The sequence below is a fragment of the Hemitrygon akajei genome, chromosome 28 (assembly GCF_048418815.1).
Source record: "Hemitrygon akajei chromosome 28, sHemAka1.3, whole genome shotgun sequence".
NCBI lineage: Eukaryota > Metazoa > Chordata > Chondrichthyes > Myliobatiformes > Dasyatidae > Hemitrygon > Hemitrygon akajei.
This window is the reverse complement of record NC_133151.1, coordinates 24,401,671-24,473,759: the sequence shown is the minus strand read 5'-3', so window position 1 is coordinate 24,473,759 and position 72,089 is coordinate 24,401,671. Positions and strand designations below refer to the sequence as shown.

General features: G+C 45.6%; 8 non-coding genes across 8 annotated transcripts; 5 read left to right on the top strand and 3 right to left on the bottom strand.

The window, feature by feature from the left end:
- The first annotated feature begins 23,442 nt into the window (after window positions 1-23,442).
- On the top strand, window positions 23,443-23,514 carry trnam-cau (transfer RNA methionine (anticodon CAU)). Its single transcript has one exon. It is a non-coding gene; the product is annotated as a tRNA-Met (tRNA).
- Window positions 23,515-26,300: 2,786 nt separating this feature from the next.
- On the top strand, window positions 26,301-26,372 carry trnaa-cgc (transfer RNA alanine (anticodon CGC)). Its single transcript has one exon. It is a non-coding gene; the product is annotated as a tRNA-Ala (tRNA).
- Window positions 26,373-33,677: 7,305 nt separating this feature from the next.
- Window positions 33,678-33,759, top strand: trnas-aga (transfer RNA serine (anticodon AGA)). Its single transcript has one exon. It is a non-coding gene; the product is annotated as a tRNA-Ser (tRNA).
- Window positions 33,760-44,493: 10,734 nt separating this feature from the next.
- On the bottom strand, window positions 44,494-44,565 carry trnaq-cug (transfer RNA glutamine (anticodon CUG)). The gene has a single exon. It is a non-coding gene; the product is annotated as a tRNA-Gln (tRNA).
- A 1,301-nt stretch (window positions 44,566-45,866) lies between these two features.
- trnad-guc (transfer RNA aspartic acid (anticodon GUC)) lies at window positions 45,867-45,938 on the bottom strand. Its single transcript has one exon. It is a non-coding gene; the product is annotated as a tRNA-Asp (tRNA).
- Window positions 45,939-57,348: 11,410 nt separating this feature from the next.
- On the top strand, window positions 57,349-57,420 carry trnag-ucc (transfer RNA glycine (anticodon UCC)). Its single transcript has one exon. It is a non-coding gene; the product is annotated as a tRNA-Gly (tRNA).
- Window positions 57,421-65,234: 7,814 nt separating this feature from the next.
- Window positions 65,235-65,306, top strand: trnag-ucc (transfer RNA glycine (anticodon UCC)). Its single transcript has one exon. It is a non-coding gene; the product is annotated as a tRNA-Gly (tRNA).
- A 1,899-nt stretch (window positions 65,307-67,205) lies between these two features.
- On the bottom strand, window positions 67,206-67,279 carry trnan-guu (transfer RNA asparagine (anticodon GUU)). The gene has a single exon. It is a non-coding gene; the product is annotated as a tRNA-Asn (tRNA).
- Window positions 67,280-72,089: the final 4,810 nt, after the last annotated feature.

Genomic DNA, 72,089 nt, shown 5'->3' with positions numbered 1-72,089 from the left:
TAAATCTTTCAACAAGAGTCCCCATGGTAGGCTGATCCAGAGCATGGAAGCACATGACTCAAAAGAAATTTGGTAAAATGTGTTCAAAATGCAGCTTGGTCAGAGAATAAAGAAGGTAATGGTTGAGGAGTCTGATTCTGACCAAAGACCTATGAACAGTGGGGCCCCACAAGGAATTCTGCTCTTTGTGAAATGATTTGGATGAAAATTAAGTAGGGCTGATTTGTAGGTCTGCAGAGACACAGAAATTGGTGCAGTTATGGATCGTGAGGGAAGTTACCAAAGGATTCAGGAGAACATAGACCAGCTGGAAATGTGGGCTGAGAAATGGGAGATAAGTCGGTGTACTCTGGGAAGTCAAATGTCAGAGGATTTCTTTGGAATTCCTCTCCCTATTGGAGTATCTGGAATTACAGTTATGGCAGTGGCATGCTCCACCTCAGGATGTGGGAGATCAGGGAGTCACTCAGTGTCCCCGATAACTTCACATGAGGGAAGAGCACCGAGGTGCAGCTCCTGACTGACCGTGTGAAGGAAATGAAGATGGAGATGGACAGACCCAGAGTTTCCAGGATGCTGAGACCGGAGATTCAGTGAGTTGGTCACACCTGAGGTCAGGCTGCAGATTACTGAATGACCACGACAGGAACAGGGAAACTGTACCCTGGAGACTCTTACATTATTGGTAGGGATATTACTGGAGTGGTAGGGATATATAGGATCAGCTCAGACTTTATAAGGCATTGATCCGATCACACTTGGAGTATTGTGAACAGTTTTGGGCCCCTTATCTAAAAAGCTACAAGCTCGCATAGGAGAGCGTCCAGAGGAGGTTCACAAAAATGATCCTGGCAATAAAAGGGTTAATGAACAAGGATTGTTTGAGGGCTTTGGGCCTGTACTCTCTGGACTTTAGAAGAATGAGGGAATCTCATTGAAACCGATCAAATATCGAAAGGTCCAGAATGGAGTGGGGAGGGTATTTCCGATAGTGGGGCAGTCTAGGACCACAGGGCACAGCCTCAGAATACTAGGACATACGGTTAGAACAAAGATATTGAGTAATTTCCTGAGTAAAGAGTGGTGAATCTGTGCTGCCTATGTCAGGATGTTGCTCATTGACGAGAGCTCAGCGTTTAACACCTTCATTCCCACAGTCCTGATCAATAAGCTACGGAACCTGGTCCCTCTGCAAATGGATCCTCGACTTCCTAACCAGAAGACAACAATCTGTGCGGATTGGTGATAATCCACATAGATTTTGTGGATTAATGCAGATGGGCTAACCCCTATTGACATCAAAAGATCTGGGGTTGAGAGGGTAAACAGCTTTAAGTTCCTCGGCAGCAACATACCCGAGGATCTCATGTGGTCTGTACGTACCTGCTGAGTGGTGAAAAAGGCATAACAGCACCTCTTTCACCTCAGACGACTGAGGAAGTTTGCTATGGGCCCCCAAATCCTAAGAACTTTCTACAAGGGCACAACTGGGAGCATCCCGACTGGCTGTATCACTGCCTGGTATCGGAACTGTACATCCCTTAATCGCAGGACTCTGCGGTGTGGTGCGAACAGCCCAGTGCATCTGTAGTTGTGAACTTCCCATGATTCAGGACATTTACAAAGACAGGTGTGAGAAGAGGGCCCAAGGGATCATTGTGGACCCAAACCACCCCAAACACAATCTATTCCAGCAGCAACCATCCAGGAAACGGTACTGCTGCATAAAAGACAGGACCGACAGGCTTCTGGACAGCTCCTTCCACCAGGCCATCAGATTGATTAACTCACACTCATTTGAGGGTACCTCCCTGTTACATTGGCTGTTCTTTTTTTTTATCAATTATTATATATTACTATGATTGCACATTGCATATTTAGACAGAGACAAAGTAGATTTTTACTCATGTATGTGAAAAATGCAAGAAATAAAGTCAATTCAAATTCAAATGTCTCCTCTTCGCTGACGATCAACACTGGCCCTGTTGCACCTCAAGAATGTGTGCTTAGCCAACTGCTCCACTCCCTCTATACCCATGACCATGTGACTAAATATAGCTCAAATGCAATCTATAAATATGCCTCATACAACCATTGTTGGCAGAATCTCAGATGGAGATGATTGGACATACAGGAGTGGGATATACCAGCTAGTTGAGTGGTGTCGCAGCAACAACCTTGTGCTTAATGTCAGTGAGACAAAACAGCTGATTGAAGGAAGGGTAAGATGAGGGAACACGAACCAATCCTCACAGAGGGATCAGAAGTGGACAGTGAACAATTTCATGTTCCTGGGTGTCACAATCTCTGAGGATCTATTGATGCAGCTACAGTATAAAGAAGGCAAGACAACAGATATATTTCATCAGGAGTTTGAAGATACTTGGGTTTGTCACTTTAAAACACCCAAAAGCTGCTGTAGAAGTATTCTATATATTATTTCTGTTTTTGCATTATATTTAATTTACTTATATACTTATCCATATACACACACATACTGTAATTTATTTATTCTTTCCATATTATCATGTCCTGCATTGAACTGCTGCTGCTAAATTAACAAATTTCCTGACTCCTGCCAGTGATAATAAACCTGATTCTAGTCCTGACTCTGAATTCATCCCCACAGACGGATGTGGCCAATTCATTGGGTATATTTAATGTGGAGGTTCTTGATTGTCAGGAGGAAAAGAGGGTTTGAGAGGGTTAAGAGATCTGTCATGATCTCTTACTCCTGGCAGAATGGGGCTACAGACGGGATGGGCCAAATTGCCTAATTCTGCTCCTGTGTCTTATGGTCCGATGGTCTCGGAGCAGCTGCAGGACATTTCAAAGGGAAGGTTGAGCAGCCGGACATCGTGGTGAATGGTGCATGTTGGTAATAGCAACGTAGGGATAGGAGGGTTGTGTCCTGTGCAGTGAATTTACAGAAATAGGACAGAAACTAAAAAGTAGTAAGCTCTATGTGACTCCCAGTGACACTTGTTAGTTCGGGGAAATATAGAATGATATCACAGATGAATGTGTGGCTGAGGAGCTGGTGCAGGGAACAGACAGCCAGTTTCATGGATCAATCGGACATCTTCTAGGGATGGGTCGGCAGAAACTGTTCACTCCCCAGGGTCTTTTAAGGAAGCAAAAGTTTTCTCTGTCCTAAAACTGCATGGAATAGTTTTGATGTGACAGGTGGAGGTTGAAAGGGAATCTGATGGGTGATTTGATGGAGGTGAATAAAATTATGTGAGGCATACAAAGGTTAGAGAGACAGAGACTGTTTCCAGTGGTGTGGCTGTCTAAGGCTAAAAGGAATAGTTGTAAGGTGAGAGGGGGGTGGTTTAAAGGGGATCTGAAGGGTAAATATTTGACACAGAGAATAGCTGGTATCCCAAATGAGCTGCCAGAGGAGGTGGTGGAGGCAAAAACACACAAAGTCTCTGTTGATGAACACTTCCCAGGAATCTGTCATTACTGTGTTCATCCTGCCCCGGTTTAATTCCCCGATGCTGGGTCCATTGTTGTTTTCCATCTGTATGAACGATCTGGATGAGAATGTGGTAAACTGGATCAGCAAGTTTGCAGATGACACCAAGATTAGGGGTATGATGGACAGCAAAGGCGGCTAGCAAATCTCGATGTGGGATGTGGACCAGCTGGAAAAATGAAGGAGGTTACAGTCTGGAACACACTGCCTGAGGGGGTGCTGCAGGCTGGTATTTAAGGAGCATCTGGATGAGCATTTGAATCACCAGGGCAGAGTAAGAGACAGACCAAGTGCTGAGTTAGTGGAGACAGATTCTCGATGGTCAGTATGGACATGCAGAAACCACTGACTGTGAAAGTTCAGTGGGAACCTGGAACACAGAATTTCAGGATGGACTTACCTAAAACACTCAGAACACAGGACAATGGATTTTTGTTGGACAAAGGTATTAATGCATTAGGGTTAGTAGTGAATCACCCCCCTCAAAAGGCTACCAAAATGCTCCCATTCCCCGTGCACCAGTAACAGGACCTTAAATGGGAATTTGGTGAAGAACACTGGTTAATATCAGGACAGATGGTGGACAGCTTGGTCAGAATGGAAGGATGCAAATACCTTCTCAGAGGATAAAGGGTTCAGTGGAACAAGCTCACAGCTGAGAATAAAGGTAACAAACCCCATTGCAGGGTTGTCCAGGACAGTAACAAACCCTCTGGCCCATCACATTTATGCTCCCCATCATGCACAGCTATATATCTTTTGGTTAGTCCTGACGAAGGGTCTCGGCCCGAAACGGTGACAGCGCTTCTCCCTATAGATGCTGCCTGGCCTGCTGTGTTCCAACAGCATTTTGTGTGTGTTGTTGTTTGAATTTCCAGCAGCTGCAGATTTCCTCATGTTTGCAGCTATACTAATCCGACTTTCCTGCATTAGTTTCATATCCCTCCAGGCCTTGCTCACCTGTGCATGTGTCTCTAATATTGTTACACAGTTCCCTGTATGTGGCATCACAGGTAGACAGGGTTGTGTGTTCTACTTGCCTTGTCAGCCAAAGAACTGCTCTCATTAGAATTGTACAAAACTGATTAAAGACAGATTTAAAGGGGATCTGAAGGGTACACACTTCACACAGAGAATAGCTGCTATCCTAAATCAGCTGCCGGAGGAGGTGTGGGGGCAGAAACCCACAAAGTCTCTGTTCATTAAAACTTCTCAGGAACCTGTCATTCACTGTGTACATCCTGCCCTGGGTGAACCGCCCAGAATAGAGTCAGTGATTTATACAGAACTGAAACCGTCCCTTCGGTAAAACTCATCCACGCCGACCAAGTTGTCGACCTGAACTCGTCCCATCCGCCTGCATTAGGCCCGTGTCCCTCTCAACATTTCCTATCCATGTAACTGAGCAAATATGGTTGAAATATTGTACCTGAGGCAGAGAGCCGGTGCGGTGAGGCGCTGACAGACACTCACTGTTCCGTGGGCAGGAAGAGGAGAGGCCGATTCCCACAGTGGAGCCGAAACCCAAAGTAGAGACCGACTCCACTTTACTACAACCCCGTGCCCACCACCCCGGACTAACCGGCCGCCCCGGACCGTTCCCCTGGAAACGACGTCGGTGACGGTGGGTTATCTGTGACGTCAGCCCGTCACAGATCGGCAATGAGCAACACGGTATCACGCGACGCTGAGTCAACAGCCCGGGAGGCAGGGCTGAGACAGCTGTCAATCAATGGAGCGGCTGAAAAATTGGGCACATTGTAACAGAGTGGGTACAGATTCAGATTATTGTCATTTAGAAACAACAAATGCAATGCAGTTAAAAATGAGACAACGTTCCTCCAGAATGATATCTCAAAAGCATATGACAAAACAGACAACACCAGAAAATCCACATAATGTTTGGCAATCCCCAATCCAGAGTCCGGAGAGGCAGCTGCGTATTAATATCGCGCTACCGTTTTAGTGCGTTTCCCGGAAAGGAGCTCCAAATCCATCAAACAAACAAGACCAAAAACTAAAGCTACAGGACCTGCACAAAACCACATAGTTACAACAGTGCAAACAATAGCATAATTAATAAAAAAAAATACAGACCATGGGCACAGTAAAAATAGTCCAAGGATGTTAAAGGACTATAAGTTCAAATTAAGTCACCACACAGTTTCCGCAAGTCCCCAGGGTCCCGACAGACTCGCCATCCCACGCCGGCGGCAGAAGGAAATACCCCCGCTATGGATTTCCACGGCGCCGCCCGACTCAGCCTCGCAGACGCAGCACACACCGTAAGCGACCTCACCGCAGCGGAGTCCGAGTCCGTCGAACCTCCGAGCCGACGACCATCCACTCCGGCACAGCTTCTCCGAGCACCATCCTCTTCCGAGCGTATTAAGACGGCTCCGCCAACGGCCATCGGCAACGCGACCCCGAAGGACTGGGAGCCTGTTCTTTCAAGCAGAGTCCCGGACCTCGCAACAGCAGCAACGAAGAAAGTCTTCCTGGAGATTTCCCGATGTTCCTCCGTGCTCCCACGTCCGTTTTCAATCGATTATGATTGCGCACGACACCCCACTTCACAAATAACAGATAATCAGCTCCGGAGTGACCGTTGCAAGCCGCGTCGCGCCGCCATCTTGGAGAAATGACGAGGGGAATTTCCGGGAACGGTGACCCTACCCACGGGAATTGAGTGTGTTATAGAGAATAATATTCACATTTTAATTTGACTCTTCGGTCTTGTAAATATTTAATATTTGTATTTTCTACATTTTTGTGTGTATAATCTTTTATAATTTGTGGTAAAAAATCTTTGTAACCAGATCACCGAACCCTTTATGAAAAAAGACCGTTACGGAAAAAATATTGTCAAAGCCAAAATTTTAATCCAAACTAAGTTAACAGTAACATAGAAAACCTAGAGAACAATACAGGCCCTTCGGCCCACAAAGTTGTGCCGAACATGTCCTTACCTTAGAAATTACTAGGATTACACATATCCCTCTATTTTCGGAAGCTCCATGTACCTATCAAAAAGTCTCTTAAAAGACCCTATCGTATCCGCTTCCACCACCGTTGCCAGCAGCCCATTCCACGCACTTACCACTCTGAGTAAAAAACTTATCACTGATATCTGCTCTGTACCTACTCCCCAGCACCTTAAACTTGTGTCCTTTTGTGGCAGCCATTTCAACCCTGGGAAAAAGCCTCTGACTATCCACACAATCAATGCCTCACAACACCTTATACACCTCTATCAGGTCACCTCTCATTCTCCGTCGCTCCAAGGAGAAAAGGCCGAGTTCACTCAACCTATTCTCATAAGGCATGCTTCTCAATCCAGGCAACATCCTTGTAAATCTCATCCGCACCTTTTCTATGGCGTGTGCATTCTTCCTATAGTGAGGCGGCCAGAACTGAGCACAGTACTCCAAGTGGGGACTGACCAGGGTCCTATATAGCTGGAACATTACCTCTCGGCTTCTAAATTCAATTCCATGGTTGATGAAGGCCAATACACCGTATGCCTTCTTAACCACAGAGTCAACCTGCGCAGCAGCTTTGAGTATCCAATGGACTCGGACCCCAAGATCCTTCTGGTCCTCCACACTGCCAAGAGTCTTACCATTAATACTATATTCTGCCATCATATTTGACCTACCAAAATGAACCACTTCACACTTATCTGGGTTGAACTCCATCTGCCACTCCTCAGCCCAGTTTTGCATCCTATCAATGTCCCGGTGTAACCTCTGACAGCCCTCCACACTGTCCACAATACCTCAAACCTTTGTGTCATCAGCAAAGTTACTAAACCATCCCTCAACTTCCTCATCAAGGTCATTTATAAAAATCACAAACAGTATGTGTTCAAGAACAGATCCCTGAGGCACAACACTGGTCATCGACCTCCATGCAGAATATAACCGGTCTACAACCACTCTTCTGTGGGCAAGCCAGTTCAGGATCCACAAAGCCTCCTTACTTTCTCAATAAGCCTTGCATGTGGACCTTATCAAAGGCCCTGCTGAAATCCATACACACACATCTACTGCTCATCCTTCATCGATGTGTTTAGTCACATCTCAAAAAATACAATCAGGCTCCTAAGGCACGACTTGCCCTTGACAAAGCCATGCTGACTATTCCTAATCATATTACACCTTTCCAAATGTTCATAAAGTCTGCCTCTCTGTATCTTCTCCATCAACTTACCAACCACTGAGGTAAGACTCACTGGTCTATAATTTCCTGGGCTATCTCTACTCACTTTCTCGAATAAAGGAACAACATCCGCAAACCTCCAACCCTCCGGAATCTGTCCCGTCCCCATTGATGATGCAATGATCATCGCCAGAGGCTCAGCAATCTCCTATCTCACCTCCCACAGTAGCCTGGGGTACATCTCATTCGGTCCCGATGACTTATCCAAGTTGATGCTTTCCAAAAGCTCCAGCACATCCTCTTTCTTAATATCTACATGCTCAAGCTTTTTAGTCTGCTGCAAGTCATCACTACAATCACCAAGATCCTTTTCCATAGTGAAAGCTGAAGTAAAATATACATTAGGTACCTCTGGTATTTCCTCTGGTTCCATATACACATCCCCACTGTCACACTTGATAGGTCCTATTCTTTCACATCTTATCCTCTTGCTCTTCACATACTTGTAGAATAACTTGGGGTTTTCCTTAATCCTGCCCACCAAGGCCTTCTCATGGCCCCTTCTGGTTCTCGTAATTTCCTTCTTAAGTGCCTTTCTGTTAGCCTTATAATCTTCTAGATCTCTAACATTACTTAGTTTTCTGAACCTTTTGTAAGCTTTTTACTTCTTGACTAGAATTATTACAGCCTTTTTTTACACCACAGTTCCTGTACCCTACCATAACTTGCCTGGTCTCATTGGAACGCACCTATGAAAACTCCACACAAATATCCCCTGAACATTTGCCACATTTCTTCTGTCGTTTTCCCTGAGAACATCTTTTTCCAATATAAGCTTCCAATTTCCTGCCTGATAGCCACATATTTCCTTTACTCCAATTAAACGCTTTTCTAACTTATCTGATCCTATCCCTCTCCAACACTATTGTAAAGGAGATATAATTATGATCACTATCTCCAAAATGCTCTCCCACTGAGAGGCCTGATACCTGACCAGGTTCATTTTGCAGTTGTTATCATAGTAGGCATATTTCACCATATCGTTCAAAGTTCAATATAAAGTTTATTCTCACAGTGCATACACGTCACCCCTTTCAACCCTGAAATTGATTTTCTGCAGGCATTCTTTGAAAATCTATAGAACAGTAACTGTGAACTGTAAATATGAGGAACGATAAACTGTAAACAAACAGTGCAAATGCAGAAAAATAAATAGCAATAAATAATGAGCATGAAATAACAATATAACAGAGCCCCTAAATGAGACTTTGCATGAGTGCCACTGTCCCCTTTTCTTCAGGCCCCTGATATTTGAGGGTTAGTAACTGTTCTTGAACCTGGTGGTGTGAGTCCTGAGGTACCTGTACCTTCTACCTGATGACAGTAGTGAGAAAAGAGCATTGCCTGGGTTGTGAGAATCTTTGATGATGGATGTTGCTTTTCTACGGCTATGTTTCATGTAGATGTGCTCAGTGGTTATGAATGTTTTACCCGTGATGTACCTGGGCTGAATCCACTACCTTTTGTAGGAGTTCCCACTCAAAGGCATTGATGATCCTATACCAGGCCGTAATGCAGCCAGTCAGCACACTTTCCACCACACATTTATAGAAGTTTGGCAAAGTTTTCGATGACATGCTGAATCTCTGAGAGCCCTGAGGAAGTAAAGGTGCAGTTGTGCTTTCTTCACAATAATATTTATATGATGGGTCCAGGACAGATCCTCTGACAGAGACACACTGGAATTTAAAGTTATTGACTCTCTTCACTTCTGATTGTCCAATGATTACTGGCTCATGAACATCTGCTATCCCTGTCCTGAAGTCAACAATCTGTCCCTTGGTCTTACTGACACTGAGTGAGAGGTTGTTGTTATTATGCCACTCAAACAAGCTTGATCTCTGGAGCCTTGCTCTTTAGGCTCTGTCTGTCTGCAGGTAGGACGAGTACAGTAAAATAATCTGACTTAACAAAATGCGGTCTCGGGAGCGAACAATAGGCATTCCTTATCATAGTGCAGTAGAGGTCTAGTGTGTTGGAACCTCTGACATAATAGGGGACTACTTTTAGATTCATTTTCTTTCAGTTATTTACAGGTAAACAATTAGAATGGAATTTATGAAAACAATAAACAGCAAAGACTGACAGACAACCAATGTGCAAAAGACAAATCATGCAAATAATAAAAAAAATAATTTTACTGTGAAATTCAATTGTAGAATACTTGAAAGTGAGTCTGCAGATTATGGAATCAGTTCAGTGAAGATACCTGTGTCATTTCAAGACCATGACTGCTGTAAGGTAATAACTCTTCCTGGTGCTGGTGGTGTGGGACCTAAGGCTCCTGTACATCCTTCCCGATGGCAGCTGTGAGAAGAGAGCATGAGGTGGATGAAGGATGCTGTTGATGATGGATGCAGTTTACTTGTAGAAGTGCATCTTGTAAATGTACTGAATGATGGGGAGGGCTTTGCCTGTGACGAACTAGGATGCATCCACTAGTTAGAAACATAGAAACGCTACAGCACAATACAGGCCTTGCGACACACGATGCCGTGCCAAACTTGTACTTATTTTAGAAATTATCTGGCGTTACTAATAACTCTCTAATTTTCTAAGCCCCGTGTACCTGTCCAGGAGTCTCCATTGTATCCGCCTCCATCACCTTTGCTGGCAGCCCATTCCACACACTCACCACGCTTTGTGTAAAGCTTGCCCCTGACATCTCCACAAAGTTCTTGTAGACCTTTCCTTTCCATTCCTGATCATTGTGTTTCCATATCAGGCCATGATGAAACCAGTCAGGTTACTCTCCACTGTGCATCTATATATGTCAAAGTTTTAGATGCCACGCTGACTATACACAGGTAGAGTTGTTGTCTTCTTTATAATGGCACTTACTGCTAGTTCCAGGACAGACCCTCTGAAATGATAATGCTGAGAAATTTAATGTTACTGACTCTCTCCCCCTCCAGTCCCTGATGATGACTGGCTCATGGATCTCTGGTTTCCTCCCCCTGTCGTCAGTGATCAGCTCCTCAGTTTTGCTGATATGGAGGGAGAGGTTGTCGTTGTGGCACCATTCAACCAGATCGTCCATCTCCCTCCTGAGGGCAAATGTGTCACCACCTTTGATTCATCCAACAGTGGAGACATCTGCAAACTTAAATATGGCATTGGAGTTGTACTTAGCCACACAATCACAGTTATAAAGTGAGTAGAGTAGTGGACAAAGCTCACAGCCTTGTGGTACACCAGTGCTGATGGTGATTGTGGAGGAGATGTTGCTTACTTTGAATGCAAAGTCTTCACTGTGGAAGGGAAATAGAAATTACATCTGATAGAGAAGAGCACATTAAAATCAGCAAAATATAAGAATGAAAATGAGTTACTTTTTTCAAAGAAATGTAAAAACAGGGGTCCACTTGTCCACGCTGACATTTCTCAGTCCACAATGAGTATTGTGAGCAATGCTAGGCCCTTTATACTTTATCTGTTTGCATTGGAGAGGGGCCAGAGCAGGTTCACAAAAATGACCCCGGGATGAAAGGGTTAACATATGTGGAGCATTTGATGCCTCTCGGTCTTTATTTGCTGCAGTTTAGAAGAGTGAGGAGAGAGTCACATTATAACCACTTGAGTGAACTTGGAGAGGATATTTCCTGTAGTGGGTTAGTCCAGCACCAGATGGCACACACTCAGAATAAAAGGATGTCTCTTCAGAACAGAGATGAGAAGACATTTTTTTAGACAGAGGGTCATGAATCTGTGGTATTCATTCTCAAAAGCTGAGGGGGCCACATAATGAGCACTGGATACAGTCAATTGCCATGTTAATCCATGGCCTCCTCCACTGTTGTGTTGAGGTCGCACTCGGGTTGAAGGAGCAACACCTTATATTCCGTCTGAGTAGCCTACAATCTGATGATATGAACCTCATTTCCCTAGCTTCCGGTGATGTCCCATGCCACCTTCACCATTCCTCATTCCCTTTCCCATCTCAGATTATCTTCCTACCTGCCCATCACCTCCCTCTGGTGTTCGTCCCTGTTTTCTTTCTTCCAGGACTTTCTGTCCTCTTCTACTAGATTCCCTCCTCTCTAGCCCTGTATCTCATTCACCAATCAACTTCCCAGCTCTTTACTTCACCGCCCCCTCTCACAGTTTCACCCATCACCTTGTGTTTCTACCCACCCTCCTCACCTTCTAACTCTGACTCCTCTCATCTTTTTTTCTCCAGTCCTGATGAAGGGTCTCGGCTCGAAACATCGACTGTACACTTTTCCATAGGTGCTGCCTGGCCCGCTGAGTCCCTCCAGCATTTTGTGTGTGTTGTCCAGATACAGGTGATGATCTCAACAGGCCTGCAGATTAAGTTTTGCTTCTCCTGGATGGACCATTTGGGTTTCTGAATGGCGGTGCAGGGGCAGGTGTAGCACATGTTCCGATTACAGGGATGAGCCAGCAGTGAGATCAGTGGGGAGGGATGGATGGACAAGGGAATCACGGAGAGAGTGATCCCGGCTGAAAGTGAAGAGTGGGACGGGGTAAGGATGTGTTTAGTGCTGGAATCCCTTTGAAGGTGGTGGACATTATGTAAAATGTTGTGCTGGTTAGAGACACTCGGACAAGGGGAACTGTAACCGTGTTTTGGCAGTGAGAAGATGGGGCAAGGGCAAATGTCTGAGAAATGGGGTGATATATGAGGGTGAGGGAAGCAGCAATGAGAGAGGAAGGGAAACCCTGTTCTTTGAAGAAGGAAGACATTGCTAATATTCCGGCAAGGAAAGCCTCATCCTGGGAACAAATGTGATGGAGACGTATAAAAGGGACGGCATTTTTACAGTAGACAGGGTGGGAAGAGGGATAGTCAAGGTAGCCGTGAGAGTCAGTAGGTTAATAGAAAGATATCACTGGACAGTCTGTCTCCAGAGATGGAGACAGAGGTATTGAGAAATCAGAGAGAGGTGTCAGAAATGTACAATTGAATTTAATGGCATGGTGCAAGTTGAAGGAAAATTCATTGAAATTTTTGAGCTGAGCTTCGCTACACGAAACAGTGCTAATGCAGTCTTCAGTGTAGCACAGAAAGAGTTGGGGATGGACACTCTGGAAAGGATGCAGAAGACCTTCACCAGGATGTTCCATGGATTAGAGTATAGGAGGTCTAAGGAAACTTCAGGTAAACTTGTGTTTTCCCTGGAACCTCGGAAGCTGAGAGGAAACCGGATGGAGGTGTTTAAAATCATGAGAGGGATAGATAGGTTAGGTAGTCAGAATCAATTCCCCATTGAAATCCAAATAGCAGAAGACATATTTTGATCATTTGATAGTAATGGAGACAGTGTTTAGTAGAGTTTATGAGGCTTTTAGATGAACAGGTGAATATGAAGTGACTGGAGGGATATGGATGATAAACAGAAGTGCATTTAGTATGAATTGGCATCAATATCAGTACAACATCATGGGCCGAATGGCCTTTCCAGCGCTGCACTATTTTGTTTGTTCCATATTCCAAGAAAGGGAACATGAAATGTCATGAGTGAGATTAAGAACATTCAATGGTATTTTTATATACTTTTGTAGCAGGATGGTTGCCATAGAGTATGTAGGACCTCGCAAAAATAAACGAGGGAATTTCTGCCAAAAGCCAAAGTAAGTGGATGAGATACTAAATAAGTACTTTGTATCTTTGTATTGGCGGATGGAATTGAATGCAGACAAGTGTGAGGTGTTGTATGTACATTTCGCAACACTGTATTCCACCTGCCACTTTTTGTCCATTCTTCTAATTTGTCTAATTCCTACTACAATCGCATTGTTTCCTCAGCATTATCAAACCCCTCCACCTACCTTCATATCATCCGCAAACAAAGCCATCAACTCCATTATCTAAATCATTGACAAACATTGTGAAAAGCAGCAGTCTCAATACTGACTGAACACCACTAGTCACCAGCAGCCAACCAGAAAAGGCCCGTTTTATTTCCACATTGCCTCCTGCCTGTCAGCCATTCCTCTATCCATGCTCGTATCTTTCCTGTAACTCCATAGGACTTTATCTTGATGAGCAGCCTCATGCGTGACACCTTATAAACACCTTCTGAAATTCCAGGTAAATGACATCCACTGCCTCTGCTTTGTCCATCCTGCTTGTTACTTCCTTGGAGAACTCTAGCAGATTTGTCAGGCAAGATTTCCCCAGGCAGACTTTGACTTGTTTTATCATTGGTCTCCAAGTACCTCGAATCCTCATCCTTAATAATAGACTCCAACACTTCCCCAACTACTGAGGTTAGGCAAACTGGGATATAATTTCCTTTCTTTTGTCTTCCACCTTTACTAAAGAGTGGAGTGACATTCCCAATTCTCCAGTCCTCCGCACCATGCCAGAATCAAGCGATACTTGAAAGATTATTGCCAATGCATCCGTCACCGCTTGAGAACCTTTCTCAGGACTCTGGGATGTCCTCCATCTGTCCCAGGTGATTTATCCGCCTTAAGGGCTTTGAGTTTGCCTGGCACTTTTTCCTTTGTAATAGCAATGGCAGTCACCCCTGTTCCGTGACGGTCACAGACTTCCAGCACAGTGCTGGCATCTTCCGCAGTGAAGAAACAAGCAAAGTACCCATGACGTTCTTCTGCTATATCTTTGTCTCCCATTACTACCTCATCAGCATAATTTCCCTGTGGTCCAAATCAACTCTCACCTCTCTTTTACCCTTTATATAACAAAATAAAAACTGGGTAAAAATCTCCTTATATAACCGTCATATCCCCATTGGTCCATCATTCTGCCGGAGACTCAGGTACTGGCTGTCCCCAGTAGTGTATGACGTCGATTGATCCCGACCTGCTGAGTTCCCCCAGCGTGTTGTGTGTGTTGCTTTGACCCCAGCATTGGCAGTGCATTTTGTGTTTACCATTATCGAGCTGCTTTCTGTCTCTGGTCACTCTGATTCCTCACTCTGATGTAGTTCCTAGTATGTCCAGTTGATTTCGCCACACTCCGGCAGACCGGAGATGCACAACACACAGTGAATAGCAACACGTACCACACGCTGGAGGAACTCAGCAGGTCGGGCAGAATCCGTGGAAACGAGCAGTCAACATTTCGGGCCGAGACCCTTCGTCAGGAAACGTTGACTGCTGGTTTCCACGGATGCTGCCCGACCTGCTGAGTTCCTCCAGCCTGTTGTACGTATTGCTTTGACCACACCATCTGCGGTGTATTTTGTGTTTAACCAGTGAATAATCAGCCGGAATCGGACTGAAGTGGGAGTGATCCCTTCTAAATTCGAAGAGTTACACATTGTTTTCTGCCCATCGCATTACAGAACCAGAAATAAAATATAAATATGATTATAAATTAGGTTTCCAGCAACAGGGAATTGGGATTTAATGAGAGAAGTTCGTTCGGCTAATCTTCGAGCGCAGTAGGTGACTGAATGGCTGGAGAAACCTGAGACACTTTCTATGGGAAGGACAGGAGTGAAAGGCTCCAGTATTGCAGTCAACAAAAATCAAAAGCTTTATATTTACACTTCTGTATTCTTATATATATACAAGAGGAATAATGAATTAAAAAAAAATAAGTGCAGACAAGGAATTCGGTGTTGAATGATATTGGAAAGGTGGAACAGCCCGGCTGCTGTGAGCTCGAGACGGTGGATCGCAGAAGAGAGAGACATTGTGTTCAACTTCTTTCCTCAAATATAACCCGAGAGTCTGTATCTCAGCACCATTCGTTGTTACACTCAGTGACAGAGTCCATCACTCCGAACACATTTAAACCGGTGCTTTTGTTGTCAGCTATCAACTCCCGCATGGTCCCACCACTTTAGCAAAGTTACTGACCAATATCAGACCTGATGTAGAGTCTCAGTCCGAAACGTTGACTGTTTATTCTTTTCCATCGATGATGTCTAGCCTGCTGAGTTCCTTCAGCATTTTGTGTGTGTTGCTTGGATTTCCAGCATCTGCAGATTTCTCTTGTTTGTGACCAATATTAAACGTCACCCTAGAACTCGTCATTTGCATTCTCATTTTGTTTTGGTATGCAAATGGCACCTGTTACCCTGCTATGCAAAGGGGAGCCAGGGCCTTTAACGACCTTTCTTGCCGAGGTTGACTGCACAGTATCTGTAAACATTCCTTGCCAAGGCGAGACATTAACTTGACATGCCGTAACTTCCACACTCCCCACTTCCCTTTCGTCCTGTAAAGGACAGCATGGATTGTGGCTGCAGTTGAACCGCACAGACAATTCGGGTGTCCTCAGTGATCCTGTCATCGACTATCTGAAGAGGAGGATTGCTGAACTATAATGGAGGCAGCGGTTCTTTAAACCATCACTTCAGTGAGTGTTCTCAAGAAAGACATTAGAACAAATTTCAAAACTGGCAAGAATATAACCCTTGCCGACTGTACACTGGAGTTGCACAAACTTCCTACTAGGGAATGAAGCTAATCAAATGGATACCAGAGGTGATGATAGAGTGGCGTGTCTCTCCTGTCCAAACTTCTTAACCTTAATAGCTTCCAACGGGATCTTCACGACTAAAGTGGGTGATGTTCTCAGATATAGCAAGGGTGTTTATGGATCATTCCAGACAATGATGGCACAACATTGTCACAACCTCCCCTCTCATCCAACAGAAAGTTTAATGCTGTTCTGTTTCGAAAAGCCACATTGCAGCATTCTGCCACTTTGTTAGAAATGTCTTTGGTGACAAGACTTGTTTCATATAGGATTATGGCTGTGTTGTTAGCCAATTGCTGCAACACTGGGTTCATATTGATGCTCGCACGAGTCCGTCTGGTAGGTCTAGAATTTTTCATGAATTATTTTCATCATTTGTAGGATTCCCATTAGCTGCTCTGACTGACAGCTTATTCTGCCCCTTTCTTTGCATTGGTGATACTCTTGACAACTGGGCATTGTTTTTTTTTTCTTTGGCCAGTCATTCAGGGTGGTGGTGGGTTGTGAAGAAATGCCAGCCGAATTTCCAGACGCCTCACACCCAGGATGGTGTTATTTGTCCAAAATTGATTTATCTGAGGATTAATGATATATCCATGGTGTTGGGCCTGGGCTTAGTTTGGCTTTATGTACAGATGATGGGGTCTGTGGAAAAGGGGTTGCAATAATGTCTGTGTGGTATGGTTTGTACAAGCAGTGTTAACAGCAATGGAAGAATGATCTTTGGACTGGGTTTTAGGTTTTCTGTGTCTAAATCGAAATGAGTGTGTTTTACTCAGAAACATAGTGTGGATTGTATTCCGCTTACAGTGTATGAGAGTTTGCTGTCTAGTTCCCGTGTTTGAATATATCGGGCTTTGGCTGATGTGGAAAGCAAATGTAAAGTTTTATTTAAAGTTTTTGGCGGATAAATGTAAACAGGTCATTAACTGGGCATGACGGTGGCTCTTCCAGAAGTATTCTGTTGACAATTTATTGTCATTTAATTCAGGTTGTTTCATTTGCAGAAAGGCAGCTCTATCAGTTTTATATAGGTCGGAGGCTCTACAGACCAGTGCACTTTGAATCTGTAGTGGAGCATTCCCGACCGCAGGTAGAGATGCATCGGAGGTTAAACAAGGCAAGATGTCTCTTAACGTGCCGAGAGGAAAAAATGAGCCTTGCAAACTGGACTTGCTTAATAGGGTGAGGACGTCACGTCGGACTAATTCTGCTTTAATGGTTTGTTGGGAATATACCAGCAGAGCTGATAAATGTTTTCTGCAGACACTGACAGAATATGGGTGGGAATATGGTCTTGGGGATTTTTGGACAAGTGGTCTGGGCAGGAGATCCATCATGGACATTTCCAGCTGTGGGAATAGATTTGAGAATACTAGAGGATAAACAAATTCTTGTGGTGGTGAGAGGGCGTCTGGTCATTTACAGCAGCCAGTATCATTTCCTTTTTGCCTATCTTTACAGATGGTTCTAAAAACCCAGTTAGTGACCGGGTGGGCTCAGGGATATTTATCCCCTGGTTTAATGTTGAGGTGGGAAAAGATTGTCTGTCTGTACTGCAGAATTTATGGCCATTATCATTAGTCTGCAATGGGTTGAACAAGTTAATTCAAACAGAGTTGTGATCTGCCCAGACACTGCCTTGGTACTGTAGAGTTGGGAATCGAAGTCTTTAAGAAGACCATGTCTGATCAGTTGATGGAAGTGTATTATGATCTATATGCTCTGAAGTGTGCGGGAAGAACACAGAACACAGAACATAGAAATTTACAGCACATTATAGGCCCTTCGGCCCGCAATGTTGTGTCGACCATGTAACCTACTCCAGAAACTGCCTAGAATTTCCCGTCCATAGCCATTTATTTTTCTAATCTCCATATACCTATCTAAGAGGCCCCTAAAAAACCCTGTTATATCCGCCTCTACCGCCGCCGCCGGTAGTGCATTCCACTCACTCGCCACTCTCTGTGTGAAAAACTTACCCCTGACATCCCTCCAGTACTTATTTCCAAGCACCTGAAAACTATGCCCCTCGTGTTAGCCATTTCACCCCGGGGATAAAAGCCACTGGTTATCCACACGATCAATGCCCCTCATCATCTTATGCACCTCCATCAGATCACCTCTCATCTTTCGTCGCTCAAAGGAGAAAAGGCCAAGTACACTCACCAGAGTTGTTCAGTTTTCTTACGTACTTGCACATGTGGGTGTGTCGGGTAATGAAAGGGCAGATGTTACCGCTAAACAGACACTTGCTTAGTCTGAGGTAGATATTATAGTTCATATGGGAAAGCATGAAGTGAAATGTTGTACTAGGTTGCCTGGGGTTGGGAAATAGCAGACAGTCTGGGATAACAGTTCCACAGGGAGGTGGTATTATAGTTTGTTTCCATCTGTCCAAGAGTGGCACCTTTTGGGAAAGAATAGGAGGGAAGATGTGTGGTTTATGAGACTAATGGTCGGACATACGGGTTTGCACTCCTCGTTGGCACTTGTTGGGTAGTAGGTGAATGTGTCGTTTGATATTCGTTATGTCCCAGAGACGTGGAACATGTGATCATGATGTGCGACAGATATTCTTTGGAACGTAGGAAGCTGTTTAGGCATTTAATGGTTGGAGCTGGGGTGCAGAATTTGCAGGGTATACTGGCACCTGAGGCAGGGACAGTTATTTCATGTAGAAACCTGGCGAACGTTTTAGTTAAAATAGATTTGGGACGTAGCATCTGATCCCCATCAAGCGTCCCTTCATACTCCATTACAGTAGGTGGTGCTAATGCAGCTGATGGGAGAAAGTAGGAGGAGAGAGAAACAAGTCCGGGACGGCGGCCCCTGCTACCCTGCCGACTTTACCATTGCAGTCAGTCCTGGCGCCCCGTCATTGAGAGCCCACTGGGGGCTCCGTCAGCACACGTAGATCAGTGTGACAGTAATCAGGCCCGGCTTCGCCTTCTCCGGGACAGCTGGGAAACGGAAAACGCCTTTGTCCCCGCTGCTGAAGCCCACATGGGGATCTTTGGGTTTGTGTTTGCGATACGATGAAAACCTATCCCGCTATTATAGAGTTTTTCTCCCGCCCAAATGCCCCATGGAATTTAGGGTGAAAGGTCACCGAGCAAAACGTGGACTCTGTTTCTCCTTTCACAGATGCTGAGCATTTCCAGCAGTTTCTGTTTTTACTTCAGGATCACTTCTGTTTCTCTGACTCTGGATCACTGCTACTCATGTTTCATGGGAAGATAGTTATTGTGGCCGAACGTTTAAGGCGATGTGCGACAAATTGATTGTGTTGACTCTGCATAGGGTCGAATCCTGACAATTACCTGTCGCTTCTTTTTTTTTTGTTTTATATTATTCGTGAATCTCTGATCCGTCTCACGGGCACAGATTTCAAAAAAACACCAATATCTGGTCACCGTATCTCCGTCGGCCCGATACGTCGACAGTGCTTCTCCCTGTAGATGCTGCCTGGCCTGCTGTGTTCCATCAGCATTTTGTGTGTGTTGCTTGAATTTCCAGCATCTGCAGATTTCCTCGTAATTACCTCTGGCTTCTTTTTGTTTGTTTTATATTCTTTGTGAATCTCTGATCCATCTCACGGACACAGATTGTAAAAGAACCGCTGCAAACACCAATATCTGGTCATCGTATCTAAACCCAGGAAAGCCGATTTATTCCAATTTCTTTCAGGATGTCTCTGTGGCGCAATCGATCAGAACCTTGCGCTGTTAGACGGAACATCAGTGGTCGAGACCACTCATAGTCTCTGGAAATCCTGCAGCTTTTGTTGTCTGTTGTGTGTGCTCCTATTTTACTTATTAAGCGATAACCACATATATAAAATAGAATACTACCCCCAATTGCCTTTCCTTGCATGCAGTTTGCCATGAAATGAATGGACAGAACATGAATATGCAACTAATACAAACTCTCATTTGCCACCAGAAAATCTGACGTTTGTTCTGCAACCAGTACATGTTGCGGCGGTCCGTCGGATTCAGCTCCTGGGGGCCCTCTGGTGGCAGCTGTCTATAACACAAGACCCAGACCCTCAATGGCCTCCGTGGCAGCTGGCTGATTTATTGACCTCACTGTCTCTCTCTTTATGTCTTTATATGTCTGGGTCTCCATCTGTGTCTGTCCATGTTGCATCAGTTTCATCTCCCCCCCCCCTTATTCCTACCCACATACTTCACTTTCTGTTGTTAATTCCTTGTTTTACCTCGTTCTGTCTCCACTTTATTTCTTTCTCCTTCACTTTCTGGACCACCCAGTTATTCTCTCTGTGTAATTTTTGCTTTATCCCATCTTCACCTCGTTCCCGATATTTCGCCTGTGAATGTGGTTTTATCCTATATAACTGTTGACGTGGACAATTCATCCTTATTGTGTGGCTTCTTATAAAAACGACAATTTGAGCCACACTCGGGAGTCACGACGTTCAATCCCGAGGTCCCATTTACGTTCCCATCCTGTCCTCAACACGTGGCTCAAGAGTCCGGATGTTTCGTTCACGTCATCGTGCAAGTTAAATAAATCCACAACTTGACATTCTCACGACTCGGTTGACGGCATTCCCGACTGCAGAGAACAATGTTAATTTGGGTAGTTAATTATCATTCTGTTTCAGTCTGCAAGAATGTGACAAGTGATTTCCGATTTAAATATTCTCTCTTTAATTTGGTGTGGATGCGAATTTCCAACAAATTCCCGTTTCTATACAGGACTAATATGCAGTCTTTGGTGGAATATTTACTTCATCCGCCTTTACGTCGACCTTTTAAAATAATACTTTGATTTAAGAAGCCTGTTTGCTCTTTGCCTTAAATTTTACAGGTCAGTGGTGTGGGACCGTCAGACAGTCACTTTTATTTCTCCCTGACGCAGCTCCCCACAATGAGAATAAATCGAGGAGAGGTCAGACATATCTTCATATACAGAAGGGATGTGTTATGCCGTTGGCCCCCTCCTTTGTGAAAATCGCAAGAACTCTAGTTAAGGGGGGTCAACTGACCCAAGAGAGAGAGACGTGCGAAAGACCACGTTCTTCCAAGAAGCAGAATAAAAGTGACTTTGACTATTGTCTCATGGAGACCACCTGAAAAGCCCTCGGGCAAAGTGGGCTGGTTGAGAGAGAGATCGCATTACCTGCAACTTGATTGACACCTGCGATCCCGTGAAGAAGTATAAAGGCGGGTCTGAGGGGAGGACCCTCAGACGCACCAAGGAGACACCAAGGAAGCATGATACCGATTCCCGTGGGAGCGGGAAGCCATTTTTTTTAGGAGGCCACGTGCGTCAGATTCCGGATCGGGAATCTGTGGCTGAAGCCAAAGGAAAATCGCTTTTAGCTAACAACTGATTCCAGGGAATTGTTTCGCAAAGACAACGGGCAAGTGTTCTTTCTTTCACCAGTTCTCTCTCTCTCCAACACGTGAAATGCCAGCGGTTCCCAAACGGAAAAGACTGCAGATTTCTAAGTGACTTTAATATTCAATTGGACTCAATATTACCCCTAGACAACTATAGAGCTTATTTCTGATTAATTATTATTACACCGGTGGTTTAGATTGAGTATTGACGATGTATATGATCTGAATGTTTGTATTAACCTTACGTTTGTGCCCCTTTTTGAATAAAACGTTTGAAAATAGTAGCATCAGACTCAGCTGATCCATCTATCTTTGCTGGTAAGTTACCTGGTTACGGGGTTTTCGTAACAGATGAAAGGGCGTGCGTAGTGATCGAGAAGAGAAACTGAGGTTAGGTGAACGACCAGGATCGAAATGAATGGCGGAATTGTCTCGAAAAGCCGAATAGCCTACTCCGACTTCTATTCTCTATCTTTCAACGTCCAACCTTTGTGATCAGAGTCTCAGACAGAAGATATCATCATTCATTTGCCACTGGGGACGTAGCTCAGTGGAGGAGCGCATGTGTAAAGTCCAGGGTTCAAACCCAACATTTCAACACTGTTGTTTGTGAAGTTTGAAAACTGGGCGGAAAAACCCAGATGGAGAAATTTCCCGCAGGATGGTTGGCCTTTCATTGCCGTTGTTGAGACGCCGGGATAAGCCAGTGAGACGTGGGACAGTTAAAAATGGTTCCTTGCTGTATATCTGTCCTCGGTAGGGGAATTCGAAAAACACCTCCACTTTTAGGGAAGGGACGAAAGCTCAGCCGTGATGTTCTGAACATTAGAGCAACAACTATAACTCTCATTGAAACCTACTGAATGCTGAAGGACCAAGATAAGGTGGACGTGGAGAGGATGTTTCCTCTGGTGGGGGTATCCAGAAGTAGAGGGTACAGCCTCAAAATTGAGGGACGGCCTTTTAGACTGTGGTAAGGGGGATCGTGTTTTTAGCCAGAGTAACAAATTTCTGGAATGCTCAGCCGCAGACTGCGGTGGAGGCAAGTGTATGGGGTTGAGTGGGATCCGGGATCAGCCGTGATGGAACGGCGGAGCAGACTCGCTGAGCTGAATAACCGATTTCTGTTTCTATGTCGTATGGTTTTAATGTCTAACTAAATCCCGATGAAGGGATTGTTTGAGGGACGTGCTTGCGATGCGGAAACCAAGTCAGCATCTAAATCCGCGAGTTCCGTTTACAGGGAGACGAGCTGAACTTCTGGTTCAACTTGGAATCCAACATTTATTCAAAGATCAGGACAGGATGGGAACGTAAATGGGACCTCCTGATTGAACGCAGTGACTCCCGAGTGTGGCTCAAAATGTTGCTTTTTAATAAGAAGCCTCAGAAGAGGGATGAATTGTCCATGTTAACAATTAAATAAGGTAAAGCACATTCAATTGCGAAATATGTGGAATGAGGTGCAAGATGAGATAAAGCATTAAACGACACAGAGAGAATAACTGGGTGGTCCAGAAAGTAAGGAAGAAAGAAACGAAAGTGGAGACAGAAAGAGTTAAAACAAGGAATTATCAACAGGAAGTGAAGTAAGTGGGTATGAATAATCGGGATAGATGGAATTGATGCAACATAGACAGACACAGATGGAGACCCCGACATATACAGACACAGACACAGACACAGACAGAGACACAGACACAGACACAGACACAGATAAGACCTAAACATATACAGGCACCGACACAGACATAGAGAAAGAGAGACACAGACAGAAAGCATAGACCCAGACACATACAGATACGCAAAAACACACATCCACACCAAGACACACACGCGCAAACAGACAGACAGACAGACAGACACACACACACACACACACACACACACACACAAACGCACGAGATTTCACATCATTTATGGAAGAGCAAGGTTGTTTTTTTCATAGCAGAGTGGCGCAACGGAAGCGTGCTGGGCCCATAACCCAGAGGTCGATGGATCGAAACCATCCTCTGCTATGTCAGCTGCTGCCAAAAACAATTTTCCGTCAGTGCGCTTTAAAACACGAGACCATCCCTTCATTGGTAGCTACAAGGAAATCCATTGGCTTTCGGCTGTAATGTACTTAAATCTGTTATCCTTTTTCACTTTTTGCGGAGGTTTCTGTTTGGCTGGAAAGATTAACCCATTGTGCATTGACGTATCCTAATGTCATCTATTCTGTGCAGAATGAAGCCGTGTCCTGTATAAAAACAGAAGAATGCTGGAAACACGCAGTGGGTAGGGAACGTTTGCAGAAAGGAGAAGAGATTTAATGTTTCTGGTGGATGCCCGTTCGTCACAACCGGGAAATATAGAAAATAATCAACACACGCAAAATGTTGAAGGAACTTAGCAGGTCAGGCAGCATCTATGGAACAGAGCGCGCTCGACGTTTCCGGCCGAGACCCTTCATCAGGACTGGAGAAAAAGATGAGAAGACCATGCATAGCAGTGAGTGAGTGAGTGAGTGAGTGAGTCACCTCCCCGAAATCGTTCCCTGCATCGATTACTCGGACAATAAATCCTTCTGGGGAATGCTCTCCATCCTAATGCACAATCACGCACAAATAGGGGCGTGTCCTCTGTCCAGTGCTCGATAAAGAAGTAGCTGAATCGGAAAGGATTCCCGAGTCCTCTCGGTCACAGAGGAAGAAATGTATGTCTGAAATGCGCCGGTTTCGCAGTCCCCGAACAACTATCGGTTTGACCCCGCGAGACCTCCTGTGTTCGGACATCTGAATGACAGATCGCACTTTCGTGCTGGTTTCTCGTCATGGTCAGTATACCGTCCGTCACGGAAAAGACGGGGGTTTTATTTCCCCGGCGAGGAATTAATTTTGCTGTTTCCATATTAAATGTGATTTCAAACCGAATTTTCAAAGTAAAACGATGTTAAAGAGGTACATCCGAGTTTATGGTAAAAACGATCAGTTCACTGGGGATGTGGAACAGTCCGGTCTGCAGTGATCCCGGGAAGGGAGAATCTCCCGATAGCTGTTCTGCTGCTTCAGATATCCTCTCAGCGACTCTGTATATCAGTACCATTCAGTGTAATCCTCAGTGACAGAGTCCAATGTTCGCTAAAATATTTTCATCACCCACCTCTGCTATACTTTTAGTTTAAGGACTACGATTCACCGAGTTAGAAAGGAGGAAGAGAGGGAAACCGACGCCTTGGCCCAGCTCGGGCCACCCTGCAGAGACAGAGTGAAATTCCCTCCTCCAACTGCGCGCCCACAGCTCAGGGTGAAAGATCATCGACCTGAAACGTGAACTCTGTTTCTCCCTCCGCAGACGCTGCCTGAGCTGTGGAATATTTCCGGCAGTTCAGATTTTACTTCACTAATTGTTCTGTTCTCTCAGACCCGGGATCGATACACTCCCCATACGTTCCGGGTCACAGTGACTAGGTTCCACGTAAAATGCCCTTCTGTCTGGCCTGCCCAATTGTGAGGAGTGCGTAATCCTGGCTGAATCGTTTGCAGATGCGCTATGAATTTATTGGGAATTCCCCGCGCAGCTTCTAATTCCGACAAATATTTGTTCCTAACGTTTTCTTTTTATGGTGTCCGCGACTCTCGGATGCAGGTCATTCACACAGATCGTGAAAAGCCGTCCCCAGCATCGAATAGTAGTCAGCATCTTCCAGCGAAGAAATGGGCAATTTCATCCCTCTTTCACTCCCTGTCTTTGTGGCGAAATCGGTGAACGAGTTCGGTTCTTGACCTAAAGGTTGGTGGTTCGAGCCCACCCAGGGTGTTTGGTGATCCAGCAGCTTTTTCTGTGCATTTCACTGACTGCTGGTATAGACTGTTCTGTCCGGAGTAGGGGGAATGGGGTGGGGGGGGGGGGTGGTTGCTCCTTTTCTGCTGCCGTACAGAGTTCAGTGGGGAATAAAATTATTTTGTTTTTGTCACGTACCCAGATACAATACGGGGGGGGGGGGGGATTGATCAGTTTGTGGCCTAAGTTAGAAGGAGATGAGTTATACAAGCTCTTGTAACATGCACGTGCAGGTTAACTCGGGTTTCAATGATTATGCAGAAAGTTTGGTTAATAACTCATCTCCTTCTACTTCAAGGAACGAACTTATTAATGTGGACCACTTCTGGAGGTCAAAGACGCTGACTTTTACAAAGAAGGGATCCGTATGCTCCACTACCGCTGGACTAAGTGTGTAAATGTAGGAGGGCACTGTGTTGAAAAACAAATATGCAAAATTTTCCAAAATAGATTCCTTCTACCTTAGGCCACGAACTTAACAATCACACCTTGTGTGTGACAAAAGCTTCTGTTTCATACTTTTCACAGACATCAAATCATTACACAGTGCATTGAGAGAGAACGAGGTAAATCAATAAGAAAATGCAGAATAAAGTGTAGCAGCGACAGAGAAAGCACAGTGCGGGTCAATAATAATAAGCTGGAGTGTCATGAGGAGGTCGATTGTGAGTTCAAGCGTCCATCTTTTTTTTCACTCGGAACCCATTCAATGGACATAACAGCGAGACTGAAACGATCCTTCAGGCTGTGGTACGCGCTTTCTTTTCTGTGATCATTCTTCTGGAGTCTCATTGGCTTCATTCCACAAAATTTATCATGGTATCTGGGAAGAGAACTGAACAAGGATCAGGTATGATCGTATGATCTGTATGGAGCAGATTCGGTTCGAGTGACTGTGGACGTCAGCCATTGTCGGTGTTGCACTGCTCAATTGTGATATGCAGGAAGGATTGGACCTCAACACTTTTGCACTTTAAGTGGGGATGTAGCTCAGTGGAAGAGCGCATGCTTCGCATGTATGAGGTCCCGGGTTCAATCCCCGGCATCTCCACGCTAATAAGCCTTTAATTTTGAACAAGGAAACAGTCGGACAGAACGACGGTACACTTAATGGGGGTAGAATGATACGTGGAGTCTCAAGTTGATTCATTAGGAAGATGCAGGCTGACCACTCATTGCCGCAAATAAAAAGCTCTTCGAGAGAGTGGAACACCAAACCCGTCCTCTGAACGCCACGGAGAACACCAAGAAATCACACCGGTGTGTCCACTGAGGAGACTGAAGCCAGTGAGACTTCCCCAACCCCTTTTCTAACATGTTGTATTTTACAGCAGCATCATTGAGAGAGTTCTAACCAATTGCTAACCGTCTGGTACAAGAATCGCAAGGCATCCGACTGCAAGACCCTACAGAAAATAAAGATAACAGCACACACCAAATGCTGGTGGAACACAGCAGACCAGGCAGCATATATAGGGAGAAGCACTGTCGAAGTTTCGGGCCGAGACCTTTCGTCAGGACTCTCACATTGAGACGCAATGATTTGCTGACCATTCAGAACTGACGGAATTCTGAACTTCAATCGATCATATGGACGGATTGGGATGTGAACGAGACTCGGGTTTGGTAAAATAAATCCCGGAGTGTGGGTGTATTCTCCGCTGCACCTCAGACTGCCGTCGCTGCTCGTTACGTCGAAGTCTGACTAAAGTAACAGACACAAAGTGGAGGAGAATTTCAGCGGGCCAGGCGGCATCCCCGCCCGAAACATCGACTGTTTACTCCTCCCCATAGATGCTATCTGACCTGGTGATTTGCTCCGGCATTCTATGTTCTGGATTTGCAGCATCTGCAGAATCCCCTGTGTTTATAACTTAAATAACAGCCGCAGACAAAGAGAAGGAAGGCAATGAGACACAGAGGGAGATAACCAGTGTGTCTGACTGCGGGGCCGTAGGAATAGGGTCAGAATGATAATGAAAATCACATCCGTTGCTGAAATGTCGGGAACGAGATATCCGGCTGGGTCGGAGCACAGCGACCGGATAATAACCGGATGGGGTAGGAAGCGATGAACAGGGAGAGGAGGAAGAGAAACACGTGGGAAATTAGAGAAAATATTCCGACAAACAAAACAATAGATAATCGGGGGAAAGCGGCAGAATTAACAAATAAAAAGACAGGAGAAGAACAGAGATATTTACCTATCAGCAGAATGGCGCGGCGGGAATGTGAACGTTATCCAGAGGCCGGCAGATCCAAACCATCGTCTGCTATTCTTCAGCAGAATATTTTACCGCAAATCGCCGTCACGTCACCTGTGTACACAACACACATTTCACTTAAAAATAAAAACTTGTGCTTCTAACTGAAATTTCCATTCACTCACTGCATCACTTTCTGAGATTTGTTGAGGATTTCGCGGGTAGAACGACAATTCCTGTCGTGCTCAGCGATTGTCCAACACATCTTGTTCTCCGCTGCATAAAGCGGTGTCTGGTATTGAACTGATTGAACAGAGAATACTGGAAACACTCATCACCTCCAGAAACATTTGTGAGTGATGAGACGGGATTATCCTTTCTGATCGTGACACTCAATTAGAAATGGTGAGAGAAGAAGATAGCTTTCAGTGTCAAAGAAGGTGAGAAGTTGGGTGGGAAGTGAAAAGGGAGACATCTCTGATGGGGCGAGACCAATACACGATGTCGGTAAGACATTCGGAAAGAGAAATATTGGGCTAACATGGCAGCCGAACGACGGGCAGAAATGTTAATTTCACAGTGAAGGAAGTAAAGTGGCTGAGTGATTCCAGGACGAGACGTTTGTGAGACAGGTGCTGAAAAACAGGCACAACACACGGCGATCGCCGGGAATCGAACCCGGGTGAGCTGCTTGAAAGGCAGCTATGCTCATCCCTATACACTATCGCTCCATGTTGCAGGAGTTTCGAGTAGTGAAGCGTCTCCCATGCTCCATGTGATTCCACAGACCCCGAGCTGCTCTCTGTCGGATCAATCCTCACTCTGCAGCAGGTGTTATTGCGGCCAGTTGACATCGCCATCCTCAAACAGAGGGAGTTATACAACAGCCAATGAGCATTCACAGCGATCGGACTGAGGGAGAGCCGAAATCTCAGAGAGTCGGAAGGGCTGCAAATGGCGCCTGTCTCACATATCAGCAAATGGGAAAACAAATTCTGATTGTTCATGTTCTTTAGAAATGCCGGTGAATATGTAAATGTGAGTTGAGTTTAGGATTAAGTAAATAAAATAGCAACCAACACCACATTGCTAGCATTAGACGGCAATTCCCTCCATGGTTGGTAGAAGATTGAGGAGCAGATCTGCTGGCAAATCACACAACAATGTCATATGGACAAGGTTACAGCAATCAGACATTTCAACTTCTCCAAAATTAACCAGATCATTTTTGTGTAAGTTAAGAAATGGAATTTTTCAGATTCAGATTCAGTTTATTGTCATTTAGAAAGCACAAATGCAATGCAGTTAAAAAATGAAACAACGTTCCTCCAGAATGATATCACAAAAGCATAGAACAAAACAGACTACACCAGAAAATCCACTTAACGTTTGGCAATCCCCAATCCAGAGGCTCCTGCGTATTAATGTTGAGCTACCGTCTTAGCGTGTTCCCTGGAATGGAGCTCCACTCCTACCAGACAAACAAGACCAAAAACTAAAGCTAAAGGCCTGCACAAGACTACATATTTACAACATATAGTTGCAACAGTGCAAGCAATAGCATAATTAAAAACAAAACAGACCATGGGCACAGTAAAAATAGTCCAAAGATGTTAAAATACTATAAGTTAGAAAGAAACCACCACACAGTTTCCTCAAGTCCTCAGGGTCCCCGATTGACTCGTCATCCCACGCCGGCGACAGAAGGGAATACCCCCGTTATGGACTTCCCCGGCGCTGCCCGACTCAACCTCACAGACGTAGCACGCAGTGAAAGCGACCTGACAGCAGCGGACTCCGAGTTCGTCGAACCTCCGAGCCTCTGACCATCCCCTCTGACACAGCTTCTCCGAGCACCAACTTCTGCCCAGCGTATTAAGACGGCCCCGCCAACGGCCATCGGCAACGCGACCCCGAGGACTGCGGGCCTGTTCTTCCCAGCAGAAACCCGGACCGCACAGCAACAGCAGTAACGAAGAAGGTCTTCGTGGAGATTTTCAGATGTTCCTCCGTGCTCCCACGTCCGTTTTTCATCCGATTATGATTGCGCACGGCACCCCACTTCACAAATAACAGATAATCAGCTCTGGAGTGGCCGCTGCAAGCTGCGTCGCGCCGCCATCTTGGAGATGTGCATCTGGAAGAGTATTTTTGTTCCAGTCCATTGATAGACCAACTGGTGTTGACAATGGAACTCGGTTAGCAAATTCACTCCTTATCTCGTAAATAATCAAAACTTGCAGGTTATTGTCTCTGCATAAACGACAAAGTAACTATGTCGACACCGATCCAACTTAGAACAAGAATTCTGCTGTTCTCTCTGTACCAATACTCACTCAGACTACTTTTCCCAACTATATCACCAAATTAACGCAGCTCAGCTGGCCACGTGATCGATCCTTTCTTCTCCCAGTCACTGACTTGGGGGTTCTTCTTTGCGATGATGGGTTTCAGGAAAGAGTTATCGCTGCTAGCACCTTCGAAGTTTCCACTTTTGTATTCATATTTTTCCAATTCAATGATCCCATTTCAGTGTCATTGGCCGGAGGTCATCTGATCCGCTTGAACTCTCCCTTTTGTTGACTCTTCTCCAGGCCAGCATCCATTTATTGCCCTCTTCCCGGTAAGCGTCCATCGGTAATTTATGGCTCTTTGTTCCGTTTAGCAACCAGTTTAAATCACTCCAGACAGGCATTGACCCCAACAGTCACACATTTGCATTTTATATTATATCAAAACACCTCACAAATAACTTCTAATTTAAAAAAGATCTCTTAACCCGCAGATTACCAGAAGCAACGTTGTGTTTACTTTAAAACACAGAAATTTTCATCTCACAAAATTGAAGAAGTAAAACGGTTCCATAATGACATCTTCATTTCCAGGCACATGGCTTGTACAAAGATACTTGATCTGTCTGCTTCAACTGTCCTTGAGCCATTCGAGTTCGATGTTATCTTACATATTTTAAATCGTCCGTGACCAACATCTCCTCTTTTTCGATGCACGGAAAATCCTGAGGATCACATTACTTTCTTTTTAAATCTTTTTATTAATTTTAAACAAATATAAATGAAACATGAATACAGAGGGTTTGAGAGTACAAAATTAATAGGTTAAAGTATAAATACAAATAGATGATAATCCATATCTAATAACCTCCCAAACTCATAGTAATTACGAAAAATGGAGTAAATAAGAAAAACAACAAAAAAACCTAACCAACATGGGCCATTGCATTATGTCAAATATACACAGTAGCGTCAAATTAAGGATTATAAAAGTAAGGTTTAGGAAAAGTCATTTTAGGAAAATGTTCTCCAAGTTTCTTCAAATTTACCTGAAGGGTCAAAGACAACACTTCTAATTTTTTCTAAACTCAAACAAGAAATTGTTTGAGGAAACCACTGAAATATAGTTGGAGGATTAATTTATTTCCAGTTCAATAGGATAGATCTTCTAGCAATTAATGTAACAAATGCAATCATCTGCCGAGCTGAGAGGGATAAGCAACTATTACCCACCATTGGTAAACCGAAAATTGCAGTAATAGGATTCGGTTGCAATTTGATATTCAGAACTGTTGAAATAATACCGAAAATATCTTTACAATAATTTTGCAAGCAAGGGCAAGACCAAAACATGTGGGTCAATAAAGCAACTTCAGAATGACATCTGTTACAGGTTGGATTAACATAAGAATAAAATCGAGCAAGTTTATCCTTGGACATGTGAGCCCTATGTACAACCTTAAATTGTATTAGGGCATGTTTAGCACAAATAGAAGAAGAATTGACTAATTGTAACATTTTCTCCCACTGCTCAGTGGGTATAAGACAATGAAGTTCTTTTTCCCATTGCTTCTTAATTTTTTCTGATACCTCTTATTTACAGAAGCCTAAGAAGGAGGGTGGTTTGGTTTTGTCAAACCTGAGATTTTACTACTGGGCAGTTAATATTTGATATTTAATATTTTAGACACAAGAATCGATTATAGAACCTTGCCCACAATGGGTAAATTTGGAATGTAAATCTGTACAAGACTTTTCATTGTTTTCTATTTTAGGATCTTCTCTTCCTTTTGCTTTATCTAAATTGAATAAACAAATAACTAATCCTATAGTTAAACATACATTACGTATATGGTTTCAATTTCGTACATTTTTTGGCTTGAATAGGTTTATCTTATCAAGCCCTATTACATCTAACTTTTTTTCAGCCCTCTTTTATGGATCAAACCTTTGTAGTATGGAAAACAAAAGGTATAACATGTTTTCGTGATCCATTTTTAGACACCAGTTTTATGTCTTTTGAACAGCTATCTGATAAATATAATTTGCCTAAAAAACTCATTTATTTTAGATACTTGCAAGTTAGAGATTTCTTGAATAATATGTTACAGTCTTTTCCGAAATTATGTCCAATGGACATTACGGAAAAAAATAGCTCTGAATCCTTGCCAGAAGGGTTTAGTAGTCATCATTTATAACATGATCATGAAAGTACAGCCAGAAGTATCAGAAAAAAATAAGAAGGAATAGGACCACATTACTGTTAATATGTCTCAGTGAATATAGCACAGAAGGAACAGCAGCATTCATGACAATATCAAAAATACAGATAAGGACTTAAAAATATTATCCGAACAAAAGCATGAAGAAACATAATAAGTGTACCCTATTTCATACCATACTGACATCGGTAATTTAACGGGAATTAGTATTATTGGGATATGGAGTTTAGGAAAAAATGGTACATGGATCTTAGAAAAATAGAGGACTCTGCGTAATCCAAGGTATCTTCTAAAGTAAGTACATGTTCAGGACAACATGCAGGCCGAATGAACTTAATTGTGCTGTAGGTTTTCTATGTTTCTATATTGAAACACAATATAACTGTATGAAATCAAACACAATCAGCAAAAATAAATGTGTAAAGGCATGATGCTCGCAAACACTGAAGTTATTAAAGTTGCCCTAAAAACACACACTGGGGAAAATATCATGGGTAGCCACTAGAACAAAGAGCAAAGCAATGACAACATGTGAAGTAATACACATTAAAGGATGTAAATTAACATTTAAACCCCAGTTCCAAACTTTATTCCAAAAGGCATGGATTCTGCAAAACATCACTGGATAAACCGACGTGATATCTAGCAGTCTTGGATGACACATCCCATTGTTTAATTTAGTAAATAACTCTATCTGACTCTACCCTAATATAAAATACAGGTGGAAGAGCACTAGATATATATCTAGAAAAGTTGAATAGGTAGTCTTATAAAACGTTTGGATAACACCTGCCTAATCTAATTGAAACTTAGAATTTCCTTCTTGTCAGATATGCTTGAAGTAGCAATGCGAAAAGTATTATTCACCACACCAAGCAAATATCCACATACATTAGCCTCATTTCCTATACACAATCTCGGTTCAATTCTTTGCTAATTCGTCCGTACTACATGCAACCTTCAATGGAGTATTCGACCATTATGAGGCCACTCATTAGCAGAATTCCAACACCAATCGTATCTGAACTGCGGCGTGTTTTAATTACATCTGTGTGTTTAATCCATTGATGGATTGTCTCCCTTGGCTCGCTCACAACATCTGTCCAGACTGCAGTTAAGTGAGAGGTAACTTAATAACAACATTGTCCAAAAATATGATTTTATAATATCTGGTTTACTACACAACACCAATTGAGGAACTGCTAATTCCATTCCACACATTCATGAACTTGATTTCCTATCTATATGCCTACTGAAATATTTTACTCCGACTACCGTAACATTGCCTTTTTTCTGTGCTTTTTCTAACCGCTGCTATAAATTGCTGACCACATCCGTGGCTACAATTCGAAAGCCTATAAAATAAAACTCCTATTTAGGTATTCTCACACGAGCGGTTTCTTAATTCCCCCACAAGAATTCTACACCTTCCGATCTTGCTCTGCTCTGACTGAGATTCCATCTAAACAATTCAGTGTACTGATTTCCTGGTGAAAGGTTATCCAGCTGAACGTGAATTCGGTTTCTCTCTTCACATACGCCAACAGATCTGCTGACTATTTCTAGCAATTTCCGCTTTTAGTTCAGGATCAAACCTGTTTATCTGACTCTGGGATTTGAATCCAGTTTTGAAGAACTTGTAGTCGTGGCCGAGTGGTTAAGGCGATGGACTAGAAATCCATTGGGGTTTCCCCGCGCAGGTTCGAATCCTGCCGACTACGTGTTTATATCTATTTTGACTCTCTGATCCCTCCCACGGATACAGATTGTAAAAAGCCAGTCGAAACACCGATCTCTGTTCGCCGCCTGCAAATCCAGGAAGATCCCCTGTGTTCCGCATTTATTTAGGTGGCGTCTGTTCGGCTGTTATCCGAAATGGTGGTGGTTCCAACCTATCCAGGGGTGCTGTTGATCCAGTGGCCTTTGCTGTCCGTTTTGTGCGCTCCGTGCTGTCCCTAATACATTCATTAAAAAAGACATATATTCTCATACAGAAAACAGAACACTACCACGACCTGTCTTGCTTACATTCATGTTGCCATAAACTGAATATATTGCACATGGACGATCAAACCAGTAGAAATTCGTACAGGGCACCAATGTATTACACATTTGAATTTATGTTATCGCCACTTGAACTAGAGGGAAAAATTCACTCAACTTCACTCACACCAACCCTTACAGTTTCCAAAACTCAATTTCAAACTCGACGTTTCATGCTGTCGACGTTTTTGCTTTGTTATTATTATTATGACTTTCTCAGCTCAAGCTGGTAAAGCCTGAAGTCCGGGCGTACTGACGCACACTCATTCCTCAGTAGCTACGGACTGCCGACCATTCTAGTGGCGTATAGTATAGTGGCTTTTAGGAGATTTACAGAAATATTGGTTTGCTGACCTAACTGTTTAATACTATTGTGTAGTGATTATGAGATGACAGTTGTTGTTGATATTACCATTGGGACAATCTACACCTTGTTCATGCTCGATAGTCTTTCAATTTCTTCTTTTAATTAATCATATTTCTGGTGCTTTTCACTTGTTAATTGTTGTACGTTATGTGTATTTGCAATGGCTATATCGATTATGTACGTTGTTACTGCTTTTTAATCCTGTAATATTATATATCCAGACGGTTATTATGGATTTTCCTATCTGTAACAATAGATCAGACAAAAATTAATGTGTAGGACTCTGACCCTAATCTAGAACAGGTTTGTATTTATAGTAAGGTGTGGTGTCTTTTAAGAGTTTGTATTTTAAAGCAAGATTTTGGTGACTGATGTTTGTAAATTGATTGTCCCCGTGGAAGTAATCAGATTGAGTTAAACTGCTGCTTAATCCTGTAATGTGTTGGATTGTTCCTGGTAGCTCTTGTCATTTTCTGCATTTATCGTCATTAATTTGTAGGACGTTTATTATGTATTTCTAATAATTTTCGGTTAACCACCTGGCCCTGTATTGCCACAAGGAACCCCTCTGTTTCTGGGAAGAGGTCTCCAACTCTGAGCCAAGCGTTCCACGTTTCCTTCTTCGCATCTTGTCTGCTCAGAACATGCGGATGTTTTCCATGGAGGGATGCTCCCCCATTGGTTAACTTTATATTATTATTTTTATTTTTATTTTACGTTTTTGTATTTTCACAGTCTGTTATGTGTTCTGCATTGTTTGTCCGACTTGTGTGCACTCTTTCATTGATTATATTCTGTTTCTTTGCACTTACTGTAAATACCCGCAAGGAAACGCATCTAACGGTGGCACATTTGTGCTTTGGTAATGAACTTACTTTGATCTTGGAAGTGTTGTGCGCTGCTACACAGGATCCAGACCCTCGGTGCCCTCTAGTGGACGGTGGCTGCCTCACGGATCTCACTGCGACTCTCCGGGTCGTTTTGTGAACCCAGGAGCCGGGATGTTTCACTTCTTGTTCACATCAACATACAAGTTAAATAAAGCGACGACTTGCTGCTCCACTGCGAAGTTCACGCACGTCGGTCACATTTGTACAAAGGGAAACAAATTTAATGTTTCAGGAGGAGACCCTTTCGTCACCACTGGGAAAGAGAGAAAATAAGGTATTTTTCAGTTTCAGACAAGGTGGGCGAACCTGATCGGGCAAAGGAAAAGCCGCGGATCTGGTGAGACTAAGTGAGTGACTGTGACTGTTATAATCGGGACTTTTATTTCTATGCTATATGAATAACAAAAATGTGGGATACGCCCAGCAGGGTAGACTATGGTAATGAAAGAAGGGAAAAAAACTGAGTCAAAGACCGGGTGTGCGATGGGTAAATATGGGTATTTTTTGGCACAAGAATCAGCGTAATGCACACAACACACTGGAGGATCTCAGCAGGTCAGTCAGCATCTATGGAGAGGAATAAAATCATCGAAGTGTCAGCACGAGTGAATCTGCAGATGCTGGAAATAAATAAAAACACAAAATGCTGGCAAACTCAGCATCTATGGGAGGAGGTAGTGACGACGTTTCGACCGAAACGTCAGACCGTGTTTCTTCATCAGTACTGGAAAGGAAGTGGGAAGAAGCCAGACTAAGAAGGTGGGGGAAGATAAGGAGTAGACGCTAAAAGGTGATAGGTGAGGCCAGGTGAGGATGGAAGGTAGATATGTTGGAGAAAGGAGAGTTTGTAAACTGAGAGATGATAGGTGAAGCCAGGTAAGAACAAGAGATAGATATTTCGGGGAAAGGGAAATAAATCTGAGGCTGGGTGGTGATTGGTGGAAAAGAAAAAGGGTTAAAAAGCAGAAATTAGATTGGAGGGGCGGGATGAATAGAGGGAGGCGGTAGACATGCGAGGAGAAGTGAAGACGCAAGAGGGAATCCCGAATAGAAAATTAAAACAAAGAAAGAAGAATGGAGAGATTACTGAATTAGAGAAATCGATGTTCATTCTATCAGTCTGAGGGCCACCCAGACGGAATATGAAGTGCTGCTTCTCCATTCCGAGAGTGGCTTCATCGTGACAGTAGAGGAATCCATGGACCATCATGTCAGAATGGGAATGGGCAGTGGAATTAAAATGGTTGACCATTGGGAAATCCTGCTCTTTGCGGACGGAGCAAAGTTGCTCGACATAGTTCCACAAAGTTGTTCCACAATCCATCGTCCGTCTCGCAATTAGAGATGAGGACGTATTGGAGCACCCGATACAGTTGATGTCCCAGGCAAACTCACTGCTGAAGTACTTCCTCAGCTGAAAGGACTGTTTCGGACTCTGAATGTTGTGTGGGAGGAGGTGAATGGACAGGCGCAGCACTTCTTTCGTTTGGATAAACACCGGAAGGAAAATTTGGGGGGAATGTGTAGTCGTGGCCGATTTGTTTGGCGATGCACCCGGGATCCATTGTGATTTCCCCGTGCAGCTTCCTGTCCTGACAACTGTGTATTTCCAGCACACAGTTTGATATTGTCCGTGACACTCTGATGCAAACCATTCATGTGGACTGTGAAAAACCGGGTCCAGGCCAGCAGCGATTGTTGGTCACGTTCTACAACGCAGAATTGAACCATTTATTCCTACTTTCCTCAAAACCTGCCTCTGCGGCGCATCGGTGAGAGCGTTCGGCTGTTAACTGAAAGTTTGGCGGCTAATGACCCGGCAGATGTTTCTTGTCTGTTGTGTTTCATTGCCAGCTGGGAAACGTTGCGCTGACCGGAGGCCGGGGCTCCCGACTGCTGCCGCGATGGGAATTTGAACTATTATATTTCAGACACGTGCCGAGATACAATGAAAACCTTCTCCGTTCATACTGTTCATAGGGATGAAATCATTACACAGTGCATTGAGATCACACAAGGTAAAGCAATAACAGAATGCAGAATAAAGTGTAACAGCGACAGGGAAAGAACAGTGCAGGTAAATAATAAGCTACAGCATCATACCGAGGTGGATTGTGAGGTCAAACGTACACTTTATCGTACTGAGAAACGATTCAGTAGACAAAACAGCGGGACTGAAACTATCCGTGAGACTGTGATACGTTCTTTCAGGCTTTTGTGCTTTCCGCCCGATGGAAGAGTGGAAAGGAGAGAATATCCGGGATGCGGGTGTCTTTGGTCAGAAATCTGTCTGTTCGATTTGACCAGAAAGTGTGTGTTTCATCGAGCGGAGTCCTTGGAACTAACGGACTTGCCGGAACTAGTGTCGAGTTTTTCATTTAATTTGGGGTCCTCGATCGTTCAATCGGAGTCCAGTTGGTTTCATCCCAGATGAAGGATATGAATTCAATCTCTGATATTCTACACTGAATGATAATTGATAAAACACATCGACTCACAGAAAATCGACCATGAATTAGTGTGAGTGGTCGACTTGATCCCAAGAGTTCCATGTTCATAGTGCTCTGAAAGAGGTCATTTTTATGGGATGAAATTGTGGATTTTTAAATGGCCGAGAATCGAACTCAGGTCTACTGGTTCGAAAGCAGCTGTGCTCACCACTATACCGCAATCGCCTCATGATCGAGTGGAGATTCGGGTAGTGAACCGTCTCCTTTGCTATAAGATTCAGTTCTGTAACTCGATTATCAGTTTCCGAGCTGCTTTCTGAAGGATCATTCCTCACTCTGATGCAGTTCCTATTCCGACCAGTCGATGTCGCGTCATTTCGACCATAACTGCTGGTACAGTACATAGTAAACATGAGACAACGTTTTTCAGGACCATGGTGTTACATGACACAGTGCAAAAACTAGACTGAACTACGTAAAAAAAAACACAGAAAAAAAACGACACTGGACTACAGACCTACGCAGGACAGCATGAAGTGCACAAAACAGCGCAGGCATTACAATAAATCATAAAGACGACAATAGGGCAATGTGTCAGTCCAGACTCTGGGTATTGAGGATTCTGATAGCTTGGGGGAAGAAACTGTTACATAGTCTTGTCGTGAGAGCCCGAATGCTTCGGTGCCTTTTCCCAGACGGCAAGAGGGAGAAGAGTTTGTATGAGGGGTGCGTGCGGTCCTTCATAATGCTGTTTGCTTTCCGGATGCAGCGCGTGGTGTAAATGCCCGTGATGGCGGGAAGAGAGAACCCGATGATCTTCTCAGCTGACCTCACTATCCGCCGCAGGGTCTTGCGATCCGAGATGGTGTAATTTCCGAACCAGGCAGTGATGCAGCTGATCAGGATGCTCTCAATACATCCCCTGTAGAATGTGATGAAGTTGGGGGTGGGTGGGAGTTGGACTTTACTCAGCCTTTGCAGAAAGTAGAGATGCTACTGGTCTTTCTTTGTTATGGAGCTGGTGTTGAGGGAGCAGGTGAGATTCTCCGCCAGGTGAACACAAAGAAATGTGGTGCTCTTAACGATCTCTACCGAGGAACTGTCGATGTTCAGCGGGCAGTGGTCGCTCCGTGCCCTCCTGAAGTCAACAACCATTTCTTTTGTTTTGTTCACATTCAGAGACAGATTGTTGGCTCTGCACTAGTCCGTTAGCCGCTGCACCTCCTCTCTGTAAGCTGACTCGTCGTTCTTGCTGATGAGACCCACCACGGTCGTCTCATCGGCGAACTTGATGATGTGGTTCGAGCTGTGTGGGTCAGCAGAGTGAACAGCAGTAGACTGAGCACACAGCCCTGGGGAGTCCCCGTGCTCAGTGTGATGGTGTTGGAGATGTTGCTCCTGATCCGGACTGACTGAGGTCCCCCAGTCAGGAAGTCTAGGATCTTGTTGCAGAGGGAGGTGTTCACGCCCAATAGGCTCAGGTTTCCAATCAGTTTCTGAGGGATAATTGTGTTGAATGCTGAACTGAAGTCTATGAACAGCATCCGAACGTATGTGTCTCTTTTGTCCAGGTGGGTTAGGGCCAGGTGGAGGGTGATGGCAATGGCGTCGTCTGTTGAGCTGTTGGGACGGTACGCAAACTGCAGGGGCTCCAGTGAGTGGTGCAGCAGGGTCCTGATATGCCTCATGACGAGCCTCTCGAAACACGTCATGATGATGGACGTGAGTGCAACGGGACGGCAGTCATTTAGGCAGGACACTGAAGACTTCTTCGGCACGGGAACGATGGTGGCGGCCTTGAAGCATGTTGGAACGGTGGCGCTGCTCAGGGAGATGTTGAAGATGCCAGTGAGAGCATCTACTAGCTGGTCTGCACATCCTCTGAGCACTCTACCAGGGATGTTGTCTGGTCCAGCAGCCTTCCGTGGGTTGACCCTGCTCAGGGTTCTTCTCACATCGACCAAGGTGAGACACAGCACCTGGTCATTTGTAGGGGGGGGGGGATTTCCTCGCCGCCACGTCATTTTCCAACTGAAAACGGGCGTAAAAGTTATTCAGCGCATCTGGGAGGGAGGCATCACCCGCACAGTCAGGTGATGCCCTGTAACTGGTGATATCCTGGATGCACTTCCGCATGCGCCGCGTGTTGCCGCTGTCTTGGAAGTGGCTGTGGATTCGCTGGGCGTGTGCACGCTTTGCCCCTTTGATGGCCCGGGGCAGTTTTGCCCTTGCAGTTGTTAGGGATGCCTTGTCGCCTGCTCTGAAGGCGGAGTCACGGGTCCTCAGCAGCGCACGCACCTCCACTGTCATCCATGGCTTCTGGTTAGCGCGTATAGTGATGGTCTTGGACAGAGTAACATCATCAATGCACTTGCTGATGCAGCTAGTCACTGATGCCGTGTACTCCTCTGAGTTGGTAGAGTCGCCATCAGTTGCAGCCTCCCTGTACATGTAGCAGTCAGTGTGCTCAAAACAGTCTTGAAGAGCAGAGATGGCTCCTGCTGGCCAGGTTTTCACCTGCTTCTGAACTGCTCTGGAGCGCCTGACGAGCGGTCTGTATGCTGGGATTAGCATAACAAAGATGTGGTCTGAGTAACCGAGGTGGGGGCGGGGCTCGCGTCAGGGATATTTGTATAAACTAGGTCCTACGCGCTCTCACCCCTCGTTGCAAAGTTCACATACTGATGAAATTTAGGGAGCAAATCGACTCTTGACAGAAATGGTTCCCTACCTCACGTATCAGCGAAGGGGAAAACAAATCCTGATTAGAAATGTTTCAAACCATTGAAAGAACACGCAGTTGGACGTTAATGGGAGCCTTCAATTGGCCAGTCATTGAATTCATTAACTGACTGAATCGCTAAAGAATCCTGAGACCCCTCCAGTCACACAGTGAAAGGGGATGGGTGAAAGGCGCCTGCTCTACACTCAACAAACAGACATCAAAATGACTCTGTGAGCTCTCTTATACCCTGACATACGTATGATCGCCCTGATGAAGGGTTTCAGACAGAATCGTCGACTGTTTACTCTTTTCCATTGATGCTGCCTGAACTGCTGAGTTCCTCCAGCATTTTGTGGGCATTACTTTGATTTCCGGCATCTGCAGATTTTCTCTTGTTTGTAATCCGTATGACAGATTCCATACCCTCCTTCATTCCTCATTAGTGTGGTGGTTAATCTCCCCTCCAATCAATCGGTAGACTAGGGTTCGATTCCCTGTCGCTGCGACCTTTTTCTTGCTAGAAATGAAAACTGGAAATACAGGAGTATTTTTTGAATAAAACAAAACTGTGTTGAAGTGGTCATTTAGAATATGAAACAACCCAGTCTGCAGATAGCCCGGGACGGGAGAGTTTATCAAGAACGTTGCGTTCAGCACCTTTTCTCTAGTAATCCATGAACGGGTCTATAATTGAGCGCCGTTCGACGTTACACTCGGTCACCGATTCCGTCACTTCGAAACATTAAACAGGGGCTGTTGCTGTGAGATATAAACTCACACACTTCCCAGCACTCATGCCGATTCCCTCAGTGTGTCCGAGTGACTGTAGAATGCAGGGAGTGTAGTGAACTACATATACCTGTCTGGACACGCTCCCCCTGCTGACTGCTGCTGTGGCTCCTCCCACAGACCCCTGCATGAAGGCGATTGGAGGCACTACTCCTCCCTCAGTCTCCAGGATGTTGTGTGATGGTTTCTTGCTGCTGATAGTGCTCTCTTCCAGCTAATTTTAGGCTATCTCTCGCCTCACGTCTCCGAGAGTTATTGATGGTGCATCAGGGAGAACAGCTGAAACACTTTGTAAAGAACGATGCCAAGTGGGCAATATGTTTAATGCCCGGTTTATATCCACCCTGACCCTCCCGCAGCCTCGGACCCGCCGAACAGACGCTCAGAAAGTGAACTGAGGGAAGGAACGGCGATGTTTCGCTCTATGACGCCATTCAAACATGAGAGCATGCGCAGCGTCGTTCCGCCCCTTGACCTGATTGACAGGACAGGAGAACACATGCCCGGGAGCGGTTTTACAGCAGCCGGGAATGGAGAGCTCCTGGGCCCGGGAGTAGGGCGCTACCGGTGTCCTCCTTCCAGCAGCGGCGTATAGCTCTGTGAGCAGCTCTACAGACAGGCTCCGAGATCGGCACTGACTCCGGAGATGGCGGCTGCGAGAAAGAGGCGGAGTGTAACAGCGTTTGAACTCGGAATGCGGAGAGAGTGGGTAGAGAGAAGCTATTCCCGTGCTGGGGTAGGTAGGGCGGTGAAGGCGGGGTGGGAAGGAGCTGCCGTTGAGGTGAATTGCTGCCTCTTCTCCCCATACCAGGGGCGAAATCCATGTTTAGTCCCAGTCTCGTCGTGTTTATTTTTGCAGGACACGGAGCCGGACAGGTTTACAAAGAGCAAATGTTGCAGGGTCCCGGAGAGAAGTGTGACGGACACAGTTTATACTGGCAACACACACAAAATGCTGGTGGAGCGCAGCAGTCCAGGTAGCATCTATAGGAAGAAGCACTGTCGACGTTTCGGGCCGAAACCCTTCGTCAGGACTAACTGACAGAAAATATAGCAAGAGATTTGAAAGTAGGAGGGGGATGGGGAAATCCGAAATGATAGGAGAAGACCGGAGGGGGTGGGGAGAATATAAGAGCTGGAAAAGTGATTGGCAAAAGCGATACAGAGCTGGAGAAGGGAAAGTATCATGAGACGGGAGGCCTAGGGAGAAAGAAAGGGGGATGAGAGCACCAGAGGGAGATGGAGAACAAGCAAACGAGTGAGAAAAAAAGGAGGGGGAAATAAATAAATCAGGGATGGGGTAAGTAGGGGCATTAACGGAAGTTAGAGGATACAATGTTCATGCCATCAGGTTGGAGGCTACCTAGACGGTATATAAGGTGTTGTTCCTCCAACCTGAGTGTGGCTTCATCTTGACAGTAGAGTAGGCTATGGATAGACATATCAGAATGGGAATGGGACGTGGAATTAAAATGTGTGGCCACTGGGAGATCCTGCTTCCTCTGGCTTTCTCTGCCTCCTCACGGTCCCCGAACAAGAACACTACAATCCAGTAATGTTGCTCAGTCTCCTTCATCCGTCAACGCTGGCAGATGGTATCTATTTGGTACTACATACGCCAAATTGTAATTACCCCTTAACACCATTTGTTCAGACTAGGGACACCATTTATATGGAAAGGGGATACCTTGGGACAATAAATACAGTAGGCCTGCCAGCTGACTGTGTCAGTGCCATCAACAGAAGTTGTGATATTACTGGTGACTTTGGTATTGTACGTAAGTTACCTAAATCTGATCCCATTACTCCGTAGATGCAATAACAGACTTCATGCTCATCCTCATGAAGCAGCTTCAGAGATGTGGATTCATGCAGTCCATTATAAGAAACTTAATGTCAGCGTTCAAAACAGTTCCATTGGCAAGTGTAATTTCTCGGGGCAGTTTAGTCCAGTGATCCCTTCACAGTTCTAACATTGTTACCAAAGTAAACCACAGACTCAATTTTGCCCGAACCTCGTCACCTCCATTTGGCCTTCAGCAGAGCGCTGGCATCGATCGAAGCTTGTGTCCTCCTCGCTCACAGCAAAGGATCCGCCGCCTTGCCTCGGGTCAGCCACATCGAATTGTCTTCAATTCCAAAGGGAAGTTACAGACTATTACGTACGATGGTCAACTAACACAAATTCCTGGAAGAACTCAGCAGGTCAGACAGCATTTATGGAAGATGTACTTTTTTTCCATAGATGCTGCCTGACCTGTGAAGCTGCTCCAGCATTTTGTGTTTCTTGATCGAATTTCCAGCATCTGTAGATTTTCTCTTGTTTGCCAATTGCGATGATGGTTTTGCCAGAAAACGTGTGATGAAAAAACAACAATGAACCTCAGGATACTGCCCCCCCCCCCTCCAGTGAAGATGCAAACCAGCCCTTTGGTATCGATCACCCCTGCACAGATGAAGTCCCAGTGATTGGGTAAATACAAGCGGGCTTTTTCCACATGGGATGGGAGGGACTACAACCAGAGGTCATGAGTTAAGAGTGAAAGGTGAAAGATTAAGGAGAACAGGAAAGGAAAATTCTTCACTCAGATGGTTGTGAGAGTGTTGGGACGAGCTGCCAGAATGAGTGTTGCATGCAAGTTTGATTTCAATATTTAAGAGAAGTTCGGATAGGTGCGTGCATGGTAGGGGTATGGATCGATATGGCTCCAGTGCAGGTCGATGGGATTAGTCAGCTTAAATGATGTAGCACGGATCAAATGGAACAAAGTGCCTGTTTCTGTGCTGTTCTTTTCTATGACTGCATGAATCTATGATCCAGAATCTTGAAACCCTGCCCCTGCACCAGCTCCTCAGCCACACATTCATCTGCTCTGTTCACTCACATCTGAAAACGCCAACAGGAATATTAGACTTCAAATCCCAACCATCCCCCGACCCAATAAAAGTAACTTGACGCCAACAAGAAAAAAAACACTTTCTGAAAAAAAAACTGAAGGAGAATAATATAAACTACAGTCATCACGTATGACTTCGGATTTCGAAAATACTGTATCCTCCGTCAGCATCACGGAGCTCGTACTCAGTTCTTCTTTTGGTCCTTCAGACACAAAGGCGTGGTCTCAGGATTGGTCTCAGTGCTCTCACTAAAACTGTCACAGATAATCCACCTTGTGTATATTTCAAGAAACAGGTTCCACCGAGACTCGAACTCGGATCGCTGGATTCAGAGTCCAGAGTGCTCACCATTACACCATGGAACCAGGTGTGCTTACAGCGAACGACAAAAAGAAGATGAATACTAGGGTAGTATGTGGTGACAAGTGTAAACATTGACAGTAAATTTACATTGAACTTTAAACTTCATAGAGCATGTCTTGTGAGGACATGTTGAGGAAGGGAGAATTTTTCTCTTTGGAGGGAGCAGGGTGAGACGTGACTTGAAAGAGGTATACAAGATGCGGACTGACTGGGAGAGCTCAGTCAGTTCAGATTGGGAGCAGCATCTCCACCACCATCACACTGAGCACGGGGACTCCACAGGGCTGTGTGCTCAGTCCACTGCTGTTCACTCTGCTGACCCACGACTGTGCAGCAATACACAGCTCGAACCACACCATCAGCTTCTCCGATGAGACGACCGTGGTGGGTCTCATCAGCAAGAACGACGAATCAGCATACAGAGAGGCGGTGCAGCGGCTAACGGACTCGTGCAGAGCCAAAAACTGACTATGAACAAAACAAAAGAGATGGTTCTTGACTTAAGGAGGGCACGGAGCGAACACCCTCCGCTGAACATTGACAGCTCCTCGATAAAGATCGTTAAGAGCACCAAATTTTTTGGTATTCACCTGACGGAGAATCTCACCCGGTCTCTCAACACCAGCTCCATAGCCAAGAAAGCACACAGTTTCTCTACATTCTGCGAAGGCTGATAAAAGTCCTTTTCCCACCCACGTCCTCATCACATTCTACAGATGATGTACCGAGAGCATCCTCAGCAGCTGCATCACTGCCTGGTTCGGGAACTGCATTGTATCCGATCACACGACCCTGCAGCGGATAGTAAGGTCAGCTGAGAAGATCATCGGGGTCTCTCTTCCGGCTATTACAGACATTTACACTAGAAGCTGCAGCAGTAAATCCAACGGCACTGTGAATGACCCCACGCACCCCTCATACAAAATCTTCTCCCTCCTGCCATCTGGAAAAAAATAACAAAGCATTCGGGCACTCACGACCTGACTGTGCAACAGTTTCTTCCACCAAGCCATCAGAATCCTTGATAGGTGACAACAAAAACCACGATTTAGTGTAGTCGGGGTGATGGACTCAGTCGTTGAGTGTAACTACGAACGGTGCGGGACACAGACTCTCCCAGGGAGATTCGGAGAAACAGAAGCAACGTTTCTTTCTTCTTGGGAGACTCGACCGTTCTGCACTCAGAGTAACAAGAGATATTCCACCTTCCCATTGTCCAATGAACTGATCAACTGATCACTTCAATGCCAAATTACTTGTTCAATTTTATTTGCCTTTTTTAGAAGAGCTGTAAAATCAGCGTCTCCCCGTCGGGGAATTGAACCCCGGTCTCCCGCGTGACAGGCGGGGATACTAACCACTATACTAACGAGGAACCGCTGTTGGTTTATCATGACAAAAACATGAAAGAGCACAAGAGAGTGAACAGAATTACCTTGATGTTTGTTCACTGCAATACTGCAGTCAGCTTCTTCGTGTCCTTCCCACAGAAGTGTCTCAGTTTCCTCCAGCTTTTCAGTCACCGATTGTTTTCAAGGTTTAGCGAAAGGAACTCTCATTCGAACCTAACGGCGTGTTGTTCAACAGATCATTTATATATTCTGGTTTTATAATGCGACAAGCAAGAAGCGATGTGGAGCTCTTCGAATTTTGAAGTCATCAATCTCACTTCAGTCCGGTTCCGAGCGAATTACTGGGAGTTTTGCATCTCCGGTCTATCGGAAGATGGACACCTTAACGGGGCATAACAGGAATTGCACCAGGGTGGGGAATCAGAGTGACCAACCAGATTCAGAGAGCAGGTCGAGCCACAGTCATGCATCACTGGAGATAGTTCAGGAACCAAACCTCCTGCAGAATGATGGAACAATGGTGATATAATGGTGAACAGAGCTGTCTTCCGTACAACTGACGGAGGTGTGATTTCCGACGATCGCACTGAGCAGAGTTTTCATCTATCATCTGTGCAGACTTCAATCGGTCGAGTGATCTAATCCTGCTAACTCGTGTACGAAGTCCAGAAATTGTTTAAATCCATGATTGAGTGCAAGATTATTATTCATCCTGGGCTGGCCAGAAGATCAAGGATGGATTTCCTATCTTTCACATTTACTCGATGAACCGACTAGTGCAGCTTCCTGCTGTCACTCTAACCCAGGCTCCCGCAACAAACTGGAACACATCAAAACATGTCGGATGATGTGTTCACCCTGAGTGTGTCAGTCCACTCACCAATCCCTCTGTCTATTTATACCCTCTGGGATCCCTATCCTCACCCTCTGTCCATTACACGATTAAATTAAACACTTTATTGTGATTAACAAATATAAGATAGAATCACAGAATCGTGTCACCCTGAAACAGGCCTTTCGACTCACCGCGTCCATGCTGACATTCAGGAACCAATCTCACCAGAGAGAGAAAAAAACAACTCACTTATGAGCAATTGCCTTCAGTGCCTTGATTGTCGAGGTGCTTGCCCAGACAATTCTCTAATGTTGTGAGAGTACCTGCCTCCAACTGCCACTCAGGCATGGGTTCCAGTTTCCAAACGCCATCTTCATGAAGTTCCTCATCTGATGCTGTCTAGGTTTACACACGTCAGGACAGTTTACTACTAATCTGATAAGGCCCCGATAATTTGATATGACCTTCATAGATCTCTGTCACCTCCAGCACTCCATGGATACAACCACACTCTATCCAGTCTCGGTTTATACCGAAACTCTCCATCTCAGGCAAACTCTGTATGCATATCCCCTGCATTCAACACTCTAGTTTGTTTACAGAGTGCGCAGGCGTTTCGACTGGCGAATCTGCGCTAAATTAGACAATTCACAGAAGGTTTATACCGAAATGATGATGATTTGACCCAGCACGCTCCCGCTGCCCCACTCTGCTATTGTCTAAACGTGGTGTTGCGCTGCTTCAAAGTGAACGCTTCCCATTCTTTTCTTCCATTTTTATTTGTCGGTTTTTTTTCTGACTTCACATGGTTTCACTTAATAACTGCTCTTTGTTGATGTTTATCGCGCCTATCTCTCTGCTCGTGTCTCTCTGTATTCTTTTCCGTGTTTCCTCACCCCTGCCCCATCCTGTTATTGTCTCTCTGCTGTCTGTGCTTCCACCCATTCGGAGACCTCGTTCCCGACATGTCAGCAATGAACGTGTTTTGCATTACTTAATCAACACGGATTCAGTCGGCCTGCTTTCACACATTCTGTTTAATTTCCACCGTGTTCCTTCCGTATTTTCTCTCTTTGTCTCTGGGCTGTTCTTCGGGACAAACATCAATGGGTTGTACAATGAGGCTTTTCTGTCTCGTTGGTGTAAAAACCGGGGACCGAGTCTTTTGACCTACTCCGGATGCTCCGGGAGCGGATCAGTTATCCAGTCTGATTCGGGATGCTGTGAGCTTGCTTCTTTTGTTTGCTCGATGTGTGTTTCTTTCTCTCTCTTTCTCTGCGCATTGGCTTTTGGTCTTTTGAAAATTTGTTTATTCGAGTTTTTTGCCTTGTGGCTGCCTATGAGCAGACAAATCTCAAGGTGTATAATTTATACTTTATTTGATAATAAATATACTTTGAATCTTTAAATTCTCTCGTTAATGGATTTTTCTTCTATTGCCCTCTGAAAAAGGGCGATCCAAACGAACCCGTTCTCCTGCCTGCAGGTAGGGGCCCCTGCCTAATGAAGGATATCTTTAGAGACGGATGGGGACGCGGCAAAGGTTCACTAGTTTTGTCTGCTGAGGAGACCTTAAGCATTGTGAGCTGATATTCTCGGGAATAATCTCATTTCTTCACACACTCAGGGAGCCCGAAGATTAGGAGCCAATTCTGACGATGTACGGCTCAATAGGAAAGCAGTTCAGTCCGTGTTGGCGGCAGATGATCAGTCGAAAGTCAAGAATGACCAGAGTCACTCAACCGACAGAATTTCCAATGAACAGCCTGAGTTCACAACAGGAGATTTGAAACACAATAAAATAAACCGTTTTCTTTTCTTTATTCCATAGCTTTATCGGGAGAAGGCGACACAATTAACAGTTTGGTAGAAGGAATAAAGGAATTTCGAAGTACGTGGACACAAGTGACTCTGAGTGGTCCCGCTTAAACCGCAGTGGAACATGATCAGTAAAAACTCAATGAATTTTTGGTCTACCGCCCTAATCAGTCGCCATGGTAACTGCGACCAGTCAGCTAGGGAGGCAGAAGGATATTTTTCACGGGATCTCATCACTATGTCCCGTGTCGATTGAGCTGGACATCAGCGTCGGTGTCAGAGAAACCGGACAGACATCCTCTCCACATCCACTTGATCTTTCCATATTCGATGTGTTTCAATGAGATCCTCCCTCATTCTTCTAAATTCTCACGAGTGTAGGCTCAGAGTCTCCAAACACTTCTCTTATTTTTGCCGTTTCATTCCGGGATCATTATCGTGAAACCCCACTGAGCCCACACAATGCCAGAGCTTCCTTTATTAGAAATGGGACCCAAACTTGTCTACAATCCTCTAATTGAATATTATCACTGTCTTAGGATACACCGTCATTATATTGTTGCTTTTAGATGCTAGTCCGAGCGGAATGAAGGCTAAAACTGCATTTGTCGTCCTTAGCATCGACTCTACCTGCAACTTCATGTTAATGGAGCCCTCAGTAGAATTCCCGAGTCCATTTGCTTACTGATTTATGAATTTGCTTCCCGTTTGGAAAATAGTCTACAGCTTTGTTTCTTCTACCATAATGTATGACTCTGCACTACCGTACTCTGTATTCAATCTGCCACTTATCCATCTAGTCTTCAAATCTGTCCAAGAACTTCTACGAAATTCCTGCTTTATCAACTTTACCAGCCCCTCCACCTAATTTTCCATCACATGCAAAACCATCAACTTCGTCATCCAGAAAATCGATACATGACGTACAAGGCAAAGCGCTCTCCAGAACACCACTAGTTATCGGAAAACGACTGGAAACGCCATATTTATTCACAGCCTTTGCCTCCATATTTTGGCGATGCTCGTTTCTTTCCTGTAATACCGTGAGCTCCAATTTTGTTTAGTAGCCTTATCAGTGGCACTTGACTAAATACCAAGTAAACAACATCCAGTGGCTCTCCTTTCTCTATCATGTCTGTATTTCCTCAAATAACTCCTACAGATTTGCCAGGCATGATTTTCCATTAACGAAACGAATTTTGTCCTTCACATTTTATCAGGTGCCCCCAAAGATCCCAGAAACCACATCCTTAATAATTGACTACAGCATTCTCACAAGCACAACAACCTTACTAGTCTGTCTGTAACGTCCTGGCTTTTTGCTAGAAGAGTTTCATGACATTTGCAATTTTCTATTCCTCTGAACCATTCCAGAAAGCAGTCATTCTCGAAAGATCAGTTCTAACGCCCGATAATCTCATCAGCTGCCTCTTTCACAATCCGGCGGTGTAGTCCTATCTGCTCCAGGCGACATCTCCTTTCAGATCTTCCAGTTTCCCAAACAACTTCTCCTTAGAAATAGCAACTACATTCCTTTATGTCTCTGATCCTCTCGAATTTCTGGCATGCTGTCGGTACCCTCAACATAAAAGACGGAGGAAAAGTACATATTAACCATCTCCGCCATTTCTTTTTCACCTATTTCTACCGACGAATGCCCACTCTTGCCTTTGTTTTTAAATTTCTGCATATGTGGAAAAATACTGTTTACATCCTCTGTTATATTAATAGCCGATGACCCTTCATCGTGAAGTCCGGGCTGTCAGTTGTACGGACGGACGCACAGAACTATCGTTCTACCTAGTCCCATCGGCCCGCATCTGGACCGTAGCCCTCCATACTCCCACCATCCATGTACTTATCTAAACCCGAGGTCATATTGGATCAGGTTTCTGAAGCTTTCTGTTTGTAGAGGCTCCGGCGGCCTCGGCGAGTAGAGACTGAGGACGAGCTTGCTTCCAGTGAGGTAAGGCAGGGTAAGTTTCTTTAAAAACACTTCGGTCAGCTGGAGGCGCAGTGTGGTCAGCGCCGGGCTCGAGGACGGAGGATCCCGAGTTCATCCAGTGACAGTCCGCTCCCGAGCGCGCTCTCCATCCCTGCCGGGTTGATATCGAACTCGCAAGTCAACCTCGTAAAAAAAAACACTGCCACCTCCAGTTTAAATTCCCAGGCGGAATATTTTGGAGGATCAAATACCCAAACCCAATTAATTTAATTAACGTAGGAGTTGGTAATGCAGGCAGTAGATGGGGCAGTCCAGTGCTCCAATTGTAAGATGTATGAAGTCAGGGACAGCACAATTGCCTCTGACGACTAGACCTGCAGAATGTGCATCCAGCTGCAGCTCCTGTTAAACTAAGTTAGGGAACTGGAGCTGGAGCTGGATCAACTTCGGATCATTCGGGAGACATGGCAGTAATAGACCAGAGTTTCAGGGAGACAGTCACCCCTAAAAGTCAGGAGACTGGTAACTGGGTGCCTGTCAGGAAAGGGGACAGAAAGAGCAGAGCACACCTGTGGCTGCTCCCATCAACAATAAGTATACGGTTTTGGATACTGTTGGTGGGGACGAGCTACCAGGGACAAGTTGTAGTGGTCGCGTCTCTGGCACCGAGAAAGGACCCTCAGCTCAGAAAGGAAGGAGGGAAAAGATGAGAGCAGTAGTGAAAGGGGATTCGATAGTTAGGGGGACGGATAAGAGGTTCTGTGGGACAGATCGAGAATCCCGGATGGTCTGTTGCCTCCCTTGTGCCAAGCTCCGCGATATCTCGGATCGAGTTTTCGGTATTCTTAGGTGAGAGGGTGAGCAGCCAGATGTCGTGGTCCATGAGTAGGGATGAGGTTCTGAAGACGGAATATAGGGAGTTAGGAAAGAAGTTAGGAAAAAAAGTTAAAAAGCAGGACCTCAAGGGTGGTAATCTAAGGATTGCTGCCTGTGCCACCAGATTGAGAGGGTAGGAACAGGAAGTTATGGCAGATGAAGGCGTGGCTGAGGAGTTGGTGCAGAGGGCAGGGGTTCAGATTTCTGGATCATTGGGATCTCTTTTGGGGAATGTTTGACATGTACAAAAAGGACGGGGTGCTCATTAACAGGAAAGGAACCAATATCCTGGCGGGTATGTTTACTAGAGCTGTTGGGGAGGGTTGGGGAGCTGTTGGGAACTATGATGTTTGTGGTAATTACTGAAAATTGGCTGGAGGAAGGACAGGATTGGTTTACGCAGGTACCGGGGTTTAGGTGTACGGGCGGACGCACCGAACTATTATTCTACCTAGTCCCTTTGACCCGCAACTGGACCAGAGCCCTCCATACCGCTAGCGTTCATGTAGCTATCTACACCCGAGGTCTCATTGGATCAAGTTTCTGACGGTGAGGGGCAGCGATTCTGTTTGCAGAGTCTTCGGCGGCTTCGGCGAGCAAAGGCTTTTGTTGCGGAAAAAGAACTAACACTCGGGCACGGAGCGAGATCGTATCAGAACACCTTTAATTTAGCATGATATCATGGAAGACATCAGCCTACTAAAAGCGGAGTTCCGAGACTCTGCTTGACAAAGGGTCACGCTCTTAATTATATCCCAAGCATACAGGAGAAAAACACATAAAATAGAAGGGGGGACTTCAATGGCAGTTCTGCTGAGTAGCGAAGTTGCAGGATATGTCCTTGAGCAGTTACACATTTACTTCAGTCTAATTTCTCAAAAGAGTGTATCAGACAGACTAAAAGAATATATCAAACACGTGATAATCCTTAGAACAAAGAAGAACAAACATAGTTATTTTAATCATTCTGACTGAAAGGCATATTGTCAGCAGCACAGAATACGTTCGTCACAGTAGACTTTGATTTTACGTTTGAAGATCATCGTTTGCCTTCGTGTGGGCCTCGCTCTCAATGATAGCTATCTGGGTTGGTAGCTGAATGGCTTCCAGCAGTATTAACACTAGTCGGGAGTGTTTGATGGGTTTTCCCGACGAGGTGCTGAACCCTCTGTTTTTCCATATTTTTCCAAAATCATGCGCTACACTGAAGGCGCATGCAGCACGTTCGTGTCAAGGCGAAAATTTCGGCTACTTGTGCTGAAGTACCTTGGGTCAGGGCGAAGGCGGAAAGGCAAAGGCTTACACACCGTGATGTGGGTCCACTACAGCGTAGCCGGCCAGAAGCAGATCATCTCGAGCTCTTTGCGAGGATCCGTCAGTAAAGATCAGATCAGGATTTGGTAAGTGGTCAGCGCGCAAATCCACCCTCGGGAAGGTGGAGTGCTGGACCGTCACCAGGCAGTCGTGGTCGTAGTCTTCCATCGGCTCCGGTGCGAAGGTGGCGGGGTTGACCGCCGGCGAATGTTGGTAAGTGTAATTGGGGTGTGAGAGGAGGATCACCTCGTAGTCCGTGCGGCGGGAGGCAGTGAAGTGCTGAGTGGCTGCAGATTTTAAGAGCAGCATTGCAGCATGCGGCACTCGCACTTCGCACGAGTGATCGAGATCCAGCGGCAAGGACTTTCCCGAGTGCCCGCCTTCAGGGTGAAACCTAGGGGCTGGCAGAATTGCAATTTAGTCCTGGATATTCGATGGCCCCGTTCTCCTATTAATTGGTGCACTGCTAGAGAGTCTTGCACGCACTCAGGCAGGGTGGAGAACGCCAGCAGCAGTTCGTCAGTATACTGTATGAATGCGGAATTCTCCTCTAGGTGGCATTCATCCAAGTCATGCTCGATGGCAGCAGCACAGACGGCTGGGCTCTCAGAGTACCGCTGAGGGGAACGAGTCCAAGTGTACAGTTGTCCCTTGTAGGTAAACGCAGATAAGTACTGGTTATCAATGTGCAGTGGTATGGAGAAGAAAGCGGAGCACAAGTCAATTACAGTGTATGTAGTGGCCTCCGATGGAATAGAAGAAAGTATCGTGTTGACGGCCGGTACAATTGGGGCTATGGGAATAACAATGTGTGCTATGGCTCGCAAGTCCCGCACAAAACGCCATTCATTGAGTCTCCCCACTTTGGGTATGGGCAATATTCGTGTATCGCACGGGCTAACTCTAGGCTTGAGGGCCCCTTCTTCCAGCAAGGAGACTATTAGAGGCGCTATGCCCTCCTCTGCCTCTGGGCCAATCGGTACTGTCTGACACTGGGCAGTACCGCCTTCTTTCCCAACAGTACATGATGGTCCTTTGCAGAGGTTGCTCGGCCTACGTGAGTTCTGTGGAGAGCCCATAATTCGGTGGCCACTGTGTCTAGTGCCACCGGCCCCCTCTATCAGTTGGTAAAGGGAGCTGCTGCCGCTGACATTCAGCCACAGGTGCCTCCAGCGACCGGGAGATCCCGGGCAGGTATCGTCAGCCTTCTTCCGATCCGTACCATTCAAAATTTCCTACACACCCCACTACCGGGCTGGATTGCAAGCGTTTAATCATCAGTCCCATTAGCTTTGCCTGATAAGGGGGTCGTACTGTAGAGTTAGATGAGGCACAGACTTTTCAGGGAGGTACAGCTCTAGCTGCTCTTTAGAAAGACGTACTGGGACGTCTAAACCTTCTGGCTCGAAATAGAGGTAGGGTTCTGGGTGTACTTTCATCTTCTGGCCCTCATAAACGGATAGTCGGGATCATCTTGCAATGCAATCGATTGGGATATTGAGCTACTTCCAGCAGTGCCCGAACCACCTCTACAGGGGGCTTCGGAGTCATATTATCTAAACCTCTGCTCACAAGGCATATATTTTACACCGAAAGCGTTTTCAGAAAGCTGCCAGCAATACAGTATGTGTTCGATTTTACTCTCAAACGTATGCAGCAGCGAGACTAACTCATGGGTATGGGGCGAAGGTATGTCCATATACATGTCTTGAGGAGTGCAAAAGATGGTATCTCCCAGCTTGCAGAGAGCTTGTCTTCCCAACAAAGGCAAAGGAGTAGTGTTAGACACTATCACAGCTTCTATAATGTTATCTCCTAGCGGTAGGGTGACATTTTTCGACAGAGGCTCTGATAACGGGATCTCTGCTACTCCCACGGTTACCACCCTGTTACGATTTAAGGGTAATCTCAGGGAAGGGGCTACAGAGCTCAGGGTGGCTTCGGTATCCAACCAGGCTCGTAAATGGGCGTCTCCTATTTTTAAATATTACCATATTTTGCGTTTCGGAGTCTTGGGAAATTGATATTGCCGGCCCCTATACAGCCGCCCCCATGGGCACCCCTATTCTGTCGAGAATGGGTGATTATAGGTAAAGGAGGGGCCCTCCCTTTCGATGGCACCCGTTGATCGAGGAGGTTCTCTGGCAAGGGTATTTCTACATTCCCTAGCCCAGAGTCCCTTCCTCCTACACTTGCCGCAGATATCATTGGACTTGTCTCTTTTATAGTCCTTGCAATTCTCTCTGCCATTTCTCCCCTTCCTGTTCTGCCTGTAAAACTGCGTCTTCGGTGGCTTAAGTGCATCGCGTGGCCCCACAAAGAGTCCCTCTCTATTCATGTTCAGTAGTGTGGTAACTATCTCAGGACAGGCCATGGTTTGCCAGTTCATATTATGCATCTGAAAAATTTGCGCCTGCTGGGGAAGCCTGCAACTGAGGACGGTCTGGATAGCCAACGACCCGTTCCGCTGCAGGGGACCGTGCGTATTCCTCCCACGTGTTCTTAAACCTTGCTATGAAATCAGAAGGCCCTTTATCCTTCCGTTGCAGGCCTCGAGTAACTTCCCCTAGATCCCCGTGGCGCTGGACTGCTTTCTTGATGGCTTCTTCCCCGCTGTGCCATATCCACTCTTATCACTGTACCATCATTTAAATAGGCTACATCAGTTTCTTCCAGACACTTATCTAGTGCAGTCCCATTAGCTTCTGTAGTCTTACTGCCACAAAGACCAATATGTGCGTTAAAGTCACCACAAAAAAAATAATTTTACCAGAATAAGTTCACAGCATTCTTCCCGAACCTTCCACAGACAACTTGCAGCCTGGATTATAAAAGCTCATAAGTTTGATTCCTCCTTGTGGATATAATAATTCTATAAGTATGCATTCATTATTTTCCAGAGAAGGCAGAATTCATTACAATAAACCTTTCTTCACAAAGGTAGCACTCCTCCCCCTCTGCTCTGTGTTTATCCCACAAACTCATAACCCGGAATATTAAACAATGTACGTGACTGCAACACGTTTCTTGAAAACAAATAACACCCACGGGTACACCAAAACAGATTCTTAAACTTTCTCCCCATTTACTAAAAGACTTCATGCATTCCAATGAAAAACTGTAAGTTGATTGAAAAATACCAATGCGTACCACCCTGTCTAGATTTACCTTCCACAACCAGCCCCTTCCCTCTACTATTATCCTCCAAATCACTCTCCACCACCAGCCTATTCCCTCTACAATCATCCTCCAAATCACTCTCTACCACCAGCCCTTTCTCTCTACAATCATCCCCCAAATCACTCTCCACCACCAGCCCATTCCTTCTACAATCATCCCCAAATCACTCTCCACCACCAGCCCAATCCCTCTACAATCATCCTCCAAATCGCTCTCTACCACCAGCCCATTCCCTCTATAATCATCCCCCAAATCACTCTCTACCACCAGCCCATTCCCTCTATAATCATCCCCCAAATCACTCTCCACCACCAGCCCAATCCCTCTACAATCATCCTCCAAATCACTCTCTACCACCAGCCCATTCCCTCTACAATCATCCCCCAAATCACTCTCCACCACCAGCCCATTCACTCTACAATCATCCCCCAAATCAGTCTCCACCACCAGCGCATTGCCTCTACAATCATCCTCCAAATCAGTCTCCACCACCAGCCCAATCCCTCTACAATCATCCTCCAAATTACTCTCTACCACCAGCCCATTCCCTCTACAATCATCCCTCAAATCACTCTCCACCACCAGCCCACTCCCTCTACAATCATCCTCCAAATCACTCTCTACCACCAGCCCATTGCCTCTACAATCATCCCCCAAATCACTCTCCACCACCAGCCCATTCACTCTACAATCATCCCCCAAATCAGTCTCCACCACCAGCGCATTGCCTCTACAATCATCCTCCAAATCAGTCTCCACCACCAGCGCATTCCCTCTACAATCATCCTCCGAATCACTGATGTTGGGGCCGCAGTGCGCATGCGTTCCACTGTCACTACAGAGAGAAGCTCAATTTTTTGGCTCAAAAATTTCCTTGTATTTCCGATTATTATTTGAAGTAGGAAACGGTCTCCCCATCGGAGAATTGAACTGCGGTCTCTCACGTGACCTGCGGGGATACGAACCGCAATACTTACGAGGAATATACAAGTATATGTAATCTGTCATATGGACGTCCGGGTACAGGAGAGCTCACAAAGTCACCCTGATGTGTGTTTGCTGATTGTGGATCTGCCGATTGTTTTCATCCCCTTCTCACTGTGTGACTACAGGCGTCTCAGGATACTTGAGCGATTCAGTCACTTACTGTGTTTAAGGTCTGGCAAAGGAAGGGCTCCCATCAGCGTGTGGCGTGAAAGGACAATTGTAATCAGAGTTTATTTATCGATTTGACGATGCGCGAGGCAGGATCCCATTAGTAGTTTTTCGACTCGGTTCTAACTCGGTCTGACCCCTGGAGTATGCTCGCCATGGGTTGTATAACTCCGGTTTGTTGGGGATTGCGACATTAAGATACCGGAATATGAGTGAGGAATGGTCCGGCAGAAAACACCTTGGAGACTGATCGAGTCACATGGAACTAAGGGAGACGCCTCACTACTCAATGCTTCTGCAACGCCATTGAGCGGTGGTGGTATAGTGGTGAGCATAGCTGCCTTCCAAGCAGTAGACCCGGGTTCGACTCCCGGCCATCGTAGGTTGTACAGTTTTAGACTACATAACAAATAAACCTCTTACATAGACACGGTCTACGCGAAACTACAAGGGCTCAGTAATCGACTCACGCTAATTCACGCTGTGAGTGTAAGATTGATTCATTAATTATCATTCACTGTGTCGTGGATCAGAGATGTAATTAACGTCCCTCAAGAGTTTCCCTTTAAGTCCTCTTCTGACTCTATTCCAGATTCTACAAGAATGTACACTTCACAGGAAGGATCGGCAGGGTTTGCAAAGCTTCTCCCGGATGTCGTCTGATTAAAGTGTTTGAACTTGTTTGCCTACATTGAAATGTCAGAGCCTCAGAGGAAACGACTGAATTGTGAGGTAGAAAATTAGGAGAGATATATACATTGGGCAGACAGTCAGAATTGGTTTCCCAGGTACAGTATTCTAGAGGGAATGAATTGAAGATCGGATTGGTAGAGAGTTTAAAGAAGATGTGCCGGTCATGTTTTTAGACAGCGTGGGGTGGGTGCTTGGAACGGGTCGCCAGTCACCATTCTCCCCGGTCGGGACTTGTACAGTGTCTTTTAGCGCAGCTTAAGAGCTGCCGTATGCACATTTTAAAAGAGTCCGCAAATCGCCCGGGAGGGGTTTCTAAACTTCACACATTTGCTCCAGCTAATGTAGGAAGGTGGCAGGCCTTTTTTGGGGTTTAGGCGCCTCGGCCACCGTTTCCTTATCCTCGGCTGGGGTCCATGGTTTCAGGATGGCGGTTTTTCCAATCATTATTTTCGGTGCTTGGTGAGCTGCATGGGAAGTGGACGAGTCAGACGAGGGCGGTTTCGCCTTGCTCCCAGTCAGCACAGGCGATCTGGGTACCCTATCTGCATGAGCTCCTCTTACAACTCCCTGTTCGGGTTCTGTTGGACCCTCCTGAACCTCAGTCGCGGGAACCAGCGGTTTTGTGGCCCGGTTCTGCTGTTGCCAAGCAGTAGACATCGCTATTATTTCATCCATCATTCCGTCCGGTCCGATATTGGGACCGTGAATCCGTCTCTTACCTGATACCATTTGGGGTACCTGCGGGTATAGAGGAAAGGGGGTTAGGGTCGTTGGCTGAGGCATAGCAGGATCGGGTGGTGGAGTAACCGGGGGACTTTTCTTTATTCTTCTGCTTTGGGGGTTGGTGCCTCTTTGCCACCTCCACCGATTTTTCAAAGCAGCCCATCATATACCCGTTAGCTACTTCGTCCCACCAGGTTTGAATTAATTGAATCTTAAAAGATCGCCATACGGCCAATCTCTCTGTGACCTGCATACAGATCGTTGCTGAGACTGACTGCATTTCGAACATCTCCAGTTCTTTTTATGACGGTGTCCGCTGGGGATCCCGGAGGGACCAGCAGGTCTCCTACCTTTTGTCGGGCTTTCTTTACCATTTTTATTCATTTGTTGGTCTTTCTGCCAGTTCTCAGGACTCCTGGCGCCTTTATTCTTTCATCAGGAGCAGCTTTTGCCGCTCGACTGCTGACACCTCCCATCGTTCTGCAGAGAGAACTGAGCTATACTGCACGTTCAGAAATAAAGCAATTTACAGCGCTCACCGGTGTAAAGGAATTCCGTGAGAGGTCCCTCCGTATCCTCCATTCGTCGGTAGCTACCTCTTGAGTCCCCCTTTCAGCTAGGATGCCGGTGCCATCCCTAACTTCGAAAGTCCCCTTTTTCCACTCGGGTTCTTCTGGGGATACTGCTAAGCCATCCGCCTCGTCAGTCCTTCCCAGTGAGTGGAGCGTCTTACGAGAATCCCATATCCTCATCGCCTTTTGTTGTTGCGGAAAAAGAACTGACACTCGGACGCCGGCCTCTGGGCATTTTCTTCCACATGTTCCTGTGGGCAGACGGGAATATGGTGTTTAATATTTAAACGGGACAGCCGTGACATTAAATGACAGAACAGGTGTGTGGGGCTGAGTGAGGATTCCTGCTCAATTCGATGTTGGTGTGAGCCTGTGGTGCGCTGACCAGGGCTGGACCCAGACCTCCAGCTGTGGCCCCACTTGTGTTTATACAATTCCACCTGAGCTCCCTCCTCTGATATTCTGCACCTTCAGCCAACAAAAGTAGGCCTCTCATACACCTTTAAAACCTATCGAATGCTCTGTCCTCCTAACGTGAGGGTTCATTTCACATGCTCTCCAGCGTCCCTCTGCCTCTCTATACTTTTCCAGATGCCATAGTGTACTCTGTGTCTCCTGGACTTGCTTGGGTTCCCCACCAGCTCTACCTCAGCTCCCCAAATAAAATTCCATCTGCTGACCTGTCCAGTTCACTGATAGCTTCCTGTAGGCTTCAGCCTCCCTCCCCAACGTCACATTCATGGCCAATTACACCGGACAACAAATATTTTGCTTACTGAATACTTTTGGGAATATCTTATGAATTTAGGCTGCAAAGTCCCTATCACACACCGTATTTCTGACATCGTCTGCTGTATGTCTTTAGTTCATTATACAAGTCAAATTGCGTGATGCCAAGATTAAGAGAAGCACTTGTGTTAGTCCACAAATCAAACAGGCCATCAACACCAGGAATTCAAAGAGCTTCGAGTGGGACTAGAGAAAATCACATGGAAGGTATTCAAGGAAGTTGTTGACTAAATTCTCAGCAACTACAGCGAACCGAGCTACGTGCAGATGGTTGACGGCATGCTTCATGCCTACAAAAGCATGAGGTGCAACATTCAATTTTTTAAAAATTCCCATTTAGATTTCTTTCCTGAAAATGAAAGCTTTCGACGAGACGTTGCCGTCATGGAGAAATGTGATCAGGTCCACAGAGTCTCAGCTGATAAAGATGCCAAATTAAACTAGCTCCTTCTGTCTTTGCAGGGCCCACACCCCTCCATTCCTGCACATTGTTCTGTCACTTGAAAAGCCGACTGAACGCTATTCTCACATTCACTTCCATTCCCAACCCAGGCCATGTGTTCCATGCCCCATACCATTCTGCAGGACTAAACCTTGAAAATCATCTTTGAACTTTCCCACCTCTCCAATTAAAACTAAATCGTGTGTGGGGATTTGGGATTTGTCACTGTCTACACCTGTAGGACGTTTTGGTGCAATGTATGACAATGAAACTGTCAGTGGTTCAGTGTAACTGTTGTGTTGGAAATCTGTGTCTGGGTCTTGGGCTCAGGATGGGGGTGAACGTCTCTGCTGTCTGAGACTGTGGAACGAATTAGCTGTCAGTGTCTCTGTTCTCTGTAAGACACCTTGTGTGGGAGAGATTGAGCCGCTGCTCTGTTCCTTAAGCCTCAGCTGTAGGGAATATTAGCGTTCATTGAAGTCTTTCCCGCAGTAGAGGAAACTGAAAGAGGTAAAAGGCTGACACTCTCTGCAGCGACTGGTGCAGCCAGTGCCAGTGTGTGAGGTCTCTCGAGCACTGCAGCCCTCAGCTTCTTCTGAGCAGCAGATGGAGGCAGCTGCAAACCAAGGAATGGACAGACAAACTCCACCACTTCCCGGCACCGATCCGGGAGTAGAACAAGAGAGATGGACACAACATGCATTTCCACACTCAGCTCCCATGGGACTCGCCACTCAGCATACTGAATGTACACCAACAACAGACATAGAGAAACGGGCTAATGGGAAACTGTCTTCCCATGGTCAGGGGAGAGGAAGCAGCAATGATAGTCACCGGCAACTTCTCCTCACTCTTCCTCGCTTGACTCGGCCCACTCCCAGTGCGGAAATGAATTCTCTCTCCCCAATCACTCCACGTTCAACCTGCAGGACCAAGGTATCTGCAACTGGATCCATGACTTCCTAACCGGAATACCCCTATCTCTGCGGACTGGAAATAACATCTCCACCTCACTGACAAATACCACTGTCACTCCGCAGGGTTGTGTGATTAGCTCAGGTGCTCTACTGTCTCTATACTCACAACAGTGTGGCTTGGCACAGCTCAAACAGCATTAATAAATTTGCTGATTATACAACAATGGTTGGCAGAAATCTAGATGGTGGCAATAGGCCGTAAAACAGTCAGATATACCAGTTAGTTGAGTGTTGTCACAACAAGAATTTCGCACTAAATGTCAGCAAGACCAAAGAGTTCATTGTGGACTTCCGGAAAGGTAAGATGAAGGAACACAAACCAATTCTCATCAAGGGATCTGAAGTGGAGAGAGTGGACAATTGCAGGTTCCTGGGTGTCAACATCTTTGAGCAACTAACCCGGATGCAACATGTTGATGGAGTTATAAAGAAGGCAAGATAGCAGCTATATTTCATTAGGAGTTCGAGGATTTTTTTTTTGTCAACTAAAACTCTAAAATCTTTCTACATATGTACAGTGGAGAACATTCTGACTGGCTGCATCTCCATCCGGTATGGCAGGTGTGGTCTACTGCACAAGAACAAAATAATTTGTAGAAACTTGTAAAATTAGTCAGTGCTATCATGGGTAGTATCCAACATCTTCAAGGATCGGTGCTTCAGGAAGGCAACGACCATTATTAAGGATCCCCACCACATAGAAGGAGGTGTAGAAGACTGAAGGCACACTCAGTGACTCAGAAAGAGTTTCTTCCCCTCTGTCATCCGAGTTCTCAATTCTCAATGGGCATTAACACATGAGCTCTACCTAACTACGTTTTTTCTTTTAATTTATGTTATTTTGTACTATATATGTTAACTTTACTAGTTAATTCTTAACGTAACTCAGGTTTTTTCTCTATATCCTGCTTTCTCTGGTCGTGTGAGCGTAGGTGTTCAGCGAAACGGTCTCCCAGTCTGTGTCGGGTCAACGTATAATTCTCCGTAACTTCCACCACCTCCAACGGGATCCTACTACCAAGCCCATCTTTCCCTCCCCCCCTCATTCTGATTTCCTCAGTGATCGCTCCCTATGCGACTCCCTTGTCCACTCGTCTGCCCCCCATTCCTTCCCACCGATCTCCCTCATGGCACTTATCCTTGTAAACGGAACAAGTGCTACACCTGCCCTTACACTTCCTCCCTCACCACCATTCAGGGCCCCAGACAGTCCTTCCAGGTGAGGCGACACTTCACCTGTGAGTCGGCTGGTGTGGTATACTGCGTTCGGTGCTCCCGGTGTGGCCTTTTATATATTGGTGAAATCCGACGCAGACTGGGAGACCGTTTCGCTGAACACCTACGCTCTGTCTGCCAGAGAACGCAGGATCTCCCAGTGGCCACACATTTTAATTCCAGGTCCTATTCCCATTCCGATATGTCTATCTATAGCCTCCTCAACTGTCAAAATGAATGCAAACTCAGGTTGGAGGAACAACACCTTATATACCGGCTGGGTAGCCTCCAGCCTGATGGCACGAACATTGACTTCTCTAACTTCCGTTAATGCCCCTCCGCCACTTCTTACCCCATCACTGACATATTTAGTTGTTTGTTTGTTTTTTCTCTCTCTCTGCCCATCACCCTGCCTGTTCTCCATCTCCCTCTTGTGCTCCCCCCCCCACTTTATTTCTCCCGAGGCCTCCTGTCCCATGATCCTTTCCCTTCTCCAGCTCTGTATCACTTTCGCCAAACTCCTTTCCAGCTCTTAGCTTCATCCCACCCCCTCCGGTCTTCGCCGATCATTTCGCATTTTCCCCTCCACCCACTACTTTCCAATCTTTTACTATCTTTCCTTTCAGTTAGTCCTGACGAAGGGTCTTGGCCCGAAACGTGGACAGTGCTTCTCCTTATAGATGCTGCCTCGCCTGCTGTGTTCCACCAGCATTTTGTGCTTGTTGTTCAATAAAAAAAGATACCAATTTGCAAAACCGCCCACCAATGCCAAACTTCATGAGTTTAATCGTAATCCTCTCCCTCCATAGCATATCAAAAACTCTTTCAAATTTTCAGTGCAAAAAATTTGCAAATTTCATTCCCAGTAGTACAGTGGCATCATAGATCCCCCTTTACAAAACCCACATTAGTAGCGACAAAGTAATTCTCTCCTCTCCAAAACAATAATCAGCCTAATTGCCATCATTTTCGCAATTATTTTTCATAGTGGAGAAGTGACAGCAACAGATCTCTAGCAACTGGACAGCGTCAGATCTTTCCCATATTTTACAATAGGCTTCACCACAGGACTTTTCAGTCTCCTGGGAACATTCCTTGCTTCCAGACCTTCTCATAAAACTCAAGCAACTACTTTTAGGCTGCCTCAGGGACATACTAGAGTAGATGATAGCTTCCCATATCCAACCCTGAGCTATCATACTTCTCCTATTGACAGCAAATTTCAATTCAGCCAACATAAAATCATCATCCATGGCAATCTCAAACGCCTCTTGTTTGTCAAAGATATTCCCACTGTCCATCACGATACACTCTAGTTTCTTAATACACTCATCCCCTAAACTGTAAACACGAAGAAATCTACAGATGCTGGACATTCAAACACCAACACACACACACAAAGCTCGTGGAACACAACAGGCCAGACAGCATCTATAGAAGTACTGTCGACGTTTCGGGCCGAGACCATTCCTGACGAAGTCACCAGAAAAATAAAATACCAGAATAAGTTCTCAGCATTCTTCCCAAACATTCCAAAGACAACTTGCAGCCTGGATTATAAAAGCTCATAAGTTTGATTTTCCATGTGGATATAATAATTCTATAAGTATGCATTCATTATTCTTCGACGAAGACAGAATTCTTTACAATAAACCTTTCTTCACAAAGGTAGCACCTCTCCCCCACTGCACTGTGTTTATTCCACAAACTCATAACCTAGAATATTAAACAATATATGTGATTGCAACATGTTTCTTGTACACAGACAACACCCATGGGAACACCAAAACAAATTCTTAAAATTCCTCTCCATTTACTAAGAGATTTCATGCATTCCAATGAAAAACTGTAGCACTCTGTATAGATTTACCTTCCACCAGCAGCCCCTTCCCTCTACAATCATCCCCCAAATCACTCTCCACCTTTCCCTCGACTATCATGACTGGTCGCCTTCCAGAACCCAGTTCCGATTACGGGGCCAAGGTGTCCTCCGCTCCACCACCTCAATTTATCGCTTCGGGCCCGGGTACTCCGCATTGCCAGCTGCTTTAACGCCGCTGCTGGGATGGGTGAGAGGATGGGACTGCCGTACACTGTCAATCAGATAGAAGGTTGGAGCCTCACTGCGCATGTGTTCGACTGTCACCACAGGGAGAAGTTCAAATTTTGGCTCAAAAATTGTTTTGTATTTTCGATTAATATTTGAAGTAGGAACCGGTCTCCCCGTCGGGGAACTGAACTCCGGTCTCTCACTGGACGGGCGAGGATACTAACCACGTAATTTACGAGGAATATACAAGGATGTGTAATCTGTCACATGGACGTCAAGGTGCAGGTGAGCTCACAGAGTCACCCTGATGTGAGTTTGCTGATTGTGTGTGATTGTGGATCTGCCGATTTTATTCATTCCCTTCTCACTGTGTGACAGGAGGGGTCTCAGGATTTAGCGATTCAGTCTCTTACTGTTTTCCAGGTTTGGCCAAAGGAAGGACTCCCATCAGCGTCTGATTTGGAAGGACACATATAATAAGGATTTGTTTATCCATTTGGTGATGCGCGAGGCAGGACCCCATTAGAATCTCTTCGACTCGGTTCTAACTCAGTCTGATTCCCGGAGTATGCTCGCCGTGGGTTGTATAACTCCGGTTTGTTGGGGATGGTGACATTCATTTACCGGAATAGAACCTGCAGCAGAGTGAGGAATGACCCAACGGAAAGCTGCTCGGGGACTGATCGAGTCAAATGGAAATAAGGAAGACGCCTCACTCTTTTGCAACGTAATTGAGCGATGGTGGTATAGTGGTGAGCATAGCTGCCTTCCAAGCAGTTGACCCGGGTTCGATTCCCGGCCATCGCAGGTTGTACAGTTTTAGACTACATAACAAATAAACCTCTTACCGGTCTACGCGCGACTCTAAGGGCCGAGTAATCGACTGACGTGTAAGATTGATTAATTAATTATCATTCACTGTATCGTTGAATTAACGTCCCTCAGTATTTTCCCGTTAAATCCTGTTCTGGCTCTATTGAACATTCTACAAGAATGGACACTTCACAGGAAAGATCGGCGGGTTTTGTAAAGCGTCGCCCGGATGTCGTCTGATTAAAGTGTTTGATTTTGTTTGCCTTCATTGGAATGTCAGAGCCTCAGAGGAAACTTGACTGAATTATTAGGTACAAAATCAGGAGAGATCTAGATTGGGGAGATAGAAAGAATTGGTTTCCCATCGTAGGGAATTGAAATTCCAGCGGGAATGAATTTAAGGTCGGAGTGGGAGAGAGTTTAAAGAAGATGTGCGGCTCAGGTTTTCAGACGGAGTGGGGCGGGTGCTTGGAACGGGCTGCCAGGTTCAGAGACGGAAGTGTGTACGATGTTTTTAGATCAGCACATGGATATTTTAGTATGCAGCGACATCGATAGAGGCACAAAGAGAAAATCGCAGATGATGGAAATCCAAGCAACACGGAAAATGTTAGAGGAAGTCAGCAGCCCAGGCAGCACCTGTGCGAAAGGAAAACAGTCGACGTTTCGGGCCGGGTCCCTTCATCCGGACTGGAGAAAAAAAAACGACGAGGAATCAGAGTGAGACGGTGAGGGGAGGGAGAAACACGAGGTGACAGGAGGGGGCATTACCAGAAGTTCCAGAAATCGTTATACATGCTGTCAGGTTGGAGGCTACCCTGACGAAATATAGTGTACTGCTCCTCCAACCTGAGTGTAGCCTCACCGCGACGATACAGGAGGATATGGGCTGTGATGTCGGAATTGAAATGGGAAGTGGAATTGAAAGGGGTGGCCACTGTCGCTTGTTTTTCTGGTGGACGGAGCGTAGATGCTCGCTGAAGTGGTCTCCAAACCTGTGTCAGGTCTCACCGATATACAGGAGACCACACCGAGAGCACTGGATGCAGTTGATGACCGTACAATACTCACAGGTGAAGTGTCGTCTTACCTGGAAGGATTGCTTGGGACCATTAATGGTTATGAGGGGTGAGGTGTAGGGGCAGGTGTAGCACTTGTTTCACTTGTAAGGATAACTGCTAGGAGAGAGATCAATGGCAGGGACTAACGCACATGGGATTCACATAGGCAGCGATCGCTGCAGAATGTAAAGGGGGACGGTTGCGTTTCGTGCTGGGATCCTCTAGAGATGGCGGAAGTTAGAGTGAATTGTGTGCTGGAGTCAAGTGCTGGGGGTAGGTGGGTGAGAACAAGACGAACCCTGATAGATTGATAGACTGTCATGATAGACTCTTCCACGCAGCCTACAAACAGATAGACATAGCTGGGACCCATGCGAATGTCAGTGACATAACATTTTGTTTGTAGGATATGGGAGGAGTCGAAAGAGAAATTATTGAGCGGGGTCAAGTTCCACCAGATAGCGGTAAATGCTGGTAGAGGGGAGCTGGCTTGGTCTGATATCCATATGGTTCCCGAATAGGGTAAGATGGATACTTGACCTCGCAATCTACCCCGTTATGAAGCTGCACTTAATATTTATCTGCAGTGTGCTTTCCCTGTCGTTGTTAAATTTTATTCTGCATTCTGTTATTGTTTCACTTTGTTCTCTCTCAATACACTGTGCAATGATTTGATCTCTATGAACGGTACGAAAGAGAAACTTTTCACTGTATCTCGGTACGTGACAAAAACATTTTTAATTCCCACTGAAAGTGATGGGGCAGTAGCAGGGACAGTGCAATGTTTCCCAGCGGGCAATGTAACGCACAGTAAAAGCTGCCGGATTACCAGCGTCCCTGGGTGGGCTCGAACCACCAACCTTTCGGTTAACAGCCGAACGCGCTCACCGATTGCGCCACAGAGACAAGCTGGTCCATTCCGGCGTTGGAAAATGCTGACTGGTAATCGATGCTGTGACCCGGCTTTTCACAATCTGCATGAATAATTTGCATCAGAGGGTGACGGACAATATAAAACAGAAAACGCTGCAAGCACATACTTGTCAGAATTAAAAGCGAAAATACCAATAGATTTCCAGTGCATTGATAAAGCATTCGGCCACGAGTACACACTCCTAAAATAAGGATATTTTACGTGGGATATAATCACTGTGTCCCAGGACGGATGAAGACAGCACCGACCCCGGGGTCAGAGAAATAGGACTGTTCCTGAACTAAAAGCTGAAACAGCCGGAAATACTCCGCAGGTCAAGCAGCGTCGGTGGAGGGAGAAACAGAGTTCACGTTTCAGGTCGATGATCTTTCACAGCTCCGAGCTCGCAGTTAGATGGAAGGAGTCTCACGGAGTCTCTGCAGGGTGGCCTGAGCTGGGTGAAGGAACCGATTCCACTCGCTCTCTCCTTTCTGACTCTTTCAACTGGAAACCTTAAATCGAGCGGAACAACCTTTGTTTAACATTTAAAATATTGCAGAGGCGGATGATGCCAGTATTTCCGGAAACTTTGTTCTCTGTCACCGCGTGTTACACTGAATGACAGAGTCGCTAAGGGGAGATTTTACGAAGCTGAACACAAAGTCCCTTCCTCTCGGCAGACTCTCCCTTTCCGGGGTCACTGCAGACCGATTTTCCCACGTCCCCAAAGAACCGATCCCTTCAATCCCATACTCTGATTTAACCTCTTTACATTTTACTTTGAAAATTCGAGTTGCAATTACATTTAATATAGAAACAGCAAAACCATTTCCCTGCCGGGGAAATTAACCGCCGTCTTCCACGTGACAGACAGGAGTACTAACCATAAAACTAACAAGAAACCAATGAGAAAGAGCGATCTGACTTTGGGATGTCCGAGCACTGGATGCTTCAAAGGGTCATTCGAAGTTTGTTCGTTGTCTGTGGCGCCGGGGCTCTTCACACATACACTTCTTCCCGTACGACGGGAAAGGCTCGGAATCGCTTCCGATTCAGCTGTTCCTTGTGTAAAGCTCCCATTCCGGCCAGAATTTGTGTTCGGGGGAGGAACATTCATTAACAGGATTTAACTGATGCAGGGAAATATTTTCCAGATTTTCCACTTTGCCTGCACTGGAGAGTCTGTCTCTATCATTTCTCCCTAAACATAGGCAGAGACTGACGGCCGCAGTATCAGTAGCGAGGAGGGAGGTGCAGAGGCGCTTGCAGGGCAGCTTTGAATGTGTAGACATGGATGTAGTCAGGGATTCATCTTCGTGTCTCAATAGGTACGCCACAGTTGTCGCTGCCTTCATTAAAACCTGAGCGGATGAATGTGTGCCTACGAAACCATACTGACATACCGGAATGAAAAGCCGTGGATAAACCAGAAATGCTCATTTCGAACGATGCACACAAGTAATGAAAACTCTTTTGTCATTTCTCCTTTCATTATTCAAATGAACGCGATGGACTTACCTGCGTCTCGGCATAACGTGACGGGCCGCGGTTTCAAAACGCACTGATAAATGATGAATACAACAGAATGTGCTTTCGAACCATCGACCTCGGGGTTATGAGCCCATCGCGGTTCCGCTGCGCCTTTCAGAGTTATTGGAATTATTGTACAATGAATGTTGTGCAATGTTTTTTTGCACAACTCCCCATATGTTACGGGTTTAACCCGCATTTCAATGACGGAAATGAAGGCTGAGCGTCGAGTAATTTCATCATCTGTTTTCGGCTCCTTTATCAAAGTTCAGTGGAAATGCCGAGGATTGAACCCAGAACTTCATACATGCGAAGCTTGCGCTCTTTCACTGAGCTACATCCCCAATGTCAAACTTATGATGAAATCTTCCATCTGATCGGATAAGAGCATAGGAGCAGAAATAAGCTGTGTGCCCCATCGAGTCAGCTCCGCCATTTGATCATGGCTGATCCATTCCCCCTCCCCTCGTCGCCAGTCTTCAGCCCTCTCCCATAACCTTTGATGGCGTGTCCAGCCAAGAACATATCAAGCTCTGCCTTAAAAACCCCCCAACGTCCTGCCGTCCCCAGATGCCTGTGGTAATACATTCCATAAATTCACATGCGTCTGCATCTCTGTTTTAAATGGACGCTCTCGACCTGTGACTGTGACCTCTTATCCTTGACTCCTCCACCGTAGGAAACCTCGTTTCCACATCTACTCTGTCCAGGCCTTTCAACGTTCGAAAGGCTTCAGTCAGATCTCTCCTCATCCGTTTAAATTCCACCGAGTACAGACCCATTGCTGTCAATAGTTCCTCATATGATAACCCTTTAATTTCGGGAGTCATCGTTGTGAACATCCTCTCCAATGCCAGCACATCTTTTCTAAGATGAGGACCCCGAGACTGTTCACAATCCTTTCCTTAAGGAAACCATACTTACTTTACCCAATCTTGTCCTGTGTCACCAAGTACTCCATAACCTCACCCTTGGTAGCAAATCAGAGTAGCAAATCACAAAGGATGAACGTTGAAAAATAGAAAATAGAAGTTCCAGTAGGCAATTCGGCCGTTCGAGTCCGCTCCCCATTCATTGCTGTGGACAGCATTAAAACCTGCACGGAGACAACCCAATGGATTTCCTGTCCATCACCTTAACCACTCGGACACGATTACCATGTTCTCCACATGCGACTGGGGCAGCAGAGATCCGGAGTCAGAGAAACAGAGTTGATCCTGAACTAAAAGCGTAAACTGCTCCATATACTCAGCACATACGTCAGCCTCTGTGAAGGGAGAAACTGAGTTCATCTTTTGCTCAGTGACTTTTCACCCTGAATTCCATGCGTACATTTTGGCGGAGCGGAACTCGATTATAGCAGTACAAGGTTCCTTCACATCGCGACCACAAACCCCAAGATTCCCATGTGGGCATCAGCACTCCGGACAGCCTGCCGTTTCCCTCCTGTCCTGGAGAAGGCGGAGCCGGGTTTCCTTCCTGAGTCACTGATCTACGTGTGCTGAGGGAGCTCCCACTAGGCTCTCAACGATGGAGCTCCAGGACACTGGCCCGGCGCCCTGGCACTGATCGACATGGAAAGTGCGCAGCGTAGCAGGGCCGGCGTCCGGAATTGGTTCATTCTCGTCCTCCTTTATGATCCATCCGACTACCTGACTGGACCGCTTATGAGGGCGGTCACCAGAGAACAATTTAATTGTTCAGATGGAGAATTCATCCCATGTAAGGTTTTTTCCCCCTCTTTTTTAATATATAAATAATGACGTTTGCACCCACACTAGGGAGTCACCACGTTCAATCCCGAGTTCCCATTATGTTCCCAATCCTGTCCCGATGTTTGAGTGAATGGCGGAATTGCTTGATGAACCAACAATTCACCTTGTCTCCGTGTGAATGGAACTCGCGACTTTGATGCATAAATTATGATTTGTTTTCGCATTGCAAACACTTCACTCAGACAATTCCTCCAATGGGATTTAGTTGTTGCTGCATTAACTATTCAAATTTCAAATTTTCTCGGGCTGACCAGTCGGTGTCGCTGATGCTTTTGCCCCTCCCTTAAAAGAGGAGGGGATTTTGAATTTCTCCACCGGTGCGTGATACAACAAGGTGCGTGATACAATCCTTTTTTCTCTAATGTGTTACTGGCTTATCCACGCGCTTCAAACGGAAATCAAACGTTCGCTCTATGATTGTGTGGACAATTTTCTCATCTGGGATTTTCCCACCATTTTTCATAATTCAGCCATCAATGTGGAGATGCCTACAATTCAACCTAAGACTTCATACGTGCGAAGCCGGCGTTCTGCCACTGAGCTGCATCCCCATCGTCAAATGAATGTGAAATCTTCTCTGATCAAAGGTCGAATGATGAATGATAGATCATAGAAGTCGGTCTCGGCTATTCGGTCTATCCAGCCAGAACGCCATTCATTTCAAGCAAAACACACAAAATGCTGGTGGTGCACAGTAGTCCAGGCAGCATCTATAAATAGAAGCACTGTCGACGTTTCGGGCCGAGACCCTTCGTCAGGACTATCTGAAAGGAAAGATAGTAAGAGATTTGAAAGCAGTGGGGGGAGGCGGAAATACGAAATAATAGGAGAAGACTGGAGTGCGTGGGGTGAAGCTGACAGCCGGAAAGGTGATTGACAAAAGGGATACAGAACTGGAGAAGGGAAAGGATCATTCAATGTGAGGTCTCGGGAGAAAGAAAACGGTGGGAGGGGAGCACCAGAGGGAGATGGAGAACAGGCAGAGTGATGGGCAGAAAGAGAGAACAAAAGGAGGGGCAAAAAAACTAAATATATCAGGGATGGTGTAAGAACGGGGGAGGGTCGTGTTCATTCATTCATTAACTCTCTGATCTTCCTGTCCCTATGCGTATTTGCACGTGGCTCAGGTAATGCAAAGAATAACTTCTTTGTTCTGCATTTTAATTTTGTCCATTGCAGTTCAGATTCCCTTAGCATAACCTCTTTGCTCGTTCTACCTATGTCGTTGGTATCCACATGGACCATCACAACTGGAACTCTCCCCTCCCACTGCAAACTCCTCCATAGGGTAGGTAGATGTCTCGAACCCAGGCACCAGGCAGGCAACACAGCCAATCTGTGACTGTGATACATGGTCTTCCGCCATATCCAGTGTACAACAGTAAGCTGAGGCTACAGAATGCTCAGGTGTTACCATAGGTGGGAAGGAGCGACTCACATCTACTTTATGTGGTCTATCTTCACAAAAGTAATCCCGGGCGTTGTTCACTGGGTAGTG